This window comes from Arachis duranensis, chromosome 4, assembly GCF_000817695.3.
Source record: "Arachis duranensis cultivar V14167 chromosome 4, aradu.V14167.gnm2.J7QH, whole genome shotgun sequence".
NCBI lineage: Eukaryota > Viridiplantae > Streptophyta > Magnoliopsida > Fabales > Fabaceae > Arachis > Arachis duranensis.
In genome coordinates this window covers 112,946,834-113,009,195 of record NC_029775.3, presented here as the reverse complement: position 1 = coordinate 113,009,195, position 62,362 = coordinate 112,946,834, and the positions used below count along the sequence as shown (strand labels likewise).

At 32.8% G+C, this 62,362-nt stretch overlaps 5 protein-coding genes across 5 annotated transcripts in view; 2 read left to right on the top strand and 3 right to left on the bottom strand.

Moving 5' to 3' along the window:
* LOC107486010 (uncharacterized) overlaps positions 1 to 1,277 on the top strand; it is a 1,730-nt gene extending 453 nt beyond the window's left edge. Inside the window, exons 2-4 of the mRNA XM_016106551.1 lie at positions 12 to 608; positions 921 to 1,067; positions 1,134 to 1,277. Coding sequence (XP_015962037.1) covers positions 12 to 608; positions 921 to 1,067; positions 1,134 to 1,277 — 888 coding nt within the window. The remainder of the gene's footprint in view (positions 1 to 11; positions 609 to 920; positions 1,068 to 1,133) is intronic.
* A 22,706-nt stretch (positions 1,278 to 23,983) lies between these two features.
* On the bottom strand, positions 23,984 to 26,015 carry LOC107486089 (polyphenol oxidase I, chloroplastic-like). The gene has a single exon (XM_016106636.3). It carries the CDS (start codon positions 25,985 to 25,987, stop codon positions 24,155 to 24,157), a length of 1,833 nt encoding a protein of 610 aa, XP_015962122.1. The 5' UTR covers positions 25,988 to 26,015; the 3' UTR covers positions 23,984 to 24,154.
* Positions 26,016 to 41,848: 15,833 nt separating this feature from the next.
* Positions 41,849 to 45,793, bottom strand: LOC107486090 (rhodanese-like domain-containing protein 4A, chloroplastic). The gene is made up of 4 exons (XM_052259925.1): positions 45,029 to 45,793; positions 44,041 to 44,143; positions 43,542 to 43,793; positions 41,849 to 42,154 (listed from the first exon to the last, which is right to left on the bottom strand). The coding sequence occupies exons 1-4, from the start codon at positions 45,730 to 45,732 to the stop codon at positions 42,104 to 42,106; spliced, it is 1,110 nt and encodes a 369-aa protein (XP_052115885.1). The 5' UTR covers positions 45,733 to 45,793; the 3' UTR covers positions 41,849 to 42,103.
* A 293-nt stretch (positions 45,794 to 46,086) lies between these two features.
* LOC107486092 (TPR repeat-containing protein ZIP4) lies at positions 46,087 to 50,252 on the bottom strand. The gene is made up of 4 exons (XM_016106640.3): positions 48,853 to 50,252; positions 48,116 to 48,305; positions 47,035 to 47,679; positions 46,087 to 46,882 (listed from the first exon to the last, which is right to left on the bottom strand). The coding sequence occupies exons 1-4, from the start codon at positions 50,205 to 50,207 to the stop codon at positions 46,262 to 46,264; spliced, it is 2,811 nt and encodes a 936-aa protein (XP_015962126.1). The 5' UTR covers positions 50,208 to 50,252; the 3' UTR covers positions 46,087 to 46,261.
* A 2,243-nt stretch (positions 50,253 to 52,495) lies between these two features.
* On the top strand, positions 52,496 to 53,698 carry LOC107486011 (uncharacterized). The gene is made up of 2 exons (XM_016106552.1): positions 52,496 to 52,992; positions 53,107 to 53,698. Exons 1-2 carry the CDS (start codon positions 52,496 to 52,498, stop codon positions 53,696 to 53,698), a joined length of 1,089 nt encoding a protein of 362 aa, XP_015962038.1.
* The last annotated feature ends 8,664 nt before the right edge of the window (positions 53,699 to 62,362 follow it).

Sequence of the window (62,362 nt, the reverse complement as noted above, 5' to 3'; positions counted from 1 at the left end):
GGGTAGATCAGGCATGTGGCCTACTGGGGTGCAACGAAGCGGTTTTACCAGTTAGATACCTTGGGATTCCTTTGGGTGCGAATCCCCGTTTGGTGAAGACTTGGAAACCGATACTAGATAAGGTGGAAGAGAAACTCAGTCAGTGGAAAGCAAAGGTCCTAAGCAAAGCGGGCAAGTTGGTGCTAATCAAATCAGTGCTGAATAGCTTACCAATATATTACCTTAGCTTGTATAGGATGCCAAAGGCGGTTGCGGATAAGCTGATTGCGTTACAAAGGAGATTTATGTGGTGCAAGGGGGATGGTAATGATGGTATCCCATTAGTTAAGTGGGGGCTGGTCCAGGCACCGAAAAAGGCTGGGGGCTTGGGGATTGGAGATGCAATGCTTCGAAACACAGCGCTGTTGTTTAAATGGTGGTGGCGGTTTTCAAAGGAGGATTGTTCATTGTGGAAAAGGATTGTATGCTCGTGTAACAACCTGAACTCTGATGCAATGCTAGCAACTCAGCAGCTACCGAATAAAGGAGGACCATGGAAAGACATCTGTCATTTGAACATTACAGAGCAGAGAATAAAAGACAAAATGCTTGCTGGCCTGGTGATGGAGGTAGAGAATGGAAGGAGCACCCTGTTTTGGATAGATAACTAGCTGCGAGGTGAGCCCCTAAAACTGACTTTTCCAAGACTCTTTACTATTTCAAACCAACAAGGATCTATGATAGGGAATTGTGGTTTTTGGGATGGACTAGAGTGGATATGGAATTTCCAGTGGAGAAGAGAGTTATTCCAATGAAAACTGGAGCTTGTAAACCAGCTTCATGAGAGGCTTCGGGTGGTGAAGATAGCAGAATGCCAAGAGGATCATATAGTGTGGAAGTTTGACTGCAAAGGGACATTTTCTACCAAATCTGTGGTGCAGGTATTACAATCGGAGACCATGTCAGTCTGGAGAGGGGTGGTACCTCCGAGAATTGAGCTTTTTGGATGGTTTGTGCTTGTGGGTAGAGTTAATACTAAGGAGAGGTTAAGCAAGATAAGTGTCATTCCGCCAGCTGATAACATTTGTGTACTTTGTAACAAGAAAATAGAATCGGTCAAGCATTTATTTCTCCTCTGTGAACTAACATGGCAGGTGTGGTGCAGTTGGTTGCGGGTCTTTGGTGAAGATTGGGCTATTCCTGGTACTATAAAGGAACTGTTTGAGAGTTGGACTAGTTGGCATAAGAGAAAAGAAGAGCAGAAGCGGTGGCTGACTGCGTTCTTTGCAGTGATTTAGAATATTTTGGTGGAACGTAATACTAGGATCTTCAATAACAAGGAAGCAGGTGTTGACATCGTAATAAGGAGGACATTCCTGAGCTACAATGAATGAAACGATAGTGATTGTTTGGGTTGTTGATACAATGCCAGACAGAAATGTTCGGTATTTTCATAAGGTTTTTATCATTTTTTTATGATTTTACATCTTAGATTTAAGATTTAATTAGTGTTAGAGTTATAGTCATTTATGTTACCTTTTTCTATTAGTTTAAACATTTAAAATGAGTGATTTTATGATATTTAGTTTTAGTTTTATTTAATTTGATAATTATATTCTTATATCAGATTTAATTTTCGAGTTCTAGAGTGTTGGATAATATCCTAAAATTTTATACTTGATTTTTCTGTCTGAGAATCAATCCAAAATTTACCAATAATTAAAAAAAAGTAATTAATATGAGTTATACATAACTACAAATTTATAGTTATGCTATCAACACTGTAGATACCAAATTTAACTATTTATTTAGTTTAGTACTTATAAACTTTAAGTACCAAATGAATAATGGTTAGAATTTGATATTTATATTATTAATAACATCAAATATGTCTGAAAATAAGTAGTGGGATTTATTATTTGAATAATTAACAGTAAACCACAAATTCCACCTCTTATAAAAATGTTGACAAAAATCATTTTTATTTTCGTTAACAATAAAAATGTCTCTATATTTTAAAACACTAAAAAAATACTTAACAATAAACAATGTTTTCTGTTAATAGAATCAGCTGAGTTGACAAACAAAAATAAATAAATGACATTGATAATTAATAGGAAGCATTTCAGGTGAGGCATTGTACTATATTGAAAGTCTAGTACGTCATGCCTGTGAACCATTAAGATATAATATAAAATATATAAAGGAATGAGATTATGGGAGAGAGGAATGTTGTGAAAATGAGATAAATGGGTGCATAATGGACCGTTAACCTGTTTTTTCATTGTCAAGTTCATAGGTATGGAAAAAGTCCATAATATCCACTACGGTGTAATGATGTGGACTAGCTTATGACTTATGTCATGTGCCCTCTGTAGTTGGCTTACAATAAAATGGTGAGCCAAAATTTATTTGGTTGTAATTAAATTGTTAAATAAAAATATTTTTTAATAATTTTTTAATATATTTAATAAAATTTTAACAATAAAAATTAAAAAACTTTAAAAATATTTTTTAAATTAAAATTTATAACTTTTAAACAATGACTTAAAAAATATTTTAATTTTAATATTATAAATAAATAAAAAATATTTTTATAGTTTCATATGAAACAAAGAATAAAATATTTTTGCACAAAATATTTAAATATAAAATTATTTTTACCTTTTAAAAAAATCACTAAAATTTTTTTTCCTAAAAACACACAAAAAAAAGTTCTGTAATTTTGTCCATTTAAACCAATTTTTGATTATATCTATCACAAATTTCATATTCATCTAATTCTCATTACTCTTGCATCTTTACTCAATTTATTATACACACGTATTGACAATTTATCAACTAATAATAACACTTTCAATTGATAAAATATTCAAAATTTGCATAACACAATAAAAAAATAACATTGGCTTATATTAGAAAACATTAATTTTAAGACTTTAATTCGTTCATTTATTTTTTAGTAATACTTCAATTGGTTTTTAATAATTTTTTCTCTACAAAGTAGTTTTTAATATAGAAAAATAAATTAGTTTTTAATCTTTTAGAATACCAAACATATTAGGAGTTTTTATTTAAAAAAAATTCTAATTTGTGTTAAAAAGAACAAATTTACTATAGTCTTATGCATATTATTTGTCAATTTTGTGGGTAATTTTATTTAACAAATAGTCTTATTTTGTTGAGATATATTGATAAATTTAAAAAAAATATTTCATAAGTAGTATTTTTTGCAAAATTAAAAACCAAAACAAAAAATTCATCTTTATTTTACAGACTATGCATGTAAAATCACATAAAAGAAATTTTAATTATATTAAAATATTATTTTAAATTAAACATTTATTTTTCATAACTTTTAAAAAATAAATGTCAATAAAAAATATATACTTCTATTTGAATTCAAATAAAATATAAAAATAAAATATAATAAAATGCTAAATTTTGTGTTTTAATTTAAATTCATTAAAAATGATACTTTTTATAAGTTTATCAATTTAAAACAAATTCATATTTCTTAAGTTTTATTATAAATCATCCTTTAAGTTATCATCATCCATGGAATCATTACCAAAATTTTTTATTTTAAATAGATACACCTAACATATAATCCTACATATGACATATGAATTTAAAGTTAAATTTTTTAGAGTTTGAACTAACATATAATAATATCTAAACATTTGTTATACTATATTTATTTTACAAATTAAATAGTAATTTAACTAATGTTATGCTTTAATTATTTTCAAAATCATAATTGCATAAATTTAGTTAGTATTCTTACTTTATTTTATTATAATTATTTGTTATTCTAAACTCTTAAGTTTAACTTTTCGTGCTACCTTAAAAAGTTATATATTATTAGATAAATTATTTTAAAATCAAAATGTGTAATTTAAAGTTATAAATTTATAAAAAACACAAATTTATAAATAAATTTGATTTTAAAATAATAGATTTCAATTTGTATTAGTTTTTACTTTTTATTTTATTTAAATAAAAACGAAAATATTTTTTATTAAAATTTATGATTAGAATATCTTTTATTATATGATTTTACTTGCATAACATGCAAAAATAAAAGTGATTTTTTTTGCTGTTTTATAATTTTATAGTTTGTGTTTTTGAAATACTCATTTCTTTCTTAATTTTTTGGTCTGTACAATAAAATTAATAAATAATATAGATAAATAAAAATTACCTTTTTATAATACAAAATTAAAAATTAAGATTTTTATTTTAAAAAATAATCTGTTGTAAAATTTTATAAAGTATAAATTAATTCTCATTTAAAAAAATAATATTATTGAGGAATTAAATTATTTATAATTTTAAAAAACAAAAAATATTTTATTTTATTAGAAATAATTTGCTATTTTGCTAATAGAAATTTTTTTTATTATAATTTCAATGAAGTGTTATTCTTAATTTAGATATTTTAACACACAAAAATTTATAGAATTTAACTATTTTAACTATGTTCATCAATCTTAGCATTTAAAAGAAAAAAATATAATATTTAAATTACACTACTTAATATTTCATATATAAAATCATTTCAGCATTTCTACGTTAATCTTGCTATTTTTATAAAAATATTAATATTAATATAGAAGTTGAATTTTTTTAATTTATTTTTTTTACAAACAAACAATAAATTTTTGTTAGTAGAACTCTTTTAAAATTTCTTTTCTATTTACTTAGTCATCATTCTTAATAATAGAGTCTTTTTTCTGTTTTGGTTATTTCCTCTTATAACTAATTATTCATTCAGTGAGAAAGTATATATATGAACCTATATATAAATATACATAAATATACAATAATTAATTTAATAGCTAATTTTTAGTATATACAATTTTTATATTGTATATTGTATTTTTTAAATAATATTATTAAAATAAAAATGTTTATATTCATTTTTTTATAGAAAAAATATAATTATATATATGAATACTTAAATTTAATATTCAATAAGTCTGATAAAAAATAAGGTTCTCAACTTTTTTTTTATTTTAATTTAACTAAAATTTGCAAATTTTATTTTTCAAAGAAAAACTAAAGAAAAAAATTTCTTTCCTTTTTTATTCATAGTAGATTTGATGTTGAACTAGATTTTTTTTTTTCTTTTAAAAAAAGTGTGGTCATAAAATAGATGAATTTAAAATTTTTCTCTTTCTCCGTCTCCCATAGCAGCTGTCCATTATTATCCTTTTCATTTATTTTTCAAGGATAAACTGGTCATTTCCTGCATCACTTTAAGATAAAATAAAACTTGCAATATAATCGTATCTGGCATATTGATCTTTAAAAAAATACCCTGGAGCACTTGAAACGTTTCCTAATTAATAATATGACACTATTTTCATTTAATAACTCAAACCTCCTAAATTTTTTATTAAAATTCTAATCCTCCCAAACTATTACCAAAGTTACCACCGCCACAATATCCTTTCTCTTTCCTTTTTCCTTTCATTATCGTCACACACTGCCTCACTTGTTCTCTTGCTTGTTATTTTCCTTCTCCCTCCACTCCTTTCATCATTTCTATCGTGTCGATGACTCTCTTCTCCTACTTCTTCTTTCATTATGCTGCCAACTATTTGTGAGAGTAAATTGTGTTGGTGAATCCCTACCTCAAATAAAATCTACATTTAAAAAAGTGACTTTAAGTCACAGTAAAAAAAAAAAAGGAAATTTGAGTCTTTCACTTTTGAAAGAAAGAAAAAGAAACAGACGAGAGAGATCATCGTCATCAAAGAGAAGAAAAAATTGGAAAAAAAGAGCAATATCATTTTGATTCTATTGAATTGGTAAATTTGTTCCATTTCTTATAAAAATTTAGTATGTTGTTCCTGATATAGAGATAAACATTAAAATATAACTTGCTAGTTATATTATCTTTTTTTTTTTGCCTAATTTGAAATACCTAATTTTGTGGAGAGTTTATGTTGATTCCATCAATTTTGATGATATATTTTGTTGATTGTTGAGACGCCCTAGTACTATTAGGAAGACTGATTGTGTACCCATTATTTTGATAGTAGAAGATTTTACTAGACTAGGTCCTGTGAATTTTTTTGTCTCTCTTTTGGATTTTTTTTTTACGAAAAAAATTCTAGTATTTGATTATTTAATTTCTGCCATTATATTTGCTACTTGGAATATCTTTGGTGTTATCTATTTAATCGCACAGGTTGTGAAAAAGTTATTTTTGGTGTTTCCGCAGTTCTGCTATTAGACAGGTTCTTATCTGAACCTTGATTTTTTTCCAACAAAGTAGTATCCAGAGTTTTGGTTGTTTATTTCCGTACTGATTAAATAGAGAAAAATACTTATGGGACAAATATAGTCAAATTAAATTTAAAAAATTACTCGATTTGGAAGATCCTCATGAAAGATATGATGTACAACAAGGACTTATATGATCCTATGGAGGGGGATAAATTTAAAGGTACCAAATCTGATGCTGAATGGAAGAAGTTGAATTAAAAGGCGGTTGCTTTGATTAGGCAATGGCTTGATCTTAGCATGTATCCACATGTTGACACCAAAACTAATACCGAGAAGATGTGAAAGAAATTGAAGGAGTTATATAAGAGAAAGAATATGCAAAATAAAGCATTCTTGATTCGGAAGCTAGTCAATATGAAATATATTGAAGATAAATCAATGCCAGAGCACTTGAGCATTTTTCATGAGACAGTAAACTAACTGACAAATAATGAAATCACCTTAAATAATGAGTTGCAAGCCTTGTTGTTGCTGAGTTCTTTGCCTGATAGTTGAAAAGTTTTGGTTGTAACACTGACTAATTCAGCTCCAAAAAAAAAGTTAACGATAGCAATGGTTAAAAAGAGCATGTTGAATGAAGAAGGCAGAAGAAGAGAGTGGGGTTTAATTAATGCCTCCTCCCAGTCAGAAGCACTTGTTTCAGTGTCACGGGAGAGAAGGCAAAATAGAAACCGTCACAGCTTTGACAGGTCAGATAGTTGAAGCAAGTCAAGAGAAAAGTACAAGTCAAGAAAGGAGTTCATTTGTCACCATTGTGGCAAATCGGAGCATATCAAGAGGTATGACGGGTTCCTGAAAAGAGAGCAATTAAGGAGAAGACATGAAGACAAAAGTAAAGAAAGTGATAAAAAACTGCTGCTATTGTTTATGAAGATGTTCTTATCACCTATGACGAAAATGATGTTAATTTTGTTTGTGATGATTTCACTTAGATTATGGACTCTGGTGCCTCATGTCATGTCACTTTGAGGTGTGAATTTTTCACTTCTTATACTATTGAAAATTTTGATAAGATTAAATTGGAAGATAAAGAGGTGTGTGATATCATTGACATGGGTGATGTGTGTCTTGAAACTAATAAGGGGTGCAAGTTGTAGTTGAAGAATATTAAGTATACGTCAGATATGTGGTTCAATCTGATTTCAGTGAAGGCACTGAATTAAGAAGGGTATTGCACTTTTTTTGGGAGTGAAAAATAAGATTACCAAAAGGACTCTCATTGTTTCTAAAGAAGATAATAGTCTTACTACTCTCTACCGGTTGCAAGTAAAGTTGTGAAAAGAAGAGGTGAATGTAGGTGATGATTTTTCTTCTGATTTTTGGCATATGCGTCTTAGACAAGAAGCACTCACTTCCCATGAAAGGTACAACTTTAAATACTTGTACTCATAATTTTGTTGGAAAGCAAGCTAGAGTTCCATTTCATAGTTTTGGATCTCATAGAAGATCACATGTTCTAGATTTTGTTCACACTAATGTTTGCACTATGGATACTAAGACACTAGGCGGTACATCATACTTTGTTACTTTTATTGATGATTGTTCTCAAAAAGTGTGAGCTTTTGTTTTGAAATCTAAAAACTAGGTGCTTAGTGATACGGTGTTTTACAACCACAGACTAACTGGCAAGTGCACCGGGTCGTACCAAGTAATACCTTACGTGAGTAAGGGTCGATTCCACGAGGATTGATGGACTAAGCAACAATGGTTAAGTGATTGGCTTAGTTAGACAAATAGAGAAGAGTGTTTTGGTATTCAAAGAGCATTAAAAAGTAAATTAAGAATTTCAAGAAGCAAGCAGCAATGAGTTGGGAATAAAGTATGGGGAAAACAGTTAAGGTTTCAGAGTTATCTATTTTTTCAGATTGATTTTTCTTACTAACCATTTTAATCATGCAAGATTTAATTCATGGCAAACTATATGTGACTAGACCCTAATTCCTTAGACCTTCTTAGTCTACTCTAAAATTCATTAACTGCCAATTCCTTGGTCAATTAATTCCAATTAGAAGGTGATGATCAAATTCCAGTTTATATGCCACAAGAGTTCTAATTATCCAAAAATAAGGGGATTTTATGTCACGTATCCCGTTAAATACAAATAATTAGAAATTCAGAATAATATGTTTTCAAACTGTTGTTCAAGTAAAGAGCCTTTTCAAGTTTTACAAGAACTCAATTAGAACATGGGTTATACTTCCGTTCCACCCAAATTCATAAAATAAAGAACGAAAATAATTATTGAAATATAAATCAAAACATGGATTAAATTAGAAAGATCAAACGAATCAATCCATACAAATATACAAAGCTCCTAACCTTAACAATGAAGGATTAGTTGCTCATAGTTCAGAGAAGAAAACTAGGATTCTGGTAAAATGTACAGAGTTCCCATCTGATGTCATCTAAATTCCTATTTATAACTAATCCTAATAAATTTAAAATCTAATTATCTAATATTAAAAATAATATCTTTTCCTAAAAATAAGATTTGAATTTAAATTTGAATTTAATTGACAAGTCTTCAGTTGATGGGTGGGGACCACATATTTTGTCTATTCTGCAACTTCTAATCTATGTTTTCTGAGCTGAAAACTGAGTTAAAACAGCCCAGAAATCGCCCCCAGCATTTTTCTGTATTTTCTGCATGTGGCACATGTCATGCGTACGCGTCAGTCACGCGTACGCATCGATGGTCTTTTTCGCAAGTCACGCGGACGTGTCGTTGAGCAAATCTTCAATTCACGCGTACACGTCAGTCACGCGTACGCGTCATCGTGGAAAGCTCCAAATCACACGTACGCGTCGCTTCTCGCTGCTATCTCCTTTAATTCTTGAGCTGCAGAAACTCCATCAAATCCAATCGAATGCTACCTAAAATAAACAAAATTGTAAAAGACTCAAAGTAGCATCCATATTGGCTAAAAGATAATTAATTATTTATTAAACTCAACAAATTAGATGCAAATTCACTAGAAAAAGATAGAAAAGATGCTCACGCATCACTTAGTCTCTTCAAGCAATTTTATGCAAGTGTTGAAAGAGAAACAAGAAGGAAATTGAAATGTGTTCGAGCAGATAATGGTGATGAATACAGGAGTCCGTTTGAAGAGTATTGCAAAGGACATGGGATTAATCTTGAGAAGATAGTTCTTAAGACTCCTCAACATAATGGAGTTGTAGAAAGAATAAATCACACTATCAATGTTAGGTGTATGCTCTCTTATTCAAAGTTTTCTAAATTCTTTTGAGGTGAAGCGATGAGGATTGCAGTAGATTTCATCAACATTTCTCCTTCAGTTCCACTAAATAGTGATGTTCCAAAGAAAGTTTGGAGATAAAAATATGTCTCCTATAGTCACTTGCGAGTGTTTGGCTGCATGGTTTTTGTTTACATTCCAAGAGATGAAAGGTCCAAACTTGATGGAAAGTTAAAGTAGTGTATTTTCATGGGTCATGGTCACAAAGACTTTGGCTACAAATTATGGGATCCGGTGAGAAAAAAAATTAGAAGTCGAGATGTAATTTTTCTTGAAGACCAAACTATTGAAGATCTTGAAAAGACAGATAAGCTAACAATAACTATTAGACGTCTGTTGATGATGAACCGTGTCCTTCCACTAGACCTCCTGTTGATGGAGAAGATGTAAGAGTTAATGGTGATGATTTGCATGATGAACCTATACCTCAACCTGAGGTTTTAGACGCAGAAGGTCCACCAGATGTTGAAATTTTACCTTAACCACTAGTTGAGCCTGAATTGAGAAGATATACTAGAGAGCATCATCCGTTTTAGAGATACTTTTCTCATGAGTATGTGATGAACACTGAGACTAGGGAGCCAAAAAGCTACTAGAAAGCTTCTTTTGATCATTGTGTGTATGATAAGAAATCCTCTGGTAGTAACTTTATAATTCTTTGCTTTATGTTGATGATATGTTGATTGTTGGTCATGACACTAAGAAGATTGAAAGTGTTAAGAAAGACTTGAACAAATCCCTTACTATGAAGGATTTAGGTCCTGCAAAAAAAATTCTTAGCATAAGTATCACTCATGACAGGAAGAATGAAAAATTGTGGTTGTTGTAGTAGAAGTACATTGAGAAGGTTTTAGAGATGTTTAACATAAATAATTTCAAACTTGTTAGTACTCCACTTACTAGTCATTTCAAGCTGAGTTTGTAGTAATGTCCTACAAGTGAAAAAGAAAAAGAAAAAATAAAGAAGATTTCGTATGCATCTGCAGTTGGTAGTTTGATGTATGCTATGGCTTGTATCAGGCCAGATAATTCTCATGCTGTTGGAGTTGTTAGTCAGTTTCTCTCTAATCTTGGCAAGGAACACTGGCAAACAATGAAGTAGATTCTCAGATACCTTAATGGTTCTTTTAAAGTTTGTTTATGTTTTTTGAGAGTGGCCAACCTGTATTGGATGGTTATACAGATGTGGATATGGTTAGGGATCTTGATTCAAGAAAGTCTACTTCTGGTTATATGATGACTTTTGCAGAGGGAGCTGTGTTGTGGCAATCCTGACTTCAGAAATGTGTTGCTTTGTCTATTAGAGAGGCAGAATATATTGCTGTTATTGATATGAAGTTTCTAAGGAACTCTTGTGGATGAAGAAATTTCTACAAGAGTTAGGCATCATTCAAGAAAAGTTTGTGTTATTTTGTGACAGTTAAAGTGTTATCCATCTCAGTAAGAATCTGACGTTTCATTCTAGATCGAAGCACATAGAAGTGAGTTATCATTAGATACGTCAAGCGCTTGAGATGAAGTCATATGCACTTGAGAAGATCCATACTTATGATAATGGTTCAAATATGATGACTAAAAATTTACTTGCAGTGAAGTTTGTTTCCTGCAAAGAGAAGGAAGGCTTGATGGACAGCCTATTTCCATTTGAGTCGGTGAAGAAGAGATTTGTTGGTGGATTCCAACTCAAGTGGAACCCACATTTTAAAACAAAATAATAATAATAAAAAAAGAAAATGACTTTAAGCTATGGTAAGAAGAGAGAGAGAATTTGAATCTCTCACTTTTGAAAGAACGAAAAAGAAATATAGAGGGAGAGAGAGAGATCATCATCGTCAAAGAGAAGAAGAAATTAGGAGAAAAGAGTAGTGCTATTTTGATCCTACTGAACTAATAAACTTGTTGTATTTTTTATGAAATTTTAATATATTGTTTCTGGTGTTAAGATGAACATTAGGATATAACTTGCTATTTATATTGCCTTCTCTTTTGTCTGATTTGAGATATCCACTTTTATGGAGAGTTTATGTTGATTTCATCAATTTTGATTATGTATTATGTTGATTATTGAGATGCCTTAGTGCTATTAGAAAAAATGATTGTGTATCCATTATTTTGATAGTAAAAAATTTTACTAGATTAGATCTCGTAGATATTTTTGTCTCTCTTTTAAAAATTTTTCTACTATAAAAATTATGATATTTGAATATTTAATTTCTATCATTATATTTGCTGTTTAAAGTATCTTTTGACGTTATTTATTTAATTGCATAAATTATAATAAAATTATTTTTGAAAAAAAAAATTTTCCTAACAAATTGAACTTATTAAAAACATAAGCATGAGGGAGAAAGGAAGAGAGAAACAGATATTATTATTGTTGTCGTCGTTATAGTGACTTCAGAGAGATTTGGGGCGGAAAAGAGTGAGAGAGAACAACTGCGAAAAAAGAGGAGGGGTGTAACAAAACAATTATCATTTTCGTTTCCCACCTCAACTAATTTACCAGAGAAAGAGAAGGCTATTTTATATTTGGGAATTTTTGTAGTATTATCATAAGTCGGGAACCAAATTGGTAGTTACATTAACTCTTTCTTTTAATAAGAAATCCTTATCCTAAACAATATGAGAGTGATTTTATTCTTTAATCTAAGTTAATTACAAGAAGCTCAAAGGATTCAATGCTAATACAATTATTTAATTCTCAAGTTGGGTCTAAAATGGTAGTTGATCAAAAAAATTTTTTATTTAGATATGTCAACTCATAAAAAACGTAATTCAGATTATATTTACGTAAAATTTTATTTATATTGTAAAATCTAATTACATTTTTTTAATTTTTTTCTTTCAAATATTATACATAAAGAACTTAGTGTTTGTTTGGACGTTATTATTTTGATAAAATTTAAAAAAAAAAAGATTATTTTTTTATTTTTTAGTGTGTTTGACAAATTTTTAATATTTAAAGTAAAAATACTAAAAAAATCTTTTTTAGAAACTGCAATTTACATCTTTTTTTAATTTTTTTCTTTAAAAATATATTTTTTATGTAATAAATAAATAAAAAGTACTTTTATATTATTATACCCAAATATAATTGATAGATAAATAGATATTTTTGCATGATATATCTAAACATAAAATTATTTTTACTTTTTCATAAGATCTTTTAGAAAAAAATAATTCAAAAAAAATCTTTTCTTAGAAACTCACCGAAACAAACCATTAACAATTAGCACTCACCAAAAATATATATATATATATCTCTAATCTTTATATATTTTAAAATTTTATTATTGACATACATATTGGAGTCTTATAAAAATACAATCTCACCAGTCACCAGTAGATCTGCCAACTTAAAACAAAAAAAATTCATTGCAGCTTTATATTCTGATACTGTATGTTCATGTTCTACGACAATAAAAGATGATTCTAATCTTACTCCGAAACAAAACTAGCTAAAACATAAAACTTACAAATGTGTTTTGAATGCTTTATATGTATACTCCCATGTTCTTGCCGACATTATTGAATTTTTCAATGGCTTATTAAAAGCCATTATTAATCGCCTAACAACAAAGCTTTATGTATACTGTGTAACTGAAAATGATTGTTTCTTCCCTTCATTAATGGTTAATTAGGACATATATCTATCACACTGTATCAGATATAAATACTTTGTACGTAATAGTGATTTACACATCTTTCCATTCTTTCATATATAATAACGTTATATGTTAATTAAGATTGTTACTCGTATACATATTAAATTAGAACCAGTAATTAATTTGGATTGTTAAGTAGTTAGCTCACTCGTCTGCTTAAATAAGTGTTGGAAATTTAAATTCTGTTTTGTGTATGTGATTCAGATCCGTAATAAATTAATTCTTGATCTGTCGAATTGGGAGATATCGTAGACAAAAAAAATTATTACCTACCAAAACAGTACAAATACAGATAGGGGATGCTTCCATAAAGACGCGTAAAATGTCTTTTTGTAAAGACGCTTACATGCCGCATTATTATTGGATGCATTAATAAATTAGTTATTTTTTAATTTCTTAACAAATTAGAATAAAACCAATTTTTTTTATAATAATAATAATAATAATAAACTCAATTTTTTTTAAAGATCTAATTGTATTTTTAAATTTTTAAAAATTTAAATGTCTGCAAAACAAAAGTCAAAGATATATTTGTCTTTTTATCAAAAAATTTAAAATATTCGATTTAGATTATTTAATTTGATCGGATCAAATTAGGTCTAATAATTATAATACAGACAATTGGATTTATTATTGTTGTTATAATAAACGATTTTGTTCTAGTTTATTAAAAAATAAATTATTAACCGGTTTAATAAAGATGTCCAATAATAACGTGATACATATAAACATCTTAAAAAAAAGATATTTTTAATATCTTTATTAAAGTGGTCTCCATACAGATAATCAAATGTATATCACTACAACAAAAATTTAGTGGCAAATAACATAACAATAACTATATATTTTATTTAATTTATATTTTTAAAATAATTATACATTTATCGTTATTATTATATATTATAATAAAATACGTACGATTTTGATCCCTAAAGTTAACATGAAAATTGAAATCATCCTTAACCTTTTTTTGGGTTCAAAATGATTTCGAACATTCAATTTAATATTAAAATCATTAATTTGAAGACAATAATTTTTTAAATGACAAAAATACTCCTACCACTATCCCTCCACTAAACTCCCCTCTCTCTCTGTGACGATCCAAAATGAGTCACAACCAGCGCTCATGAAAATAATCCTATAGCAAGACTAACATACTCAAATATAAGTTGAATAAGTAAGTTACAAATATTTTGTAAGTTCTAAAATAAATATTTATCACTACAAGAAAAGAGAGCTATTTTAACACTTTATTTTTTAATACCATAATTAAATGTCAAAATTAATATATATTTTTGACAAATATCACAAATGTCAAATTCTCTTTGTTTTCTTGATAAATAATTTGACCGTAGAAAATTACTTCTCAATTTTGACACTCATTTGTTTTCAATTTATTCCAGTATTTTTCTTTTTTTTGGGCTCTGTCAATTTTGATATCATACTACTTTCAGTTTGGGATTATACTACTCATTCTTTATCTTCAAAATCTCAATTTATTCTTCATTTTCAACATTTCATCTCATTCTTTCTTAAAAACTTTTGTTGAGAATATTTTATGGTCAATAAGTGTCAAAATAAATAGTATTTTTGATGGTTAATAAGCATCACAAAAAATATATTCTCAAATTTTTCTAACAAATTATTTTTGACAGCCATTATTTATCAAAATAAGATTTAAACTTTTTTCACAATTACTTATATGTTAAAAATACTATTTTTGACAAAACTTTTACTAACATATTTTCATAGTTAAAATAGTGTCAAAATTTATTTTTTGAGAAATTTTAATTCTTTTTTTACACATATAACCCTAAAAAATAATTTATATTGTTGTAGTGTATATATTTTAACAAAAAAATTAAAATAACTAAGAATGGTTGGATCTTGCCTGTGACGTATGGAGTATATACTTCTAGGAATTCGACAAAAGATAGGTACTCATTGCAGACCATTAATCTTGAATAGAAAGTCTCATATAGTTAAATATTTGTTTCCTAAAAAATATTTTAAAAAAACAGGGTGAGTTTTACAACTCAATGACTAGACAATACATCTATAATTGATATGAGACTATACAAACATTATCATCAAAATAATTTTAATTAGAAAATAATAGTTGATAATAATATGTGAATCAATAAGGGAGTTCTCATACAGAAATCAAAACAAAAGTTCACACTTGGACGGCTCCACCTCTATAGGTAGTCCTTTTCTCTAGTGTATCCGTATGGAATAACAGATCCAACGTGTGGCCTACACGTTAGGCTAGCAATGTCCCTGCTAGCTGAAGACTGAGCCAGATGCATCTAGGTTAACGTCATAACGGCCATTAACTATGGTTTTCTAATACGAGCCTCCCAAACCAATTCAAAACATATAATTTCAAATATAATAAATTCTTCGGTCTTCAAACATATAATGTATCAAATCAAATCAAGTAAAACTTTTTCATCCAAATCATTTTCAATCATATTTTCTCAATCTTAAAACATTTTAAAAATATTTCACAATTTCAAAATAAGTGAGTAACAACAAATACTTCAATGCTTTAAAAAAATACATATTCGAATAAAATTAAATATTTTAAAATAATATAAAGCTTCATCAAACATGCATATAACCTCACAAAAATATACAGTATCATGTGCATATTAAAATGAACTTAACAAAGATAAATATTTAGTTCTAATAAATCGATTATTTAATCTAATTTAAAATCCTTTGATAATAATATGTAAGTGTAATTATAAGTTCAAAGTAATGTATATCAAATTAAAATAATTATAGATGCAAAGCCAACCAATTATAAATGTAAAGTCTACTCACAATGTGATCCCAAGAGACCGAAGATACCAAACTCGAAGTGCCGAATTCAAGGTGAGGAGGATTGAAGTAGAATAAAACGAATGAGCGTAGAATTTTGACCGGAGTAGCGACAAGATGGAGCTGGTGATAGTTCTGGGAATCTAAAATAGACAGAACTAAAATCGAATTAAAACAAGGACAAGACAGATTGAATGGTGGCATAATAAGACATGAAAGCTAGAGCAGAATCAAGAAAAAGGGCTGGACCGGGATAATGACAGGAACGGTTCAGCTCCTGCAGCACCAACAACTCCGGCGGCAAGGACGATGGCTTGGTTCAGGTACATCCAAACGGCGATAGAAACAGCGCAGCAGTGGACGATCCCTCCTACTTGGTGTTTCTCTCTCTCTCCGGGAACTCCTCTGTGTTCGAAGCTACAAATCTGCAACTACGACAACGACGGCGAGGCTGGCTCTGACGGCGGCGGCTAGGCGTTTCTTGGTGGCAGAGGCACGGCAGCCATGGTAGCAGCAGCAGCAAAGTTCCAACAGTGGCAGAACCTCCATGCAACCCCTTCTCTCTCCACGCGTGTTCTGTCTCTCTCCCGGCGACAGCGACAGATCTGACGGCACGAACGATAGCAATGGTGGCTGGGCTTGACGGCGACGACCCTTCCCGTAGCGTCTCTGGGTAGAACGGCGCGTCTTCCCTCTGTTCACGAACCTCCATCGATGGCAACGATGAAGACCTTGACGGTGACGCCTCCTTCTCCTCGCGTGATCTCTCTCTCCCTCGGTTCTAGATTCCTCGTGACGACACGACGGTGGCGACGGTGGCAATGATGCCCACCGGTGCCACCTCCCTTCCTTCCTCTTCTCTTCCCTCTCCAGTTCTCCCCCTCTTTTCATTTCCCTTTCTGTTCTTTTGTTCTGCTGTTGGGTAAGGGGTAAGGGTTGCTAGGGTTTTGGTGAGTGTGTGTGAGGGAGTGTGTTATGTCAAAATTAGGGTTAGGATTTCGGTTTGGAAAAAAAGAGAATGGTATTTTAGAGATTTTACACACATTCTCTCTCTCTCTGTCAATGTTTTCTTCTCTTCTTCTCCCTTCTCAGAGAGGCAACAATAGCGAGAGTGAAAGGGGTAGAACGAAGGAGAGAAATGGCAAGAGCGGGAAGCAAAATTGTAAAGAGAAGAAGAAGAAGGAAGGTGTGACAGCGAGAGAAGTCATCGTTGGTTCACTGAATAGAGAAAGGGGAGTGATGCAAACAGAGAGAGGGTTGTCGCCTTCGATTGTGGGTGTTACCGCCGCTGCTTTGTCGATGCTGTGGTTGGTGATGCTGCAACGGCTTTAGAAGGTGACTATCATTGGTGTTGTCCTAGCCGCTCACCTTGATCGCATCAATGGCCTCGTCCACCATTGCTAAAATTGTTCTTATTCTATAATCGACATCGTTCCATCGCTCACCTCTCCTTCCTTCTCTTTTTCTGTAATCGATGGAAGTTACACCGTTGCCGACTTCCATCACTGATATCGTTGCTCTATTCAACCTCTCATCTTGCATCGCTACTTTGCCCCTGTGTCTCTGCCACTTTTGTGCTGCGACAGCCTCTACTCGTGTGCCACTATAAGAAAAATGATGAGTACTGTTGGATTTATCGTCGGGTTTAGCGTCGTTGAGTAGTGGCAGATTTACCAGCGATAACGGTGTTGAATTTGTAAGGTTAAGTAGTTACCGACGGATTTAAGTTTCTGATAGAATTTCGCCGATAATAATTGGAGGAAAACAAAAATAAATTGGCGCGTCCTTTAGGGTCAGATTTACCGTTGGAAAAAACGACAGTAAACCCACTTAGTGAAGTTGCATTTTGGTAACCCGCAATGGTTTACAGTCGGAGTTTTTTGACGGTAACTATGCTGTAAATTTTAAGCACGAACCCTCTCTCTCTAACCCTCTATCCCTTCTCTCTTTCTCTTCCCCTGTTTCTCCTCCTTCCCTGTCGCCGTCAGCCACCCTAAGCCGCCGTGGCTACCTTCTCTTTTTTCCCTTCTCTCTCTAATCCGCTCTAGCTCGACCCCTGTCTCTCATTCTCGTTTGCAGAACAGAACAACAACATATCCCCTGTTCCTTGTTCTGCCTAGCTTCCAACTACGGTGAGCATTCATTTGCCGCTTCTTGCACCGGCAACATCATAGTGCCATTGTAACTCCTTTCCTATTCTTCATTCTATTCTGTTTAGGCAACCCAGGTTACTACTCCATTTTTAATTTATGTTTTAGTTAATTTTAGTTTCATTATTTTGATTTCTAGTTAGTTAGTTAGAATTAATTTTCTGTTAGTAGATTTTAGGTGGTTAGGATAGGTTAGATTAGGTTATTAGGTTCTAAATTATTGAAAAGTGTTTGGATTATTGAATTGAATTGCTAAATATTGTTGTTAGAGTTGTTTAAAATTGTCTGAATTATATTGATTCACTGTGTTACGGCTGGTTTTGCTGAGATTTGATTGACGGATTATTTGGATTATGCTTGGTTGTTGCTGGTTTTGAATTATTTGTTGTTGGTATTTATTGGTGATTTGAAATTGGGGCTGTTAATTGCTATTTGATATTGATTTTGCATGTTTGATGTTTGTGCATGCCAAGTGTTCGTCCATATGCTTTAGAGCTTTTAATGCAACTTTTGTTTTAATTCTTGAAAATCAATGCTCGTTTGAATGTTATGATTATTATTATGCATTGATAATGGAATCTGATTTATTTTTTATTGACCAAAACTTTTGAATTTTTTAATAATTAAGACATTTATTTAATAGTACAAGATTAATTAAGTTGGTCATTTTTAACCCAACTATATCAACTTTGTATGTTTAATTGGTTTTAGGTTATATTAGGAATGAATTTTAAATGTTGAAATTAATCTTGTGGTATTAGTTATAAGAATTACATTTATGTTTGAACATATTATTGATTATTTAGTTCTAAACTTAGGGTACTGAACTTGTTTAATTTCAATTTTAATTAGAATATGTTTTGGTTTTTATTCCTTATTTAATTTTGAACTTAGGGTACATAACTTGTTTTGAACTTATGATTTTCTAAAATTCTGAATTTAGGATACTGAACTTGTGTAGTTTCAATTTTAATTATAACATTGGCGGATTTGAGTTCCTTATTTAGTTCTGAACTTAGGGTACGAACTTGTTTTGAACTTAGGGTACTAAATTTGTTTCAGTTCTAATTAAAACATATTTTGATTATGGTTGATTTGTTTTGAACTAGTTATTATAATTTATAAGATTGATTTGTTGTTCTGAATTTCTAATTATTGTTGATTTGTGTTGATTATAGTTGATTTAGTTCTCTTTGTTTAATTTGTATGTACTTTGTAGACATGATGTTAGGTAGAGGTGTTGCAAATCAGCCTAGTGGTCATGGTCATGCTCGTGGTCGGGGTAGGGGGATGGTTTTTGTACTGGTACTCCTGAGAATTCTGAATCCTCTCACTTTACTCTGACTACCCCGGTGACCTCATAGGTTTTGGGTGCATCAGACCAGCCGTTCATCATGGTCCCTAACCCCAACTATATCCCTGTGTCTATGCGTAGGAACAGTTTAGCGACTAATTATCTGTTGCGACAAGTTAGCGACGACTGTTTTCTGTCGCTACTCTTATTTTGAATTTTACAATATTATGCGACAAATTAGCGAGAAACTAGTTGTTCGCTAAAAAAATAAAAGCTTTGGTGACAAATTAGCTAGGAAATTATTCATCGCAAAATGCATTTCAATTCTTCGTGATGGATGAACGTTGTTCCTTACTAATTATCCATTTCGCACAAAGTTTATTTAGCGATGAACTAGTGTGTGAATTGTTTCTCGCTAATTGTATATCAAACACTTGCGACGGAATAGTGACAATAATACCACTCGTTACTTTACTTTTATTCGATTGAACCCCTAAGCGACTGATTTGCTAGAACATTGTCACTCGCTAATTAATTTGTGACAAATTAGCAAGGAAATTTTCTCTGCTCTTTTTTTAGCCACAAAAGTCAATTGCGAGAAACAAACTTACTCGTAAATCTCTCGCTTATCAGTCATTTTTTTCAAGTTCGGATATTTTGTGACCACTCATTAATTTTGTCGTTAGTACATCACTAATTCCTCGCAAGTTAGTGATGGATTAGTGACAAAACATATTTTTCGCAAAAATTTGTCGCTAATTTGTCAAATTCTTGTAGTGAAGGCGATGTTGCCGCCTCCATCTGCTTAGCAGCCCAATGTCTCGGCGACGCTGCCTCCAGCAACGAACACTGCGGCCCCAGAATCCTCTCACATAAGTGACCCAGCTGATGTTCCTCCGCCACCTCCCATCGTATGGTTGACGATTTAGCCTGATAGAGGAACAACATAAGTACTACTTTAAGTCTTCTATATGCTGAAAATGTCAGATTATTGATTCCAATTTTAGTAGATTTAGGGTTGTAGGTTTAAACTACTAAAGTGTTTGATATATCGTGATTAGTGATTCTTGATAGTTCATTCTAGTTTTAAGGGATTTAGGGTTGTAGGTTTGAATTGCTAAAAGTGTTTGATATATAATTTTCATTGATTGTTGACAATTGGTGCTGTTTAAGTTAATTGTTTATGGATAGATTTTGTGGCACATTCTAGTTATAGATGAAACTCTGCCGAAATTTCTAAAATATTCTCTATATATTATGGTTATTTGCTTCTGAAGTTTTAATTTATATTGCCATCATATTGGTTTGTTTGTGAATTGTTGATAGGTTTGCGCCTAACAACAACACATGTACTCAGGAGATGATCAACGTCATCAAGTTGATGTATGACCATCCATGGCCGAGTTACAAGAAGATTCCCTCTGAGACTAGAGAGCGATGGTTTCAGAAGTGGGCGGTAACAACTTAATATAGTCAAACCTTCTTAGCTAGTTTATATCTTCTATTTTGTTTATTAATACGATATATTTTGATTAACTAATTTTAAAGTTTCTTTTTGTAGCTGAAATTTATACGGCACAAGGAGCACGATCTTATCACTAGAAAGATATAAGACCATCGTATGGATAGGCGGCTACAACAGATGCTGAAGGATGTACGTGAGAAGCGCGACCATCTCATTTCCTGGCTCCACCCGAAAATCAAGAAGGCTTCGTACGTTCACTGGGAGACCGATGAGGGGTTCAGGCAGTAGCGTCTCACAAATAGGGCTAACAGAGCATCAGCCAGGTCATCCAAGTATACTAGCGGCTCAGCATCCTTCATGAAGACTAAGGCAGGCTGGTATGTAGCTTCTCTAATTTTGTTATTGACTTAGTTATATTCTTTGACATATCATTAGTAGGCATGCATCCTAACATATTGTTTTAATGCAACATGTGAACTCGAAGTCGTTGGATCCTGATGCGACATTGGTGGAGACCTTCAAGTATACCCACACTTTGAAGGAGAACAAAGAGAGATTTGCTGATCAGTGCTCTGTGGATCATTATGTGAGTAAACATCTGAACATGTGATATAAAATTTTCAATTAGCTGTACAATTATCGTCCTAATCATAATAACATGTGCTACACAGAAGACTTACACACAGAGACTGGAGGCCGCAACTTAGAAATCTCAGTAAAGTGGGGAGGATGCTAGTGGCTTTGCTGCTTTAGTCATTGATCCCGATACAGTTTGGCGCGAGAGCGCCTCAACGGTGTACAAGAACTGTGTATACGGGCTGGAGTTGTTCTTCGCCAGTAGCCTCCACATCTCCACGTCCGCCTCTGTCACCAATCGAGTCGTCGATCACAAGGAAGGCACTAATTTGAGGTTGCAAGTGCAAGAGCTCACCTGGAGCCTTCACAAATAGGCTTGGGAGCTGAACGAGACTCGAGAGAGGTATCTGGGGATCCTCACATGCATGACGGACACGGATGAGATCAGGCTAGAGTGGAGGGAGCAACTGGAGCGGCTTCAACGAATGGAGCAGCAGATAGCGGTGTACCAGACTTAGATGCGCGCCAGTAGTAGTGGCGCTGCTAATGGCAGCAGCACTGCTCTGCTGGTGGTGACAGTGCTGTTGGTGGGACACAGACATCACCGCCTTTTTTGTCAAATCAGCAGGACCACGAGATTGACGACGATGACTATAAGAATCTTTAGGATTTAGAGCTTTGTTTTACTGTTTCATTGTATTTGATTTATTTTATTTTTAATTTTATTTAAACATTTGATATTTAATAATATTACATAATTGGTTTCTATTATTTATAATTTGATCACTAATTGTGTAAAAAATAAATTTAAATAAAAAAATTAGAATTAAAAAGAAAAATTTTAAAAAAATTACATCAAAATATTTTTAAAAAATATTGACATTACCCTTAGATTTACCGAAGGCATAATCCAACGGTAATAGTGCGGGAAACTATATGTTGTGACACCAACGTTATCGTTAAAAAAATCTGTCGGTAATCAAATGATTTTTCTGACATGTAATCTGTCGCAGAATCTGACAATGATTATCTTCGGATGAAAAATCTGACGGTAACTGATTACTGACGAGGTATATACATTCAGATTACTTCCAATGGTAAATTCGTTAATAATTAACTTAGCATCGTATTTTATTCTTCTTTTCGACGGTACTCAGTGTTTTTTTGTAGTGTGCATCTTTCAGCATCTTTGCTGTGACTGTTTTCCCGTTTCAACACATTCAAGAACAACAACACAACAATTTTAGAGAGGCCAGGAACAGAGACATGGAGAGAGAAAGAGATTGCAGAGATAGAGAAGAGAGAAAGTAGGAAGAGATATGGCACAGAGAGAATGAGATGGTGATAAGGTGAGGTAAGAGTATAATTGTCCAAATGACAATTTTAAAATTAAAATGGACTATAAGGACAAATTCGAATAAAAAAAAAAGTTAGGAACGAATTCAATTTTCGAGTTAAATTTTAAGGACTAAAATCGTAATTATATATTTTTGAGATAAATATATTTTTTTAATGATCATTAAAAAATCTTTACTAGTAATTATATATATAATTGTTAACAAAATTTTTTTACGATAAAGTATATGAATATTAATATTTAGTTGTTAATAAATATATTAATAGTAATTTTTATTATCATTAAAAAAAATAAATGACTATTAAAAATAATTTTTTAATAGATAAAATTAATGCAATGATGAAGATACATATTTCTATATTGAAATAATCTCTCACCGTGAGTCATAATTTTTTGCCAGCACTATATTGGATGTGTCATCCAAGGACGGATTCATTGTAGCAGTTGAAACAGAGAGAATTAATACCAAATAAATAAAAGAAGACTACTACAAGAAGAAAAAGAATTCACTTTATGATATTTAAAATTTTTTATTTAATTAAAAAATATTAGTAATAATATCTTTTTCAAATTTTTTTAATATTGTTACTTACTTTTTAGATATTAAAAATTATTAATATTTAAATTAGACTGAATTTTTATTTAAACTAGACTAAATACTAAATATTTTTTTTAAAAAAATTAAAATATACATAATAACTTATTACTCTTAAAAAAAGTTGGGGACCGAGGCCGCCACTCGTCCCCCTTATATCCATCCCTGGTGTCATGTTTATACTAGAATTATTATTTAAAATAATAATATTATCAAAATAAAAAAGTCAAAATTTATTTTATTTAATATTTATTAATAATTAATAAATAAAATAATTTTAATTATTTTTAGTTAATTTTTTTTATTAAAGAGAATAACAGCAAGTTCATCTCATTATTTCTCAATCATACCAAAACAAGTTTGCATGAGTTTAAATAATGGATTAATGGTTAGATATATAATTATTTATGTATTTTTATTCAATCGTTTAAAATTTTAGAATAGATAATTTTATAACATAAATCAAAACTTATATAATGGAAAAAAAAATCTAGAGTTAGATAATTAACTACTTGTCCATATCGAATAGCATTTGCCCATTATATTGCACTGAATTCCATACTATAATGACCTGTCTAAACTATTACTATTTTACACAATTCTTTTTAATTCCTAAAATTAACTTCATATAGTCTTATAAATACTATAATTAATTACTTTTCTCTTACATTTCAAAAGGGATCTTACTTACTATTTTGACATGAACTGAATATTAATCCTTCCTATGGTAACATCTCCTTTCCCAATCATAGGTACCAAAGTAACAACAATATGATCATCTTCTTCAGCTTCTAGATTCTCCAATACCTTAGATATCCCAACCATAAAGCGAGTATTTGATTTATGTCCATGATTTCCATGGGGCAAACTCACGAAAGTACCCACAAACTCTGCATGGTTTTCATCACTAAGCATGTCTTCATCATCATCAATATGAACATCAAATTTAACATTTTCATAGCTTTGTAATTCAGTCACTTCTATCACTAAAACCTCTTCCTCTTGTTCTTTCTCTTCCTTGCTCCTCAACTTCTTTGGTCTCTTTACAATAATGCTTACCTTAGAATCCAAAACAAAAGGAAATTTGGTAATTGGCTTTGAGGCCAAAATTGAAGATTTTTTTGCTTCCCTTTGCATCTTTGTTCTTCTTGGTTTAGGATTAACATTTAGCCAAGGAAGATCAACTTCTTCATAAACATAACCCAAAAGTTTAGTATCAAGACAATCTCTTACCTTAACTCGAACAAGATTAAGATTCTCATCATAGAAGAAAAATTTGGAATCTAACCAATTAGGATCATCCCTATAGTCTCTTCTACCACCTTCCAATTTTGTCCATAACTCCCACAATCTATCCACGTTGGAGTGATGAGCATAGAAAATAGGATCTCTCGCGGCCGTGTAGAAAGTTCCCATGTCTTCATGGTTGGGTGTATCGACCGCACCCAACCAATCATGGATAGTGTTATGAGGAGCAAGCTCAACCGAGCCAGGACCCGGTTGAGCTGGGTCTCCGAGACGATAAGGGCTTCCCATGAATAACTCTTTGGTGTTGGCTAAAACCATTTGCTTGTACATGAAGGCAAGGTTGTAGGAAATTTGTTGATCTTGTGTTCTAATTTTGGGAGATAGAATATCATAGTTAAGATCAACCAAGTGGGGTGGCATGTGCTTGTAGTGTCTAAGTTTATGGTAAAGTGAAGAATTTGGAGTGGTGAAATATGATGGAATTTGCATACCTTGAATGGAATCCCAATTCCAATAAGGTAAAGCAAAACTTGGATCCCCAATTAGGGTTCCCAAGATTCTCTCAAAGAAATAAATGTAAAACCTATGGAAAGGGAAGAAAAGCCATGACCTATGCACATCAATCTTTTGATCTTGGAAGGGGTGTTTTTGAGGATATCCACCATTGCAATAAGCACAATGAACTTTAGCTTGTTGTATGAAATTACGTGGGTCATCATTAGGAAGTGATTTCATGATGGCAATACCTTTTTCTAACTTGGCTATGAACTCATCATCTACCAAATGTGCTGGCCTTCTAACCCTAATAATTGAACTATTATTTTTGTACTTGTTGTAAGTGGCATTGATTAAATAATCTTTGAAATCTATGAATTTAAAGGGAGTTGCCAAAGTTGGACAACAATAGGGTGATGTTATTGCATTGGGAGGCAAATCAACTGGGCCACACTTTGTAAAATCTGGTGAAATTGCTCTAGAAACATCATTGGAATAATTAGATGATGATGATGATGGATAATTAACATTTCCTTCAAATTCTAAGCTATTGATAAAGGTATTCCTCCAAGAAAATCTCCAAGGATAATGGGATTGGTGGCTTTGATTATTAAATGAGGTTAAGTAATAAGAAAAGTAGGGCTTAGTAATAATGGTGAAGATCAATGAGTTGTTGTTATTAAGAAAGGCGATTAAGGGTATTAGGAAGATTATGAGAATAATTAGGGAGATGGTGGCTAAATGGAGAAACCTTGAAGGATGGTTTATTACATTTGCCATGCTAGCTTTTCCCTAGTGGATGTTTATATCTCCATGCATGCTTGAAGAAATTGTATAAATAATAAGAGTAGGAAAAGGAATGTGTGGATTAAGTTATTCCAGAGCGTTGCTCCACCAATTAATGAACTCGTATAAGGTTGGTGTTGCCACTATAAGATTTTGTATATATTTTTTATTTGAATATAACCAGAATAATGAAATACAATAAACGTGTACTATATTTTAAAAAAAAAAGAAGAAAAATATCGGATAAATAAGTTTTTTTAAAATCAAATTCTAAGTATGTCTCTAAACAGTTATTATTTTTTAAATAATAGAAATATGGAAACTTTATGAAACAAACATAAAATATTTTATAATAAATATATAAACTTTACATATATAAGAAGATGAATAAGAAGGTGAAAACAGAAAAAAAAATGGTTATCAGAAATTGACTTAATATAAATGAGAAAAAAGAATTTTGATACATTAAATAAAAAATCGGCTTAATATAAATGAGATTTCTTCCTCTTTACAATAATAGTCATTTAAAAAAAATCTTGTCGATATATTATTTGTTATTGTCACTTTATTAACTAATGTGTAGTGTGTAACTAAATAAATACTACACCACTGTCTAAAGCCTAAAGGAAAAATATACTTTTTGAACAATTTTAAAAATACTTTTAATATTTAACTTATTTTCATTTTGTCTCTAATAATTTAAATATGTTTTCAATTATATACGCTTAGGAGCTCACGTAATTAAAAAAATTATATAATAATTTAAAATTGACGTACAAATGATACGTTCATAATTTTAAGATGATGTGTCAGTAACATATCAATATATATATAAAATTATGATAAATATTACATATTTTTTACATATTATATAAAATGTCTCACCTATCTTAAAACTTTTTTTTATAATTTATTAATAAGAGGGCACAATATTGTTTAATTTTAAATAAAAATGAATGTTACTTTTTCTTTTATCTTACAATGTTACTCTGTTAAATGAGAATATTTTTTAATATGATTGCTTTGGATTTATAATGGGAGTTACTTAGATAAAGATGTTTAAAATATTTTTTTAAAAAATATTTTTTAATAATTAAAATTTAATATATATAATCGATTAAATCATGTTATTTTTGTTAAAATTAGGCTAGATAAATTAATTTAACCGAAAAAATAGTGAATCAAATCTTGAACTGATCTAAATTAATATTATTTTTTATAAAAAGTGACTACAATATCTTTATTATAGAAAATGATTAAAATACTCTTATTATATATATATATTAATTTTAAAAATTTTAAATTCTAACCCTACGATAGAAAAATAAAAGAATAAAATTTAGGATTCTCAAAATTAATATATATAATAGAAGTATTTTAGTCATTTTTGAATATTGTAGTTATTTTTTATAAAAGAATAATATTAATTTAGATCAGTTCAAGATTTGATTAATTATTTTTTGGTCTAATTAATTTGTCCAATCTAATTTTAACAAAAATAATACAATTTAATCGATTATATGTGTTAAATTTTAATTATTAAAAAATATTTTTATAAAAAAATATTTTTAACATCTTTATGTCAATAACTCCCATTTATAATTTGACGAACGTTGTTTTCCGTCTCAACGGCCGTACAAATAAACGAGTTCCACGCAAGGTTGAAGTACTTCTCCAATTAAATTTTCTTCTTGATTTGTCTCTGTTCACACATTGATACTCAAGAAGCAATATAAATTCTATAGAAAGTTGAAGGAGGAGGGAGGGGGGCATTAGAATTATAAATGCACGTAGGTGAGGAGGCAGGTGGGGGGTTATTAATCACAGTTTAGTCATAAATGCATGCAGGTGAACGATAATACTAACATGCTATCTATATGCCATATGTTCCCACAATTTGTACTTCTAGTCCACGTAAATTAGAGGATTAGATTAGATTTTTATTAAAGTTTAATATTATAGTACTTTTCTAAATATTATAAAGCTAACAAAACTAACATCAAATTGGTCAAGTCGTAGTCATGAGTAACAAAAACAAAATATAACACATTATAAAGATTAATAGAGAATAAATTCTTTAAAATACTTTCTGAATTTTAAATTGTTATTTAATTTAATCTTTAATTTTAAAAAATAATTAATTAAATTTTTAAAATTCTAAAAAAAGTGTATTTTTATTAGTCTCTTGTAAAAGTTTCGTCTAAATATTGATTATGTAGAGTAGTGTGAACTGTTATGTAGGATTTCAGATGTCTGTTAATGTATACCAAAGTTAAATTTGATTCAAATTGGTATCTGAAATTACTTAATAATATTTAAATTAATCCATTTTTAATTATAAAGTTCTAATTCCAAAATTATTGTCTTCTCTTTTTCGACCTCTGTGTTGTCTTCTTCTCTTCTTCGATTTCTTCACTCTCTTCCAGTTCATCTTGTTTTCTCGTCTGCGTGAATGATGATAGGTGATGGGGAGAGAAGCTAAAGTAGCTCAAGTAAAAACAACTCTGCAAGGAGACCTTATGGCAGCAAAGGAGTGCGCAATAGGAGAGGTAAGAACATTGTTTTCTGCAATTGTAGGCTTCGGACGGTGATGAAGTACTCAACGACGACAGAGAATCCTATAGACCATTTTATGGTTGCCCAAACTATGAAGTAAGGTTATAACTCTAAAAAAAATGTTAAGATAGTTTCACTTTGAGTTTAGATCACCAGAGTTTTTTAATTTACAATATGAAATTCATTGTAATTTTTTCTACTGGACTGATGGATGTGAAGAACCAGTTTGTGTAACACTTATTCCACAAAAAGTTTTGCATGAATTCAATTGGAGGATGACAAGTTTGGAGAGTGATGTTAAGACCTTGAAAATAATGACAATGGTGCTGCTGCTGGCTTTTGTAGTTACTTTTGGTGTGTGTTTAGGCTTTAGTTTGTTGGGGTTTATAGTCAATAAATGATGATTATGTTATGAAATTTTAAATTTTTTAAGTGGTATGTAATGTTTTGATGAAGATGCAATGAAATGAAATACTAATTTTGCATGAGTTCAACTCTTAATGCTGCACTTGTTTTGCTAAAATTGTGATCAATTAAACAAAAAAGAGATAAATCAAAACATTCAACGAAGCTAAATATGAATTGAATTTAACATAACATTTTCCGGAGCATGAAACAAGTATTGTTTGTATTAAAGCACATTGTGCATAACATAATATCACAACCCAAAACATCATAGGCCATAACAACATCAAAGGCCATGCATACAGGTTTCAATAGTTGAATTACAAAAAATATGACATTGTTTAACCATAGCATTCAACTACAACGACATGAACTCAAAAGGCGACTTCACATTGTACTAGCTAGACATTTTTTCTCATTGGGTTGAATCCTGGAGTTGGAACAAACTTCAAGAAAAAAGTCAGTTTTCTAGAGATTGCTACACTAGTTTCCTGAATAGTCTCTCTTGAAATCTCAGTTGGATGTGGAGCAGCCGCAGTAGTAGCAGTAGTGGATACAATTGTCCTCTTGATAAGGAGTTTGTTGCGCCTCTCACTTTTAGTCCTTGGAAACTCTTTCTTGGCATTCTTTGTAGTATTTACACCATGTGATAGCAATAACAACAATAACATTTGTAATGCTAATAATAATAATAATGAAGAACTTGTGACAATAAAAAGTATCATTATATGAATGATGACACTGTCCAGAATCATAACATGAAACCAAAAATATATCCTCTCAAGGAACAAGAAAATGGATTTGTTTCTAACGATTAATCTGTTCCACAAGTCAATCCAAATTGATTAACTCAAACTCTAATTTTGATTAATGTTTTTATTATTATTATTACCTGAGTTGCAGGTTCTTGTTCAGCTTCTTGACCCCCTTCAGCAGTAACTTATGTTTGAATTTTAGTTTGTCCTCCTTGAGCACCAGTCTCACCTTCTGCACCAACAACCTCACCTTCCTTACCTTTAACACTAGCGTCACCCTCATTTGCAGCATCTTCAACAACTTTTGCAGCAACTGCTAGCTCATCAACCTTTTGTTTTTTTTGCTATTTTACAACCCCTTGTTGTGTGACCAACATCTCCACATGTACAACAAGTGAATTTGCCATATTTTCTTTTCAATTTTGTTGTAGTGCGTTCTTGGCTCCCCTGAACAGGTGTCTCATGTGCATTTTTTTTCTTGCATAATGTGATGGCTTTTCACAGGGCTTGCTCTTTACAGGTGGTAAAAAATGAAGGTATTGTGAGGTCTCTCACAACTCTTGGTCTCTTACTGGGTTGATATGGTACTCATAAGGCTTGTTGTATGATTCCATTGTTAGCCATGGATAGACATAATTCTCGGACCTACAATTCATGACTGAAATTGCAGCTATTTCAGGACGACAAGGTAACCCTAGCAAACAATAAAATTGAGTAATTAAGTGTTTAGGATAGAAATGCTACCGTGCAATTACACACAAAAAACAAAATATTACTTACTCGATAACTGCCAAGACCTGCAGCTACATGTTTGGTTTCCCAAATCAACCACCACATTATGTGGTTCATCATGCACTTCAAACATGACCTCAGCCGCATCTCTAGACCATATTAGTGTATGGTACCTACTGTGATATCACTTCTTTGCAAGTTTACTTTGTTGAATCAGAAGTAAGTGTCTCACATGGCTAGAGTTTCAGTTTTTTCCTTGCCATACTAGTCATGGCGTACCTCCTAACCTCCTCCAGTAAAGTCCAGATAGGATTGCATCTGTATGGTTTAATGACAGCATTGAATACCTCACACATGTTGTTACACACATTGTCAACCTTTGGAAAGTCCTTGTAGTGAGCCTTGGTACATGCCTACCTAGGAAACTTGTCTAAATACCCTCACGTCTTCTCATTCACCCTATTTATTAACTGAATATGCCCGTTAAATTTCTGGACAGTCATTGCTCTAACACATTTCCAAAGAAAGCTCTTCAAGTGTGAGTCCTTCCATTATTTCTGGAAGTTTTGCTATAGGTGCCACGCACAGAAGCGGTGATGTGCACCTGGCATAACCTGACGCGATACTGGGATCAAACCCTACAAGGTAACAAAATAATCATTCAATATATGTTACATTCACCAATAACATCCTTAGCTCCTTCAACAAGACAAGATGCTATTTTCAAAATCAAACACTTGAGCAAATAAAGACTTCTTGACTTTTACCAATTATATAATAATAAATTAAAAAACAGGAGCTAATTTGAAGTGTATGCACTTAAGGATTCCTAAATTCTGCAATTGAAACAACAATAGTTCAATATTTCGTAATTAAACATTTTCAAGAAATGTAGCAGTTCAATGACATTTTCATCAGAAAATATATCAGGTTAAGAACAACTCATGTTCATTTAATCCAATTGTAGCATAAATATTGCTACAAACTACAAAGGACAGATAACAGATGGAGTTCTTGGATCAGTATTACCAATCCAGCAAGTTTCTAATCAAGTTTCTATGCTATATAAATCCAACAAGGCTAGTCACAAAAAAAAAAGTTTCTAGCAAGGTTAGTCTATAAGAACTAGTCTAAGTTAACAAAGGACATCCAAACTTAATATATCAAATGAAGTACTCCAGAACTTAATATATCAAGTGATAGTAACTATGAGTTCACCCCAAACATAGCGGACATTATGAAAAACAACCTTTTTTGGCCTTTAAATAAGCAAATTGTCAATGATATTAATTTTGTAAGGGTGTGTTTTGAACAAAAATATTTTTATTAATACAAAATAGTCCTTCGAATTGTGTTTATTAATTTAAAATGATCCTTAAAATCATATATCGTGCTTCTAATTGAACCATATAGGTTACCTTCTACATGTCAAAGATGAAGCACCAACCATGCTTTGTCTGGTCTCCAATATCTTCATGCAAGAGCTCCAAGAAGCACTTCCAGTTGTCTTTGTTTTCAACATGAACAATAGCCCACGCAATTGGGTACACATGATTATTCGCATCCTAACTCATGGCGCACAACAACCAACCTCCATAATAGGTCTTCAAAAAATCCCCATCTAGTCCTACCCAGGGTCTACAACCACCCACAAAATCTGTCTTGTATCCATCCAAACATACATAAAACTTTTTAAATACACCGTCTCCGTTAGGCATCGGACTAACACCTAACTTGATAGTTGAACCCGGATTAGATCTCAATAGCTCCTCTGCATAATCTCTGAGTTTATCATATTCTGCGGCTTCATCACCACTCACTATCTTTCTTGCATCACCCAAAATTCTTGTAATTGTAGTCCTAGACAATTTTATTCCAGATTTTACCTTAAAGTAATTAAAAACCTCACAGTGTCTAAATGTAGGGAGCTTCCTAACCTTCTTAACAAGTATATCAGTTATCCAAGACCTAGTTGCACATCTATTCTTGAAAGTTCTCTCACATGTATGATCATCTTTAAAAGTCTTAATCTACCAACATCCATTCTGTTTGTTATAAAAACAAAACACTATCCAGGGACAATTTTCATTCTTGCATACCATCCTACATCTAGTAGTTTCATTTTTCTTGTACCTAACACCCCTACCCTCTTGCAACGTATAATTTCTAATCTCTTTCTTAAAAGTATCCCTATTTGTAAATTTCATACCTAACTCTAACCTCACATGTCCAAACTTGGCAGTATCATTGAAGATGAAATTCACAGCTGGGTCTGCATCGTCTTCAGAGTCTGGTAATGTCTTTAGTTCATCAAATTTCTAACTATCATCAGAAAAAGATACTGCTATACAGATTTATGCATTACATCACCGGCAAAAAAAAAGAATAAAATCAGTAATTATACTTAAATGGCATTAATTATAGTAAAACATATAATTTACATACATTGCAAGTTTTCTTCTTCCTCATCATCATCTACTTCCTTCTTATAAGTAGATGCATCCATTGAAGGGGAATGGAGAACATCTTCATCACCAGTAGCCTTTTTCTTGCCTTTATCATTGTCATTATCAGTCTTCCTTTTACTCTTATGGCTGAAAAGACCAACATCATCGTTGTCACTGCTTGATTCTACACACTCAAGTGGTATGTATGACTTGTATAAACTGTCCTTTGCAGACTCATAAGAATCAAATGAGCTATCAACATTCAAGTGAACTGACTCCTTGTTTACTTGTTTTCTCCAGCCTTGTGATCTTGTGATATACCTTCTAGGCATTTTTATAGATGTATTGAATTTAAAGTTAATAGGCTTGGCTTGTTTCTTTGATGCACTAGGTTTTTTGGTTTGTGTTATTGGTTGAGGGGTTGGGTTGAGAGAAGACTTTGTGATATATGAGTTTGGAAGTAATGGAATTTGGTTGGGATAGAGATTTAGGGAACTTGGCCTGTGAGTAAGGTTTGGGGGCATTTATCTTGAGGGCAGTGGATTTTGATGAAGTGGGCTTGGAGGCAGTGGACTGGAGACAGTGGGCAGGAGGCAGTGGGTTTCAGTTCAATTGGGATAAAGGTAATTGGCTCTTCAAGTTGACTTAATATTGTGTTGGTTTTCTTCATAGCTTCAACACCTTCTACTTTAACTTCTTCCATGTCTTTCATTCCAACTTTCTGGCCTATAGCATGATCATCATTATCTTCAGTCACACACAATTTCATTACATCAATTATATCAGGAACCAAAGGTCCATGCTCAAAATAGATGTGGATGACGTTGTTATTCTCATGACAGTGCCTGATCATATTAACAAGGTCCTGATCCACTTGTAATCTCCTAAGACCAAATTTCAACCCATCTTTAGGGTCCAAAAACCAACATGCTTCAGTCTTGTCATACCCCAATTTCCTATAATAACTTGTTATCGCAAACACGTCAAGATAGTCTTTATCGACTCCAACCGATTCATCATACAAGTCAGACGTGTAGATAACACTTCCATAAGAATCTGTCTCAAACTTTCTACCATGGTGAAAAATAAATTTCAATCGATCAGGCATATGAAGTTTATAGCACAATGCAAAACCAAAGAGCATTAGTCATTTTGTAGCAAAACAACCATGTTGCATAGAACAAGAAATCAACACTATATTTGTAATAAGAATACATATATTTACTTCCTAATGAATATAACTTAAACCAAATTATGATCATAGTGTTTACAAGGTTCATATCAGAAACCCTAAACCCTAACATTTGTGCCACTAACAACCACGGCATTCTAAATCACTTATTTACATATACAACGACTCATTCACACACAAGTATCAAGAACTCTCAATGGAAAACAAAAAATAGAAGAGAAGGATCAACATGAACCATTATCTCTCATCGTTGGTAGTGTGCGAAGGAGATGCTTCATCGATAAGCCTTTTACTGATCGGAGAGAATAGATTTCAAGAATAATCGTCGGCGAAAAAATGTGAGTGAAAAGTACGGAGAAACGAACGGACAAAGAAGAAGAGAATGTTTTTTTGAGGTTTTGGTGGGAAACGTCGAAAATGGGAGGTGGGGAGACCAGTGAGAATTGTTTATTCAAAAGGGAAGAAGATGTTGAACGACGTCGTTTCACACACTTAGGGCATCTCTCTCCTTCAGTGACGTCGTTTGGAATTTCCATACGGCAGTTCACGCTCCACATCATCACGTTTAGACAACATTTTTACGAGAGATTAATAGAAATGCATTTTTTTGAATTTTAAAAATTTAATTGATCATTTTTAAAAATTAAGAACTAAATTGAATAACGATTTAAAATTTAGGAATCATTTTAGACATTTACTCCATTTATAGATATCAAGAGGGGCAACATAATTTTTCGTACTAAATTTATCAAATTGATACACTATCTATCAATGCACACAGTAAGACAGTTAGTTTCGCCAATTACAGCTTGGTCTTATACACAACTTTTACCCATTATCTAGATACATGAGTTTTTTTAATTAAACCAAAAAATAAAAACTAACAGAAAAACTAATTATTAGCCAATAAATAATAGCTTCAATAGTATAGTCTTTTTATACTCAATTAAAAAGTTGCGGGTTTGAATTTTCTATTTTTAGTAAAAAAAAAAACTAATTATTATGATTTTCACCTAACCGAACGTAGAAGGTTAAATTTTTTGTTTAGATATAGAAAAGCTTTAAAAATTGTAAATTAGTTGTTGCACCCATGGAAGTACTTATAAACCAGCAAAAAACTACTCCTTTCGTTTCAAAATAAATGAGGTTTTCACTTTTTGATTTATTAAAAAATTAATGTATCTAAAAAAATAGAATTGTCTAGATACATTATTCAATGAACCTACGAAGAGAAAACGTTTATTTTAAGGAAAAAATTATAGGAAGATGTTCACGTATGCCGATATCTTTTTTGAAATATGATATTCCAACAATGTTAACCATTTAGATATAATAATAAAAAAAATACAAGGTCCAGATTTGGCAAATAAAATACAGATGAACATGAAACTTGAGTGGTGTATGTAGACATACAACCGTTTTTTCCTTTAACAAGTTTTATATGATTGAAGTTATCCGCTTGTCCTCGTAAACAAATTTTAAAAGCCATTTTTTCTAGCCGTCATATGTGATAGGTCTTGGCTGAGCTGCACTAACGTTATTTTTCTTCTTTTTCTTTTGAACGACTCTCACAACAATAATTATGTAATGTATATAAAAAAATTAGTTATTGTATATATAAATATTATTCAATTTTCATAAAATTTTTTATTATAATACTATAAAATAGTTAATTATTTATTTATTATTTGATTATTTTATTATGTTAAGTTTAATTATTTTAATAGTTAATTATTTATTTAAAAATATGTAAATTAATATGTATAAACAAAGAAAAATTCTCGTGTAAAGGAAGAGGGGCAATGCTCCCTGCCTCCCTCTTAATTTTTTTTTAACAAATTATGTATAAATTTTTATTTAATTTTTTTATAAAATTATTTTTTAGTTTTTTTTGTCAAAATATAACATAACTCTGTTCCTATGTATTACTTTAATACATAATAATTATCTTAATACTTAATTAATTAATTTTTTGTATACACACAGTATTTTTTAACTAACAAATATGTTTAATTTGTAATGAGCTTAAAAATTTATTTAAAAATTGATAGAAAATAATGGTAAGTTCTTAATTTGTTTGTAATCAAAATTATGTATGTTTTATTTTGTAAAAATTAGTTATTTTAGTAGGAATTTAAATATTAATAAAAGATAGAGTAAAGTCGATAGACTTTATAAAAAATAAAATACTTTAAACTAAGTGTAATAAGAGTTTTTTTTTTTATAATTAATGAGTTAGCCGATTTGAATTCTTTTTATCTGTCTCATAGCAACTACCAATCGCAGAAAAGTTGTTATGCTTTTCAATTTTTTTCATTTTCATGGACACCTGTGATCTATTATTTTCAAATAAACAATAATTAAGTTATTTACCAATAGCATGTGACAAAAATTAGTGTTATGTAAATGAAACAATGATCAAGTGAAATACTAACACCTTGCTACATGCTATAAATAATTTAGTCCCTAAGTGTGTATATTCAAAAGCAAAAGTATAAGGTACCAACATATTATCTGTTAATTTATTGTCAATAATGATTAATTATTATATTTTAAATACATATATAAAGAGACACATCCAAAAAATATATCTATAAAGACACTTCTATTAGACATAACTATAAAAAAGATATTTTTATTAGACACATCCACAAAAACACTTTCATTAAACACATTTATAAATAAGAATTGGCAAATGTTGGCAGAAATGTTGTTGGTAACATAGCGGGGTTGTATTCAAAATCTTTCCAACCAAAACAGCTATACAAAAAAGCCAAAGTCTGTTTTTTTTATTTCAAGAACCTTCTTTAAGACATGGAAGCAGGTCTTTTATTGCCAGAAGGTAGTGGTTTTTCAGAAACTATAAGATGGAATATGGTGACAAAAGAGATTAAAAGTGTTAGTTATTTAACATTTCCTATGATAACCGTTAATTTGTCAAATTATTTTCTCCAAATAATTTCCATCATGATGGTTGGTCATATGGAAAAACTTGCTCTCTCCAACACAGCTATTGCTACTTCTCTTTGTGCTGTTTTTGGCTTCAGTGTTATTGTAAGTATTTTTTTCTCTTATCTCATCATAATCTTCAAATTTTTGTTTCGAAATTAACAAAAATAATAAATTTTGATAATTTTTTAATATTTTTTAATAAAAAGTCATGTTAATTGAAAAAAAGATCATTGTCAAATAAACATGTAATAGGATGATTTTTTATTAAAAATTAAAAAATAAGCTATATTTCAGAAAATAAAATATAAGAATTGAATAATACAAAATACAGTTAAATTAAATTTTTTTAGGAAAAGAAAAATTAGGTGAGTCTATCGTTAAATTGAATGGATATTGATGAATATAAAATTTGCATTTATTAATTTATTGTACATTATATATGTATGATTTTGACCGTATGCTATTTACTTTGAATATCATCTCCATCATATTATACCTTTTTTAACTTGAGCATTGGAGTACTTTTATAAATGTCCACTGGCACTGTTTTTAGAAAAACCGAAGTACATTTCATCCCGTCCAAGAAAAAGCAAATTCAAGCACTGAGCAGGACGAACTAGACCTTGGAGCCGGCTACTCACACAGAAACAAAAATAATAGAATTATTAGGCAGAATATCATCAATGATCAAAATGAAAATATCCCTTGTAACTCTAAGATACCATGTGTTTATACTTGACCCAAAACATAAAGTCATGCCAATAATAAAAATAAAGATTCACTCGAAAAGGGTGATTTCCTACCACATACCCGACCTCCTCTTTAAGGAGGTCGGACACGGCATAAGGAACCAGTCTTACTTATTCAAATAAGTAGTAGCCTCTCTGAATCTCTCCTACTATATCTATCTCCATTAAAAGATAGATTCTAACATATCTCTCAAAAATGAAGAAAATAGTCATCCACCTAAAAAGGTAGAACTACTTAAAAAAATGTGGTTATTGGCTCTACTATAAATATACTGATACTCTCAGGTATATTTACGTTCTAACCTATTAAAAACTTGCAAAAAGTCATTGCTAACTCATAAATATTAGAATTTTTTGTAGGTATCATTCCCACCTCTTCACGAGAAATAGGGACAGCGGTGTTTCGCCATAAGAACAAGTCGGAGGCTGCCTCACAAAGACATTAGACCTCACGTCTAGACCCAAATCAATGTTTCAGATAACTCTCAAAATATCATAGTTGTCCCTTAGTTAATGAATTATTAAATTGGCATATTTATACCAAACTACATTTGATTGAGGTAATTTTAAAAATTGTATAAATAAAATTTGAAAAAATAGACAATTGATTGGAAGAAATTTTTTTTGAAACCAAACATATGCTCAATTCATATTGAAAAGTTATATTTAAAATGAATATGAAATTTTTTTTAAGTCTAATTCAATAATTTTAATTTAGACTATCAAATTTTATTCTTTTGACAGATATATTTTAAAATTTAAATTATATCTGATTTAAAATTAAAATTGAGGTATTATTAAATTTTCCGTAACAAATAATAGTAGTAGATGGCAAAAAACTTCTTATTAGTTTTTCATGCATTTTACAAATTGTGAAAAGTTGTTATCACTAATGACAAAAATTATACACCAATGGTCAATATTAATGCATTATTTTAAGTTTATTTTCCATATTTTATCTAAAAATTAATTTTTGTTCTTAATAAGTACTAAAATTTGTATAAAGAACTAAAATATAAAGCATTTTAATTAGTTTTTTATTTTCACCTTTAAATCATTGTCCTATATTACCACTCAAATATAAATAACAAAATGTTAAAAGATATTTTACACACAATGTTTAGGTAATTTTTGTCGGTTCATAATTTTTTTTCAATCTTTTTAATTTTATTTGTGTACAAGATATCATGTAAAAAGTCAATAATTAAAAAAACTGTACATACTTTATACAAAAATAATATTATAACCAAATAAAAACTTTGAAGTGAACAATTACGTATTTTTAAGTTTATTTTTTTTTTAAAATAATATATCAATCTGCGGTTAAAATTTGTATGTTATTTTTGTATTGATGTCATTTTTTTCTCTTTTTCTATAATCATGATTTTTGGTTTAACATTCTATTTATTTTCAATGAATATTTTCTATAAATAATAAATTATATTTCAAGACATAACTTCTAATTCGTTAAGATAAATTCTACTTATTATTAAGGGTAATATTAAGACAATAACGTAAAGTTATATTATTTAACTTAATATTTATAATTTTATATATGTAATATCTATAATTATATATTTATTGTATCTAAAATTATTTATTTATTTCAGTAATAATTAAAAAATAAAAATATGACTCTTTATTTTTAAACTATTACTCTCAAATATTTTTAATTGTTAAATATGTTCTAAGTCATGTCAATCCACTTTCAACGTTTTATTTATTAAAATCTAAATAAGTATAGTGGCTAAGTAAACAACAGTTTAAAAGAAAAAAAAGAGAAGTAAATCACATTTAAATAGTAGATGGCTTCAAAAGAAATTAAACAAATATATAGTCGTCCTTGATTGTTGAGCCAAGTCCTTATTTTAAAGCTATCTATTTATGACATTTTACCTCTACAACTAAGGTTATTTTTGTCATTTCGACCCTCATTACATGACAAATAACAACTTGGCTAACTTTTGATACCATGAATATCGTATTCCACTTTTTTCCATTGACATACGTGATAATTTTCCAAAATTATAATCATTAGTTACCTAATTATTTTCGTCTCTAACATGTAAGTCAAATCTTACTATAATTTCTAACATTTCAAATGTTGTAAAAAAATTTAAATAGATTCAAGATCAATTTGGAGAAGTTCATAAGTAACTTTTGTTTTTTACTTATTTATAAACTATTTTTAATATAAATATTTATTATTTAAACTCTTTTTCAAAAAAAACTTAATTAAACTATTTACCGAAATTGGACTTTAATGTTATTCTACAGTTAAAATCAACACGAACAATTAGCATATTTAAAAGCTAATATAACATTTAATTTCGGGTAAAACACTTAAATAAACCAATGAACCACCAATATTACTTAATAGTCCCAAAATAAAAACGTTACATAGATGTCCCAATACATATATCTATGTAAATCGAATTGATTTAATTCGAATTACACATTCTGGTACTAAATCGAATCAATTTGATTTGAATTAGTAGGGTTATTGGTAAATTAAACTTATTTAATTTGAATTATCAATGATTGATATTCGAAATATAGCTCATGAGTAGTAAATCGAATCAACTATAAATCGAATCTAGTTGCTTCGATTTACTATTGTCCATATATAATAAATCTAATTAGCTTTAATTCGATTTAGCACTGATACAAATTATTGACATTTACTACTTTAAAATTAATATATCAATAAGGAAATACTCCCATTTTGATTCAAATAAAATATAAAAAAAATTAAAACGAAAATAAATAGAAATCTAATTTTTGTGTTTTAGTTCAAATTCCAGAAAATCTATATTTTTATAAACTTATAAATTTAAAACGGAACAATAAATGATTTCTAAAAATTCACTAAAAAATTAAAAATCATTATTTGACTCATTAGCATCTAAAGAATCATTATCGGGACTTTTGATGTTGAAAAAGTTAATACAAAATATAGCTCTCTAAGGTGGCATAGGGGTTAAAAGTTAAAATTTAAATTTTTTTTTAGAATTAAAAATAACAAATAGTTATACAATATAAAAAGACTAACTACATTTATAATATGTAATTTAAAACTTTAAATATATTATTTCTCAAAATTTAACTATATTTATATAAAATGTAATTTTGAAATTTAAATTTAAAGTTTCTCAAAGTTAATTGAAAGTTTCAAATTACATATTGTATAAATATAGTTAGTCTTTTTATACTGTATAACTATATGTTATTTTTTATTCTAAAAAAATTCAAGTTTTAACCCCTATTTTACTTTAGAGGGCTATACTTTATATTAACTTTTTCAACATCAAAAGTCCCGGTAATAATTCTTTAGATGCTAATGAGTCAAAAAATGATTTTTACTGAATTTTTAGAAATCGTTTATTGTTCCGTTTTAAATTTATAAGTTTATAAAAATATAGATTTTCTGGAATTTGAACTAAAACACAAAAATTGGATTTCTATTCTTATTTGTTTTGATTTTTTTAATATTTTATTTGAATCCAAATGGGAGTATTTTTTTATTGACATTTATGTTTTAAAGTTAATAAATTAACTTAAAAGTAGTAAATGTCAATAATCTGTATCAGTATTAAATCGAATTAAGTTGATTCGATTTACTATATATGGGTTGTTCAATAGTAGATTTGATTCACTACTCATTGGTTATATTTCGAATATCAATCTTTGATAATTCGAATCAAATAACTTCGATTTATCAATAATCCTACTAATTCGAATCAAATTGATTCGATTTAGTACCAAAATGTGTAATTCAAATTAAATCAATTCGATTTACATAAATATATGCATGCATTGAGATATTTATGTAACAGTTTTTTATTGAGACTATTGAGTAATATTAGTGGCTCCTTAATTTATTTAGGTATTTTACCCTTCAATTTTAGTACATAAATAAAATTGATCTACCAATAATCACTACTATAAAAGCTTTTTCATTAATTATTCGAGTCAAATTTAACACAACATTGAATCCGTTAAAAAAACTTTTTGACATTAAAATAAGACATTTATAACGTTAGGAACAAAGTAAGATTTGCCCTAAGTTGAGGAAATCATTTTACTAATCTCCCAAGTCATATTCAATTCAATCAAAGTACTTTGATCATCTCGCCACTTAATCTCTGGCTAAACATCCACCATTTTGTACTAGTTTGACAGCCATGTAAGGAATAATAGATCACCGTTATAAAATTAGAAATTGAATAGTTTGACAGCCACCATTTTGTACTATTCCTTGCATAATCATTTCCATCCAAGAGACGCATGCATGTTGAGTATGATAATATTAACTAACATCACTATTGTGGCTTTGAAGGAGTTGGTGATGATGGTGGCTTCAAATCTGGGTACTGCAAAGAAGAAAGATACGAATGATCAGGGTGGCTCCCACCTTATAAGAATAATAGGATTGAACATATTCCCATGTTTTTAAAATCATTGTATTTAACACTTTAATCATATTTAATCAAAGTTATATAGAAGAATATGATCGTCTTTAAAATGATAATATACACGAGAGAACACAAATTGTTAGATGTAGTTCATTCTTAAATTTATAAAATAACAACATTGACATACTAATAGTTATTTAACATGATTGATATACCAATATGATTAATCATGATTAGAGATATAATACACAATCAGTGACCACTCAGCAAGTAAATACTAAATTATTCAAGCTTTCAGGTTGTTGTGAACTACAGAAAATAAATGAATAACATGCTAATGAGCAAGAAGGTCTTCATTTCTATAATTAATATCCTATCATACATATAATGCAATTTCGAGCCATCCAGCTGTGCTCAAGTGTGTTCATAGGAGCTAATGTTAATGTTTCTAAGTTTAGGGTTTAGGATTTATAGCCGGCCAGACTTGGCTGCCTGTCCTGCTGTACAAGAAGGTGCAAGTGCCACTCTGGACATCCAGGAAGACTCATGGCTAAGTCTGGCCTACTTTCCTACAACTGCATGGTGTTCTTTCTGCCATTTGAATCAACTAACAAACATTGATTGGAATTGTCAATTGTTCATTCCTTCAACCGAAAATGCAGTCATGCAACAAGGTTATTCAAAGGGAAGCAACTAGAAGATTCATATAGAAAGAAAACTAAAACTAACAGAGGTAATTCTTAGTCCTGCATTAGCATATATGAAGTGCTGCTTATGGTTATTTCAGCCTTGAAAGATTCTAGGTTCAGTAAAATCCAAGAAATGTATTCATCCTTTAACTGAAATAATATAGGTTTCTACCAATGAAGGGTTGGTTGGAGTATTAGTTGCTCATTCCCCTTAACTAAGTAACCTGGGCTTAAAAGAACCATTGTCGGAAGGATTAAAACACCCCATAGGTCCGATGAACCCATGGGCTTCACCCTAAAATCCATCTTATGATCCTTCCACATCAATCTTCCTGATTCTCTTTCCAATCTCTACAGGTAGTCATTGTATGTCATCTACTACAACAGCGTTATTAACATCACTTAGGTAAGAATTGAGCTGTGCCTAGGGTTATTTACAAATCCAATCTTGAAAAATGTTAATACAAATCCCTAGGATTAGTTATACTTCACTAAACCAATTCAATGTCAATCTTCAAAACCAAGATAACATTAAGGCCTACAATGGTATTGCGAATTTACAAATCTGCTAAACAATTAAAATATGTTACAAAAATTGCAGAATTCAGCAATCAACATTCATTTTAGCACATGAGGCAGAGAGAGAGAGAGCATACATTGGGATAGGGAGAGGAAGAAACTACTGAACTGATTTTCCTTTCTGGAACAGACTCTTCAGACCTTTTCACATGACCATTCTCTTTTTCTTGATTTCCATCTGCAGGAATATCAGGGGTTGACGCGCTCTCATAATTACTATCATTTTGCTGAATGGCTCCATTTCCATTTGCACCGACTTCTTGTGAAGCTTTTTTCTTCTTCCTTCGTTTAATGTGCACTGATGGCGGCAAAAGGCTATCCTGTATAGCCTGTAAGCACAAAGATAAAGTAAATCCAGATTTTCCAAAACCAAATACAATCATTTCTCAGTTCATTCAAGTTGAAGCACAGTATGGAATTTACTAAAATTTGATTTTGGAATGTCATATTTAGATTGTTCTATGTATTGTAATATGTAAGAATGTCAAGTTACATCAAATTTGAATAGTTTTTGCAGGATGTACTGTGCATTTGGCTAAATAAAACAACATGCAAAAGAGAAGAGAAAGGTCATACCATCCACCCTTGCTGTCCTCTAACTCCACCTCTGATCGCATAGACCTCTTTGAAGCCATTCTTGAATAGCAACTCAGCAGCTTTCAATGAATTACCGTCAAAACTACCTTCCACTCAAAAAAGAGAGAAATGAGAAAAGTTTGCTAACATGTATTATATAATGTAGGGTAAAAGAAATGAAAATTCTTTAGTCAACAAAGTGACTTATATAATCTTAGTTAAGAATCTTTCGATAAACAGATTTTTATTTATTTTTATTCTTTTCCAATCCTTGATTTGAAATGTAAAATGTGAAGGAGAAGACAATATAACAGAAATGGCAAACCAACTCTATGATTAAAACAGATCATCAGCTTATTGCTGCACTTGAATTTTGCAGCACTTTCCAAGCAAGATAACCAGAGTTTGAATCAATCAACTATGCATTCATTCACAATAATATATTGAAAGATGAAACAGAGAAATTTGAGAAATCAAGTTAAAGGATACAAGCTATTATTAACTGCAAACTCCACACAGCTACATTGATGTTATAATGTTCAGTCATAAATTATGTTTAGAAAATTGGATTTTATCATGCAAAATCAACAAAAAGGTTGTGTGACATTAAAATAAAATCATTCTGAGACTTGAGAGAACAATGATTAGATAACTGGAGTTTTATTCTCCAAATTATATCCAAATTCGCCAAAACCCACAATAGAAGCCACAGAGGGGGTGTATCTTATACAAAATATAAAATGAAAATCTGCACCAAAATTTATTATATCCCTAAATGACGAAGAAAAGAAAAATGAAAACAAAACGTTAATTTATTATTTAAACATCTTCGGTAGCTAAACAAATTAAGCATATCTTATATCTACTCACTAGTGTCATCCATTCCTGTAAATGCCAAATGAAAAAAAAAAAATCTTAATATCTTGATCACACAGATTGTACGTGATACAGAATTCAATTTGAATTACTTTTCTATGAACCCTGTTACCTGTCCAAAACACAGAGAACAGTGTTTGGAGGTTCCTTGAATCTCCCCAATACCTTCTTCACAAACCCATCTTCGTTTCCCTCTGTGAACTCAACCTTCACCGCTTCCTTATTCAACAGTTTCAAGTTGGGGGACCCCAAAAACTTCACATTCTTTCTGTCCCTGATATCCAGGAGCTGCGAATCAGGGTCATCCCTGAGTTTCCTGAAAGCATCAATGGCCGACACAAACTTGTACTTCCTGAAATACTCTTGTGCAATTGGTATAACAACAAGCCAAATGAAGGTAACCCCAGCAACAAAAAATGGGTATCTGTTGAAGAAATTATCAATGGAGACCAGAATTTCTTCCAAGTTGATTTTGCCTGCATCTGACTCAACTAAAGGGGATGATGCTGCAGCTTCATCAGCAAGGGATGGAAGAGAAGCAAAGAGGTCAATCACAGTTAATGAAAAGCAAGATTTTGATAAGAGATTTTGGGGAAAGAGAAGGTTTTGAAGTGAGCTAGGAGAATGGGTTTGGAGTGTGGAAAATGATATATTCTTGCAGGGTTGAGGAGAAGATGTAGAGGATTGGGGTGAAGAGTGTGGTGTGTGATGGTTTGAGAGTAAAGAGGAGGCTTTGAAGGTGGGGAATTTCTGGGTTTTAGGGTGGTTTTTGTTGAAGAGTGGATAAGAGGAGAGGAATAGAGATGGTGAATCCATGACAAGGGAGAGAAATTACATACACAAGGATAGAGATAGGGCTTACTTTATGTGTATCTTATCTATGTTATGTACATAAAATATATGTCCTGTACTTGAACACATTATTTTATTCTATTCAAAACTCCTTTCTATATCCGGAATTCCAGATGGGATTTTATAATTTAATTTAAAATAAAAAATACAAAAAAAAATCTAGACAAAACATAATTATTACGATTTTGATGTTTATTATCTGTGTAAGAGTATAAAAGTATTACTTTTCTTTTAAGTAATGAAAATAGTTGTTAATTCTTAATTGTTAGGAGAAAAATCAGCCAATTTTACTGTTTGGTGAAAGAAAACCCCCCAAAATAGAATTCTAGTTAAATTCTATTTATAAATCTTACGGAACACACAAAGCATAAACACCAGCTAGTTTTTAATTTATACACTCCTATTCTATTAGTCCTATATGACTTCCTTCCTGTGCAAGATGTATATAGAGTTTTTTCAATTGTCAGAAACTGGATTTTAGATTCATTCCATATCAAGGTTTCTTTTCCATTGTTCCAAGGAGATCTTCCATGCATGCTTTGTAAGCATCCATCCCCGAAACATGCTTTGCAATGTCTAAGCCAACAGTCATCCATTTCTTGCCCAATTCAATCTGACCCAACCGCACTGGCACTGCTGCTCGGTTCCATGCAGTCATAGCTAGCCATTTTCCTTCTTCAACTGGATACTCATCTTCCTTCAAACCAACCATTATCCGGTATGCTTGCTTGTACATGCCATACACAAGATCATCGTCTGTATCGCCCTTGTGAATGCTGGCAATGGCTATAAGCTTGCGAACAACAAGGGCAACGTTTTGATAATCTGGAGTTGGTGATGAAAGGAAAGATGAGAGGCACTCATTTAGAGCAAAGGTGGCTACTTCATGATTCGACCGCACACCCTGGGAGGCATAGAGGCCTATCTGAAGGAGGTGGTGGGGTTTGCAGGCCTTTGACTTGGCGAAACTTCTCACACTGAGGAGTTGTGAACCTAAATCATTCAGCCTGCCTTGTATGTCATAAGCACAGAAAGTGTATATGAAAAAAAGTTCAGGATCAATGGTATCTTGATCATCGCTGAGTGAGTTCCCAGCTGTAATTGACTTCAGCATCTGCATACACAACAGAGAAACAAGACAATATTCAACAGGATTCCAAATTAAAACAAAACCAAAAACTAAATACTCTCCAATGTCTACTTATTAACATAGTACACTTAATGAAAAATAAAAAATAAAAAATAAAAACCCCTCAAATTTCATACCTGCCCGGCTCTTTCTAGCAATTGTACAACTCGCTTGACTTCATTTTCTGACATAGCAGCCTCCCTTTGAAATTCTAAAGCTACCATTGATGATACAGAAAGTACCAGTGACTTACAAACCATGATATTGTTCTCAGTGGACCCTTCAAGTAGGGCATAAAAATCTGATGCCAATCTTAAGAACTCAGCAGATAAGTCATAGTTCTTATCCTTCCCTGTTTTTGAACCAAGGTTCCAGGAAGTCACAGCAAACCAATTCCGTTCCCGTCTTCCAACCTCCTCTTTTCCAAAGAAACAATCAGGACCAAGATCAGATGCCCGGGTATGAGCGTGTTTTAAGAATTTGAGGACTTGTTGCTCATTGCCTGGTTCTTGAGAGAGGACTGTTACCAAGGTGCGAAGGACTGTTACTTCTGTTGTTGGCATGGACTTCCCTGAATTGTATAAATTTAGCATACTTGATAAAGAAGCAACAGCAACAGGAAGAGCATGGCAAGCAACAGCTTCATGGGATGAAAGTGACAGAAAATCTGGTTGAAAGTCAAGGCATGCAGTCATCGCTTCGATTTGAGCAATAGCACCTTGGTGGTCATTCTTCTGGAGATAAATTTTGAACTGACTTGAACAAATGAACGCTACTGTAAGCTATCATTTCATATCAATCAAGAGTGTTATCCTAATGAAAAGAAAATGGGTTGGTCTTAAAGTCGTGTGATCAACCTAAAGAATAACATGGAAAATCGACCTATCAGTAAACTTTATGAATTTTCTGCTACTATAGACCTCCTATATCAATATGGTGCCTTGCTAAGGTCACAAGTTAAATGATTCTACTTTCTAGACAGGGAAAGCTTTTAAATTTTGATTATATTTAATGCATTGGACACTTAAGCTTTTAGTTTTTCAATATAAACTTCCCATTATTAAATCATTAAATATTTGTATGGTTAGATAAATTCAACATACAAGCTGCAGAAATTGAAAATTATGAATAATATATCAGGGTTTCATAGGTAGGTAAAAATCAGATTAATAAATTCAACATTCTCATTGTCGTTAGTCCGTGACTCATGTAAAATACCTTTTCAGCCTCATTTATGTATTCTTGAGCACGATCAAGCCGCATGAGACCAAGGTAGCAGAGACACAAAACTCTAAAGCCTTTGGCTCGAAGTATTCTGTTCTCTGTATCATACGGAATATACAGCATTGATTTTTCAAAGAGTTCTGCACTTGTCTCATAATCTTTTGATTGAAAATTATCAGCAGCACTGTCGATCACATAAAAATTTGAAATGATAAAACTGCTGACGACTAACAATTCCAACTACTTTTGAGTTTGAAGTTCACCAGTTTAAGACACACCCCACCTTATCACACTGCTCCGACAAATCATGTCAGCTAGAAATTCTATGCCAGACCCATAATGAGTTTCATTTATTACTTCTGGAATGATGACGAGTCCTTCTAGTTCAATTTATCAAATAACCATCTAGTTTATCATCCATTAATCTTAAATAAAGGAAACTTTCTTATAGAACAAATCTAATAGTTCATATATAATATCACTCATGATAAAGTTCATAGAATCCGAAACAGTTGACTGTACCTTGAGGGGAAAAACAAAATGTTCACAGTTTTATGGAGTATGAATCGTCGTTATATTTGCATCTCATGTAAAAATGTCTTAAGCCCTAAACTCTACACAAAAAAGTATGCCTGAATTCAATAAAACATTAATGTGTCATACTCAAATTGTTTGCAGCTTTGCAACAAGAAGAAACAATTAGCAAATCGATCAATGAATTATTATTATACCAATTCCATAGAATCGCATGCATTGCCACTTTATCCTTATCAGCTTCCTTCCCAGCAAAGAGTGCCACCACCCTTTCATCAGACACCAGTTCAGCAACCACCTTAGCCCTCACCCTACCCCCTTCACCACCACCATTTCCAGCCACCCTATGTGCCACCCGCACCGCTGCGCTGGCACTAACATGGCACCTACCTAACAGCCCCAAGAACACCCCTTTCGCCGTCTCTGCCCCTGCAGTTCCCGCCGCAGCAAAATAGGCCTCCACGGCTGAAACCCAAACCCCTTCCGGAATCCCCTTATCAATCACCATCCCCCTCAGCTCCCTCTCCGCTTCTCCGTGCCTCCCCAACCCTAACCAAGCCTTCATAGCCAAAACCGAAATGCTAGGGTGATCATCACCGCCATCATTGGAATCTCTCAGAACCTTTACACACTTAATCACACTCTCAAACTCTTCTTTTTGCAAATGAATCGCCGCAATGAACCTCAAAGCCTTATACCTCAACCCTCTCAGTTCCAATTTCTCTTCCCGTGTTCTCGCCGCACACAATCCCTTCTCCAAAACCTCCAACGCCTCGTTCATCAGCTTCAACGCTTCGCCCAAACCGTTATAACCGCTTTCTTTCTCTTCTTCGTTGCTTCTCGAGAGCGATTGCTTCCCAAACTCCATGCACTGCTTCGCGAGCTCGATGTAGTGAGTGCAGGAACCGAAGAGCAAGCTTTTGCTTCGATTCAGAAGCGCAATCGCGAGATTCAGGTCCCGAATCTCCCACGCGGTTCGGGAACGAGCGAGGTTAAGATCTAGGAGCAGTTTTCGCTCTCCGGCGTCGGAGATCGAAGAGACGTCGAGCTTCGAGAGAAGATTCGTAGCTCTCTCGAAGCATTTGGAGGCGAGGTCGAACCTTCGGAGGTTGTGCCAGATCAGGCCGGTTTTATGGTAGAACGAGGCCGTCTTTATCGCCGGAGAAGGGACGCCGGATACGTCGCCGGCGATGGAAAGGAAGTCAGCTGCTATGTGCCGGAGTTCGGCATGGTTTTCTGAGGCGGATGAGCGGATGGTGGCGGCGGCGGTGTTGGAGATGTCGACGCAAGCGTTCCAGAGGCGGTAGCTGAGCTTCCAGATCTGGAGCACGAGGGAGTTGGGAAACGGAGCGAATTGAGTCAGCTGAGTCACGAGTTGCCGGAGCTCGGTTGCGGCGGCGGAGGTTGTTCCCAGTGATGATTTTCCGGAGGCAGATTGGGCTTCGAGCTGCTTGATGGTGGACTCAATTTTGGGGATGAGTCGGTGGTAAGTGTCGGTTGTGTCAGGGGAACTTGGCCTGAGCTCCGGCGATGAGATCTCGGCGATTCTCATTTTGCTTTTTGGCGGGAAAATTTGAGAAAATGAAAAAGATTTTCACATTTTGGGTAGTTTTCTTGTTAGTTAAAAATTACAAATTTTTAGGTGAATAAATAAAAGGAGAGTGTTAGGTAAACAATGATCATCTTAAATAATATAAATAACCATCAATCAAATAAAAATATACCACACCCTAATTTAATGTTATTAATTAAATTTAAAATTAATTTATTCTTTTAATCCTATTAATTCACATTGTTTAAAAATATTGTTAGTTACTTATACTTTTCGGAAATAAAAAAAGGATAAAATATGTACTAAGCAATGCCAGTATTATATGAATCTTCCAAAATAAATAATGTTACGTAGATGTTTTTAATCATATTTTTATATAAATCGAATTAAAAGAATTTGAATTACATGGAAAACCGAATTTAAGTATAAATCGAATTCATCGAATTTGAATTAGTCTCGTAGCACTAAATCGAATCGAGTTAGTATGTTCGAATTATATGGTGCAGAAATAAATCGAATTAAGTCAATTCAATTTACATTCCTTTAGTAAATCGAATGTAACAAATTCGATTTATGCTCAATGGTGGCGATGGGTAAATCGAACCCATTATGCTTGAATTAGTATGCATTGAGCTATATATATCTAAATTGAATTTAAAGAATTTGATTTAGTATGATACCAACATATATAAATAGGATTTGAACGTGAATTCCTCGTTATAGTGGGACTCACAATAGCTAGTGATGATAGTTTTTTAGTTCTGGTGCACTATAGAAAGTCGATTAAAAAAACAACGCGATCTGGAATTAAATTCACTGATAAAGATCCGCTTAGTGTTTTCCTTAAACCTTCAACGAGTTTTATATATAAATTCAATTTAAAGAATTTGATTTAGTATGATACCAACGTATATAAATAGGATTTGAACGTGAATTCCTCATCATAGTGGGACTCACAATGGCTAGTGATGATAGTTTTTTAGTTCTGGTGCACTATAGAAAGTCGATTAAGAAAACAACGCGATCTGTAATTAAATTCACTGATAAAGATCCGCTTAGTGTTTTCCTTAAACCTTCAACGAGTTTTACCGAGTTTCAAAATACTATAATCCAAAAACTGGGGATGCAAGGCGTGAAACAGGTGGAGAAGTTATTCTATAAAATTCCGATTTCTGTGTTACGGGATGATGTGAAGTATGATTCATTCGTTATAGGCAGTGGTGAAGTTTTGCAAGTTATGTTCAATTGTCGTCGTCAGTTTTTCGAGGTGAGGACCCCTAAGCTATTGGCCAAGCTTGTAGATGTGGTCTGTAGTTTAGGAGGTTCAAACAGAAATCCTCAACCTTCAGCATTGCCAGCCTGCTCTAGTTCAATGCTTCTTGGTGCCTCATCATCTGTGCTCGTGATTACACCTAATACAGTTTTGGTTACATCTCCATCTTTCGCAGCTGATCTAAACAGCAATCGTGATGGAGAAATAGGTGATACTCAATCCTTTGGTGAGCTTGCAATTGCGATGGCCGGTATTCCTATTATGGTCCCGGTTTTTGGAGAGAGTGGAGCCCCAGATGGTGTGGAGGATGTACTACAGGATGACGATAGTGACGATGACATAACGAGGAGTAATTCAGCTGGGGGTGGTGGAGCAGCTAGTTCAGGAACTCAACAGTACCCCTCCCCTCCCCCCTCCCTCCCGCGCACTTTTCAACTTTGAATTTGGATGCCATGACACAGCAGAAAATACTTGGCGTACCTCTTGGATTTGGGGCCAGAGATAAAGAGGAGATCGTCTTAAGCGTGAAGACTTATAGCATCCGTCGTGGGGTTGAGTACAAAGTGTTAGAATCCGATCATCGCAAGTACTATAGAAAGTGTAAGGAGTTTGGCAACGGGTGCACATGGTTGATTCGGACCAGTCTCCGCCAGCACAGAGGTATTTGGGAGGTGAAATAATACAAATGGACCTTATACTTGTTTGGACATGTCGATATCTAGTGATCACATGATGCTTGATTATCATGTGATCTCAGCCTTTATACTGCCTATAATCAAAGCTGATGCTGCTGTGTCGATCAAAGTACTGCAGAATACGACAGAGGCATATTTCGATTTTAGACCGACTTACAAGAGGAATTGGTTGGCTAAGCAGAAGGTCATGGTTCAGATTTATGGATATTGGAAAGAGTCATATAATTAGTTGCCGCGATGGGTCCTAGGTGTGCAGATGATGATGTCAGGTAGTGTTGCAGTGTTGAGGACAAGTCATGTTCGAGTTGGTGGGCAAGTCGATGAGTCGTAAGCTTATTTTCATTGGCTTTTTTGGACATTCCTACTGTGTATCGAGGCCTTCCAGCATTGTAAGCCATTGGTTAGTGTCGACAACACCCACTTGTACGGCAAATACGGGGGGTACACTGCTCGTTGCGATTGCTCAGGATAGTAATTCCAATATCATTCTTGTTGCATTCGCACTTGTGGAGGATGAGAATACAAATTCATGGTCATTCTTCCTATCTCACCTTCGGCAACACGTAACGCCTCAGTCAAGTATTCTAGTCATATCGGATAGACACAATGGGATCAAGGTTGCATTGGAGGCCTCTAATGAGAGTTGGCTTCCACCTAATGCATACCAAGCATTTTGTATACAACACGTGGCGGTAAATTTTGCCCTGAGTTTTGAGGGCAAGGATGCACAGAGGTTTCTAGTGAATGTTGCTTATGCGAAGACTGAGGTCGAGTTTGACTATTGGTTTGACATCCTCCGATCCAAAGACCCTACAATGTGTGACTAGGCTAATCGGATGAGTATGCGCAGTGGACTCAGCATCGAGATGAAAGTCCGAGATTTGGGAATATGATTACGAATATCTCCGAGTGTGTAAACTCGATACTGAAGGGGGGTAAGGAACCTTCCAGTTTGTTCGTTGGTGAAGTCCACCTATAGGAGATTGGTAGAGCTATTTGTTCGCAAAGGAAGAGAAGCAAAGGCACAGCTAGGAACTAGGCATCAGTTTAGTCAGCATCTGATGATGGCAATACAAACTAATCTGAAGGCCTCAAGGTGTTTCACGATGACTTTGTACAACAGGGATAATTCTGAGTTCACTGTAGCCGAGACCACTCCGTTAGGGAGCTTCTCACTTGGCTCTTACAGAGTGTCCCTCAGAGACCAGACCTGTGATTGTAGATATTTTCAGGCACTTCATTATCCATGTCGCCTATGCCTTAGCGTGCTGTTCATAATCACGTCTGGATTGGGAACCTATGTTCATGAAGTGTATCATCTTAACTCGGTGTTCAATGTCTATCGGATAGGATTCACACCTCCAATCCCTGAAAGATTTTGGCCACCATATAATGGTTCGATAGTCATACCCGATCCCGCCAAGAGACGTGCGTTTGAAGGGCGTTCCAAAACTACTAGGATCCAGAATACAATGGACAAGCCTGACCCGAATAGACCTAAGATATATGGGCTTTGCAGATAGCCTGGCCACACACGTAGGGTGTGTCCACAGGGAAGAGTGAACGTTGGTTCTGCTTCCACCCATAATTTTTAATGTTGGGCTTATTTAGTGTAATGTTTTGTCTTCAGTTTCGTTGTTGCTTTATTTTAATGATGGTATCTTCATGTAAGTCTTATTGTTGTTTGCATTCTCCGACCACAGTTAATTGAACTTCATCATTTGGTTTCGCACATGTTACGTGTTATCGACTCGTGTTATAAGATAGTGGTATAATTTATTATGAAATAGTCATATAACATACATGTGATTCTAAACGATCTGACATACATGTGCTTCTGAATATTGTTATTTGTGCACATAAGAAACGTAAAAAACAAATAATGAAAACAGAACATACATGTCATACTAACAACTTCAAAACCATATTCGGAGAAAACATGACCATAGATGTGATACTAAATAATATCTAATAACATGTAACAACATGGAAGACATAACATGAACTGCCTAGTGCCATAACCCCCAATCAAAGGAGATGCGATCCTGTGAAGCAGCGGTCGGGGCGCCTTATCTGTCGTGCTCTCTGGGCCAGAGGGACCCTATCCTTGTCTGAGGGGGGTGTCCTACCCAATGCAAATGTGTCATCCACAGGTCCAATAGGAGGCTCATTTAAATCCACATCTATGTGTGTATGGGATCCACCTACCTGAGATCTGCATCCTGTCAAATCATTCTCCTGCATGATGATGCTAATCTCCTTAAGAAAGTGTGACCCTCCGAATTCTGCGTCAAGGCCCTCACTGGCAAGCAAGTTGAATAACATCTCACATGGGCTAATGTATGTCTAACTATCGTGTATTGCCATGTCACTGCTAGGAACTCCAACAAAATAATCACCAAACCCTCCACCAGCATTTTCGTCACCTCCATCGTCACATAATCCGCCACCACCATAACTATCATATCCATCGCAACCATAACCATGACCAACTCCACCTCTACCACCTCCACCACCTCCTCCACAACCACTACCATCACCAACTCCACTACTACCACCCATACCACCATCATGTCCAGCACCATGGCCTCCGTAACCACCTTCATCTCCACTACCGTCACCAACGTCATCACCACTATCATCTCTACCATCACCACCCTCGTCTCTACTGCTACCCTCATCCTTTCTGCCTCTCTCTCCATGTCGTGCTCTACTTCGACCACCGTCCCTAGCTCCTCTACCGCTGTGATAGCTAGCTCCTCTATGACCTCGACTCCTCCCCTCCAAAGCATTGATGACATCGTCAAGCCACGTCCATTCACGCTGACTCGAACGTGTCCCAAAACGACATTTTCGCTTAACATGACGGTTGTCTGAAACATCAGGCGCCTAATCCATATCTGGAGCCTGTACTAGCCCTTTCTGCAATGCCTCTATCTGGATCACAACTACTTTGGGGTCACTGAGGAATAGCTCGGGCGACAAGAATCGCCGACCATGCTGATGCCACCACTCTAAGTACCCATGTGATGGTCCTGAATCTAGAACAACGTCAAATCGTAACACATGCTATACCCGATTGCTCCAATGGATGTGCCAACTCTGTAAGGTAAAAAAAAACCACTTATTGCCATCTTTAGATCTGCCATCCTTTGACATCAAGAAATTGATCCTGAGTGCAACTAGCAGCCGATGCTATACTCCTCCAAGCTGTGGTAGCACCTAATCCACCTTATGCTACTCTATGATAGCAAAGTAGAGCAATGTCGTTACATACCTCTATAACGCTGTGTGCCATGGCTCTAGTATCTCAGGATGCACTAACTGTATAACATTCGGTAAGTTGTATGGAATCCAAGTGAACTGTCGAGAAATAGTTCCAAAAAAAGGCTTCATGACCAGTAATGAGACAAAATAACTGAACAATAGAAGATTGAAATGTCAAAAACTCACATTGCCAACCTGAACTAAATCTATCCTTAGTCTGCAGTGCGTGACTCAAGGTCCTTTTTCGCTCAATGTTGGCAGATAACCTGCCCATCTGTGACCCAAGATATGTTATCAACAACTGACATAAATCGTAAAAATAGTAACACACAAAACAACTATTAACATTAAGTACCTCATTGTCAAGGGCCAGTGAAAGACGTCAAATCCATCGAGCCTAAAACCCAAGAACCGCCAGAAGATCCATGACTGGAGGAGTTACAGTGGACTAGCCAACTTAACCACATGCTTGTTGGCCACACAGCATAGGCACCAGTATAACCACGACAGAACGGCAGATCCCCAACTATATCTGCCCATGTCAACTAATCTCGCTATGTACGGCAGCTACCTAATATGCATGTATGTACCAAACTTGTAACCGAAGAGCTGTGTCGATAATCGCATCATGATGTACGCTCTTGCATACCTCCTAACTGTCTCCTCGTCTGCGCCCTGGAGAAGGTCACTGAATGTCTCCTGCACCCAAGTGCACTTCACAGTGAACTTGTCGATGCAGTCCGCTAGCGGCAACACACCCAATAACTCCTCGAACCAAGCCCATGCTGGATAGTCGCCATCGATGTACCGCTTGAAGTCTGTCAGACATCTGCTAACGTACTGTCCATCGATTGGGAGCACTAACTGGTACGCTACATCTTGTAGCGTAATTGTGCACTCGCACGAATGGCATATGGAAAGTATGCGTCTCTGGACACCACCTCTCAACAATTGCACTCACTAATGGCTCATCCAACCTAAATCAATAGTCGTTGAGCCTCTCGAGATGGGCTAACGCGGCCATCTACAGATACAACATGATCCTCTCGTCTAGGGGCATATCATGCTGCCTCCTCATGCGCGTGATACATCGGTAGCACTGCATGATGATGAAAAAATTCCATAAGAACCATAACAATTTAGGAAACAAAAATCACCTAAAACGGATAATTAAAAAAAAAACTTTCATGTAACGAATATTGCAAAATCTGAACATAGATAGCCTAATATTGTTGAATTATGTTAAATTAAATTAAATCAAATTAACCTAAATTAAATGAAATTCTAACAAAACATAGTTAATCTAATATTTAGGACAGAAAGCTGAACCCTAAATTATAACTAAACTCGTAGTGCCTCATTAATCTAATAGTTAATAATTTTATATTTTGAATAAATTAAATTACGTCAGGTCCTTGCTAGTCTTCTACTCCCTACTCAATCTAACACTTGAAACCTAAATTAAATTAAACCAAACTCCAATAATTAAACATCTAACATTAAAAACTTACAAATTGTAACTAAATCAGTTATCACTACTCAGTCAACACACTTAGTTATCTTGCCTCTAATATGCATTTGTAATTTTAATGCTCTAACAAACTACTACCCCTAAATCAATACTCTAACTACTATTTGAAGTTTACAAATTTTAATAATTATAATAACCAAGTTCTAAGAAATTTAATATTACTAACAATTCTTTATTTTTTTTAAGAAAATAAATTAAATTAAGTTTCATTCACTAACCTCTTCATGGACGCTACCAGCAATATGGACAACTCCGTCCAATTGATAGATTTGATTCGGCTCATCTTCTATTTTCGCTGTTTGAATCTTCTAGTATATATTTCCAAAGTTACTCTGGATTTTTCGTTTTGGATGGGTTTGGTATGGTAAAATGTAATTTGAAACAAGTGAATCCGAATTTTATATATAGCAAAATCTATACTAAATTGAATTTATCTGTATCGATTTACTATGAGCACAACACCACTACTAAATCGAATTGAGTTCATTCGAATTACTATATATGGGATGTAATTCAAATTTATATAATTCGATTTACCATGGGACACAATACCATGGGCTAAATCGAATCAAGCAGTATCGAATTACTATGTGCCATAATGCCATGGGTGAATTCGCATGTAAATCGAAGCTAATTATATCTATTTACAATGTTTCCATGTAATTCGAACACACTTGTTTCGATTTAGTACTATAATGTGTTATTTGAATCTCTTTAATTCGATTTATATAAAAGTATAATTGAAAACATCTACATAATATTATTTGTTTTGAGAGATTCATGTGATATCGGCATTGCTTTGATTTATGTGCGTGTTTTACCTAATAAACAAAAGATTTTTTCTGCTATCATATTAAACACTATTAACTAAACTTTCAATGATAGAAATTAGAAGCTTTTAATATTTTTAATGTATTAAATATAGTTATAATTATTTTGTAGATTTATTTTACTAAATTTTTATTTTGTTATTACAATTTAAAAATTTATAATTAAATCTTTATAATAAGTAATTGTTCTCAATTAAATTTCTATTAGGTGTTGCTAAAAAAAGAAAGAAAAAATAATCAATCATTTGTATCCATAAACTTTGTGAACACTGACAAAATGACCCATCAAACAAAAAAATTAATATTATACCTATGAAAGATTGGTTTCTTGTGACAAAAGTATTCAAACCCTAATTTTTTGTCGACTTTTTAATAAAATTTTTAAATTATCTCCAGCATTTATCTTTAACTACAACTCCACACCATCTCTTCTTCCCCAAATCCCAAGTTGGAGCTTCCAGCGGTAGTGACAGCGCTTCTGTTTGTGTTTGTAAAGGCGCGGAAAAAAATGATAAGTTCAAATAAACAGTACAGCTTCACTGGTAGGCATTCACGTGGCAAGCACGAACGGTTAGAGGGTGTCAGAGGGAGAAAGGTCGGTGGCGAGGGTATGGATGGTGAAGAGAGGGAATTCAACCAGAGGGACATGGGGGAGGGGAGGGGAGGGGAGAGAGAATGGGGGACCTTGTAATGGTGAACGACGAGAGATGGGTGTTTAGGTTGCAGGATTTGATGAAGGCATCAATAAAGGTGCTGGAAAACAGGGGGCTGAGGTCAGCGTACAAGACGGGGATGACGAACGGGATGTCGGTAGTGGTGAAGAATATAAGGGATATGAACAAAATAGGAAGGGATGTGTTTGATGTTGAGATGAGGCATAAGAATATATTAGGGCCTTTCGTTTACCGACTACCGTTGGGAGGAGAGAAGCTCTTCATTACTGATTATATGCCCAAAGACAGCTTGTTTTATGTCACTTCCCATAACCACCAGAAGCTCTACCTTGGGATTTGGGGAAGAAGAGATGGTGTGGAGTTGAGGTTGAAGATAAATGGTGGGAGTAATTTGAAATTTTTGTTAAAATATCAACAAAAAATTAGAGTTTGGGTACTTTTATCATACGGAACTGATGATTGGATTTTTGACGGTTTAGAATTTCACAAATGAATTCTCGTTGCAAGTATAGTTTCTAAACCAAGCAATAATCCTTTCATACAAAAGATTGTTTGTCACAAGTAAAGATTGTTTGTCACAAGTAACAAACCCCTAAAAATAAACCGAAGTATTCAAACCTCGGGTCGTTCTCCCTAGGAATTACAATAAAGTGTCTTGTTATTGGTTGTGATGTGTTTTGGGGTTTTGGATAAGAAGCATGAAAAGTAAATGGCAATGAAAATAAACTAACAACTATAAAAGGCTCTTGGCAAGGTATGAAAATTAGAAGTCCTATCCTAGTTATCCTTCTTAATTGTGATGAGAATTGTTCATTGCTACCACTTAGTTAACCCTTACTAAATAAAGGAAAGTCAAGTGGATGAATTGACTTGAGCCACAAGTCCTAGCCAACTCCCAAGGAAAGACTAGCTTTAGTGCACTCCAAACCAATTAGCAATCTCTCCAATTACCAATCAACAAAGGAATTAGATAACTCAAGTGTTACTAATTACTCTACCTAGGCCAAGAGGAACAAAATCTATACTATATCTAGAAGAGGCATTTCAACAAACACATAAAAGGCAATTAAAGTAAACAACATAAATTGCAAGAATTAAAGAGAGATCTAACTACAAAGGCAAGAGATCAACAATAGAAAAGCAAAGAAGAGCAATTATTATAAATTACCTCTTATTGAATTGAAAGAAAATGGAAGGAACAATAGTAGATCTACAACAAAATATAAGAACAACATAAAGGAAATTACAATAAAAGAATGGAAGAAGAATGAATGTAACAACAAGAAATTGAGAAGATAGAAGTAGAAGAAGATGAATTAAAATCTAGATCTAAGAACTAAACCTAATCCTAATCTTAATCCTAGAGAGAAGTGAGAGCTTCTCTCTCTAGAAACTACTTCTAAAACTAAACTATGACTAATGGTAACTAACTTCTAAAGTATGAAAGTATCTTCATTCCCCCTTCAATCCTTGGCTTAAATAGCATCAGAAATGAGTTGGATTGGGCCCACAAGGCTTCTAAAATCGCTGGCCACGTTTTGCTTTAAGTGAACCAGGTGGCAGCAACGGCGCGTGCGCGTACTATGCGCGTGCGCGCCACCATACGTGTAGAAACTATGGCAAATATTATATCATTTCGAAGCCCCAGATGTTAGCTTTCTAACCCAACTGAAACCGCATCATTTGGACCTCTGTAGCTCAAGTTATGGTCGTTTAAGTGCGAAGAGGTCGGCTTGACAGCTTTCCGGTTCTTTCATTTCTTCATGAGTTCTCCAACTTTTCATGCTTCTTTCTTCATTCCCTTGATCCAATCTTTGCCTCCTAAACCTTAAATCGCTTAACAAACATATCAAGGCATCTAATGGAATCAAGGAGAATTAGATTTAGCTATTTTAAGATCTAAAAAGCATGTTTTCACTCTTAAGCACAATTAAAGGAGAAGTTATAAAACCATGCTATTTCATTGAATAAATGTGGATAAAAGGTCATAAATTCCCTTAAATCAAGCACAAGATAAACCCTACAAATGGGGTTTATCAACCTCCCCACACTTAAACCAAGCATGTCCTCATGCTAAAACCAAGAATGAAGTAAGGGTATGCATTTATTCAATGGGAACTAACTAAATGCGCGATGCAATCTACCTATATGCAACTATCTAAATGAATGCAATTTGCTTGGTCAAAATAAATCAATTCCCAAGAAGCATATATGCACAAGGGCTAAGGGCTGGCAAGCCTATTCCACAATTGAATTGAGTTATTAAATATTTTTACAAACTTGCATGAGAAAAGATGATCATAGGTGAAAACATGTAATTGAGCATCAAACCCTCACCGGATGTGTTTGCACTCTTTTCGCTCAAGTGTTTAGGGTTGATTCTCTCAATTCTCCCCTAATCATGCTTTCCAAGATTTGTTCTTCTTCTAACAATCAACATATATTTCATGCATGCATACATGTATCATGAGGTCTTTTCTTTGGTTGTAATGGGGCTAGGGTCAAGGTAGGATGCATATTTGGTCAAGTGAGCTTGAAATTTGAATCTTTGATAAGCTTAAACTTCCCACCTAACCTATGACATCCTATACAATTAAGTTCTAACCTAACTACCCATTTTTCACTTTTTCACATACTCATGCATCCCTTTTCATTTCACAACACTTAAGCATTGATTTTATTGAGCTACACTTTGCTTTGGGGCATTTTATCCCCTTTTTATTTCCTTCTTTTTCTTCTTTTTCTTTCTTTTTCTATTTTTTTCTTTTTCTTTTCCATATTATTTTTCTTTTCTTTTTCTTTTGTTTTTCTCATTTTTTCTTTCTATATACAAGAACCTCAATGCATAAGGTTTTACATTTGATCAATACATGAGTATGTACCCAATTCCCAATATTTCCAATAATAATACAAAACTACCCTTTTATTCACCTAATGTACCAAGGTTCCCGCACTTGAATGATACTCACACACACTAGCCTAAGCTAATCAAAGATCCAAATAAGGACAGTTATTGTTTTCCACTTTAGGCTTGTAATGTGCTAAAATAAGAACAAGTGGGTTAATCGTAGGCTCAAATTTGGCTAACAATGGAAGATAAAAGGTAAGGCTTTTTGGGTAAGTGAGCTAAATGAAATAATGGCCTCAATCATATAAATGCATAAATACACAAAATAATGGATATAAAGGATCAAACAAATCAAAGATTACATTCATAGAAAGAGAATAACGCACACAAGAAGGAAAATAAGTGGTTATAAGATGTAACCACACCATTAGGCTCAAATCTCACTTGCTTGTGTTCTTAGCTCAAAAACATGATCCACAAGATATATAATTCAAGCAAGTTCTATGAAAAATTTTGATGAGCGGATAATTTATACGCTTTTTGGCATTGTTTTTAGGTAGTTTTTAGTAAGTTCAAGCTACTTTTAGGGATGTTTTCATTAGTTTTTATGTTAAATTCACATTTCTGGACTTTACTATGAGTTTGTGTGTTTTTCTGTGATTTCAGGTAATTTCTGGCTGAAATTGAGGGACTTGAGCAAAACTCTGAAAAAGGCTGACAAAAGGACTGCTGATGCTGTTGGAATCTGACCTCCCTGCATTCGAAATGGATTTTCTGGAGCTACATAACTCCAAATGGCGCTCTCTCAACGGCGTTGGAAAGTAGACATCCAGAGCTTTTCAGAAATATATAATAGTCTATACTTTATTTGGAAATTGACGATGTAACTTGGCGTTGAACGCCAAGTACATGCTGCTGTCTGGAGTTAAACGCCAGAAACACGTCACAATCCGGAGTTGAACGCCCAAAACACGTTATAACTTGGAGTTCAACTCCAAGAAAAGCCTCAGGTCGTGGATAGATCAAGCTCAGCCCAA

Coding starts and splice junctions, on each gene's coding strand:
- LOC107486089 (XM_016106636.3), bottom strand. CDS start 25,987: ATGGCAAATGTAATAAACCATCCTTCAAGGTTTCTCCATTTAGCCACC.
- LOC107486090 (XM_052259925.1), bottom strand. CDS start 45,732: ATGGATTCACCATCTCTATTCCTCTCCTCTTATCCACTCTTCAACAAA. Junction 44,144..45,028: donor GTTCTCTGTGTTTTGGACAG/GTAACAGGGTTC, acceptor AGTGGAAGGTAG/TTTTGACGGTAATTCATTGA. Junction 43,794..44,040: donor GAGGACAGCAAGGGTGGATG/GTATGACCTTTC, acceptor TTGTGCTTACAG/GCTATACAGGATAGCCTTTT.
- LOC107486092 (XM_016106640.3), bottom strand. CDS start 50,207: ATGAGAATCGCCGAGATCTCATCGCCGGAGCTCAGGCCAAGTTCCCCT. Junction 48,306..48,852: donor CATGCGATTCTATGGAATTG/GTATAATAATAA, acceptor TGTGATCGACAG/TGCTGCTGATAATTTTCAAT. Junction 47,680..48,115: donor ACATAAATGAGGCTGAAAAG/GTATTTTACATG, acceptor ATGAAATGATAG/CTTACAGTAGCGTTCATTTG.
- LOC107486011 (XM_016106552.1), top strand. CDS start 52,496: ATGAGTCGTAAGCTTATTTTCATTGGCTTTTTTGGACATTCCTACTGT. Junction 52,993..53,106: donor CGATCCAAAGACCCTACAAT/GTGTGACTAGGC, acceptor TCGATACTGAAG/GGGGGTAAGGAACCTTCCAG.